At 45.9% G+C, this 60948-nt stretch overlaps 1 protein-coding gene across 1 annotated transcript; it reads right to left on the bottom strand.

Moving 5' to 3' along the window:
* Nucleotides 1–2517: 2517 nt before the first annotated feature.
* rchy1 (ring finger and CHY zinc finger domain containing 1) lies at nucleotides 2518–38218 on the bottom strand. The gene is made up of 9 exons (XM_067994537.1): nucleotides 38107–38218; nucleotides 25787–25906; nucleotides 23988–24103; nucleotides 21155–21233; nucleotides 15882–15926; nucleotides 13512–13570; nucleotides 7749–7778; nucleotides 7385–7505; nucleotides 2518–5404 (listed from the first exon to the last, which is right to left on the bottom strand). Exons 1-9 carry the CDS (start codon nucleotides 38185–38187, stop codon nucleotides 5285–5287), a joined length of 771 nt encoding a protein of 256 aa, XP_067850638.1. The 5' UTR covers nucleotides 38188–38218; the 3' UTR covers nucleotides 2518–5284.
* Between the last annotated feature and the right edge of the window lie 22730 nt (nucleotides 38219–60948).

Below are 60948 nucleotides of genomic sequence, written 5' to 3' on the forward strand. Positions count from 1 at the left end.
TTATTTCCTAACTTCCTATATTCTGCTTGCAGGACCTCATCCCTTTTATTTTTAACTGATGTCATTGGTACCGATATGGACCATGACCTCTGGCTGTTCACCCTCCCACTTCAGAATGTCCTGCAGCCGCTCCGTGACATCCTTGACCCTAGCATCAGGGAGGCAACATACCATCCTGGAGTCACGTATACAGCCGCAGAAACACCTATCTGTTCCCCTTACGATGGAATCCCCTATCACTGTTGCTCTCCCATTCTTTTTCCTCCCCTCCTGTGCAGCTGTGTCACTCGTGGTGCCACGGTTTTGGCTCATGCTGCATTCCCCTGATAAGCCATCTCCCCCAACAATATCCAAAGTGGAATAACTGTGAGAGGGAGATGGCCCCAGGGGACTCCTGCTCTACCTGCTTAGTCCTTTTACTCTGCCTGGCAGTCACCCATTTCCTTTCTGCCTGCGTAATCTTTACCTGCAGTGTGACCACCTCACTGAACGTGCTATCCACGATAATCTCAGCATCACGGATGCTCCAGAGTGAATCTATCCGCAGCTCCAGCTCCGAAATGCAGTTAGCCAGTAGCTGCAGCTGGACACACCTCCTGCACATATGGTTGCCAGGGACACCGGTAATGTCCATGACTTCCCACATAGTGCAGGAGCAGATGATCACGGGTGCGAGCTCTGCTGCCATGACTTGCCTTAGATTAAGCTCATTAGTTACTCCCTTTAAGGAGTTTACTCCTTTAAATTACTCTTAATTTAGAGACCTTGATTCACTAAAAAAACTCTTTGCTAGACCTAAATTAAGCTTAGTTTTTTAAAAAAAAATTTAGTTTTGCGCTATAAGTTACTTAGCCCACCGTCCTAAGAAGAAAATGTTCCAACGAAGCTCAAGGAACAGCACCTCATCTTTCAATCAGGCACTTTACAGCCTTCTGGCCTCAATATGATCGGAGGTTGTTGAACTCAATCACCACTCATTTTCTCTCAGACAGCGGGTGCTGGCGATGGTTCTGCTGCTGCCATTTGCACCTCCTCTGGACCCATCTTTTGTTTCTTTACCTGTCCCATTACCTCCTTGCCTTGCACCATCATCCCTTTTGTCATTTAATCACTCCTGCCCTCCACCCTATCACAGACCTTCCCTTTTGTTCTTTCCTACCCGGCTCTGTACTTGCTTATAAACTATTAAATCTCTAACTTCTTCCAGTTCTGAAGCAAGCTCATCGACCTGAAACATTAACTCTGTTTCTCTCTCTCTCCACAGTTGCTGCCTCACCTGCTGAGTGTTTCCAGCAATTTCTGTGTTTATTTCACTCTTTTCCCTCTACTTCAGGCCCACTCTCCAGCTCAAGTTTCACTCCTGCTCTAAAGTCCCTGCTCCTGCTTTTACTCCTGTGACAGTACATTGCCACTTAAATGCAATCCCTCCCTCCCCCTGACCAGTGCCAGCTCCTGGTAATTCTGGGCTTAAGGCAGTTCTTAGAATGCGTCAGAACCAAATCCTGATTATTATAGAGAAAATACAATCCAAAATAAACCCCCAAGTAACAAAACAAAATACTGAAAAACTCAATAAAACAAAATGGTATAATAGAACATAGGAACAGGATTAGGCCATTCAGCCCCTCGTGCCTGCTCCGCCATTTGATAAGATCATGGCTGATCTGTGATCTAACTCCATAAACCTGCCTTTGGCCCATATCCCTCAATACCTTTGGTTGCCAAAAAGCTATCTATCTCAGATTTAAATTTAGCAATTGAGCTAGTATCAATTGCCGTTTGCGGAAGAGAGTTCCAAACTTCTACCACCCTTTGTGTGTAGAGATGTTTTCTAATCTCACTCCTGAAAGATCTGGCTCTAATTTTTAGACTGTGCCCCCTACTCCTAGAATCCCCAACCAGCAGAAATAGTTTCTCTCTATCCACCTTATCTGTTCCCCTTAATATCTTATAAACTTCGATCAGATCACCCCTTAACCTTCGAAACTCCAGAGAATACAACCCCAATTTGTGTAATCTCTCCTCGTAACTTAACCCTTGAAGTCCGGGTATCATTCTAGTAAACCTACGCTGCACTCCCTCCAAGGCCAATATGTCCTTCCGAAGGTGCAGTGCCCAGAACTGCTCACAGTACTCCAGGTGCGGTCTAACCAGGGTTTTGTACAGCTGCAGCATAACTTCTGCCCCCTTGTACTCTAGTACTCTAGATATAAAGGCCAGCATTCCATTTGCCTTCTTGATTATTTTCTGCACCTGTTCATGACACTTCAATGATCTATGTACCTGTACCCCTAAGTCCCTTTGGATATCCACTGTTTTTAACTTTTTACCATTTAGAAAGTACCCTGGTCTATCCTTTTTTGATCCAAAGTGAATGACCTCACATTTGTCTACATTGAATTCCATTTGCCAGAGTTTTGCCCATTCAAATAATGTTCAACAGAGTAGAGGAACAAAGCTATAAGGAATCCCTACAAGCACAATTACAGGTGGGAAAAAAAAAAATCAGAAAAGGGCCAAATGGTACTTTGGGTTTTATATAGTTGCATTAAATACAATCCAAAGAAATTATGTTCAATCTATGCCAAGAATTGGTTAAGCCACAGTTGGAGCATCTTGTACATTTTGGACGCCCCATGATAGAACGGATACTGGAGCCAAAGAAAAGTGCAACACAGATTTATTAGGACAATATCTGGGACGAAAGACATGAAAAACTAGGGCTGTATCCACTGGAGTGGAGAAGGTTCAAGAGGAAATCTAATGGAAGCGCTCAAACTTAAAAATTAACAAAAGGGGGCATAAACTAATGTCCTTTAGGGAAGGGAGCCTGCCATTACTTACCTGTTCTGGCCTATATGTGACTCCAGTCCCACTCCAACATGGTCGATTCTTAACTGCCCTCTGAAGTGGCTTATAGCAAGGCCCTCCGTTATATCCAGGGTAACTAGGGATGGGCAATAAATGCCGGCCTTGCCTGCGACACCCACAACCCGAGAATTAATTTTAAAAAACTTAACGTTAGTAGAAGCATAAAAGGATAAGTTAGAAGAAACCTTTTTTTCCCCACACAAAGGGTTATTAGGATTACCAGAAACGGCGATTTGCCATTCGGTGTCTTGGGATGTTTTGCTGTGTTACAGGTGCTTTATAAACACAAGAAGTTGGTGTATTGATGCTAATTCACTCCCAGCATTTAAGGAATAAACACTTGAAGGAAAAATTAAAAGGCAGGGTAACAGAGCCAGAATAGACACCTACAATGTGGAGCATGCAGTGGCTCGGGCATTATGGGCTGAGATAGCCTCACTCTATGTTTAAATTTCAAGCATGCTGTGCAATAAGATAGCGAACAAAACGGATCAACAATCTCCATGGAGGGAAAAAGATCACACGCCAGAAGCAGGATATAAGAACCAAGATATGAAGAAAACAAAACCCTGACATTTTTACAACAAATTCAATTTTCATGGAGTGCCAAGTTTTTCCCTCACATTTTCACCAGGTTGAAGTTATTCAATTTTTGAACAGCCTGGACCAATGGTTCCTGTATTAATATCAAATTATACTGTTACCATGAATGAATGAATAGCATCCAGTGAATGGAGCATCAAACCATTACACACATTCTTCGACCCAAATTGACCGTGTGCATGCCCATTGTGTTTCTAGGGTTATAAACATTTGCCATGTGTGGTAACTCAGTATCCACAGACATATTAAAGAAAGAACTTGTATTTATACAGCGCCTTTTTTTCACAACCTCAGGATGTCAGCCAATGAAGTACTTTTGAAGTGTAGTCACTGTTGTAATGTAGGGAAACGCGGCAGCCAATTTGCGCACAGCAAAATCCCACAAACTGCAATGAGATAAATGACCACTTAATCTGTTTTCGTGATGTTGGTTGAGGGATAAATGTTGGCCTGGACACTGGAAGAACTCCCCTGCTCTTCTTCGAAATAGTGCCATAGAATCTTTTACGTCCACCTGAGGGGGGCAGACGGAGCCTTAGTTTAACATCTCACCTGAAAGATGGCACCTCCAACAGTGCAGCACTCCCTCAGTACTGCAATGGGATTGTCAGCCTGGATTTTTGAGCTCAAGTCTCTGGAGTGGGGCTTGAACCCATGACCTTCTGACTCAGAGGCGAGAGAGCTGCCCGCTGAGCTGACACATATTAAGCAGGAAGCACATCGCGGGCGGGCAAGCTGTGATTTTCCTGGGTTGCGCTCACTGCAAGCGACATTCCCCACTTGGGAGAGCCAGATTACAGAATGACCTTTTTAGAATTAAAGGATGAAAAAGACACTGAAAAATAAGGGACTACAAAATGAAATACCAAAAGTCACAAAAATGCTCCTGGGAAAATGATATAGAAGATTCTAGACACCAATCATAGTAGTTAAAATAATGTTACAGAATGTAGACATGGAAATATCAGTATAAACTAAATCCAATTTCCAAAACCTAGCATAATTTTTTTTTTAACGCTTTCATGGTGCTTGAATGATATTTAAAGAATGAATGTTGTGCTGCTGAGCATTTTGGGCAGGAGCGTTATATAATCGCACAAACATACAATCCTCGCACTGCCTTTTTTTTTTAAGCAACCCAGTGTCTGAGGAGTGAATGACCTATAGGATCAATTAAAACCTGAAGACAGTTTTAGACACACTGAACTCACTCATAACTTGGACATAAAGAATGCGAGTATTTTTACGCTGGCTCTTCACAAGTCTTATTGCTGCAGCCATTGATGGGAGAAGCCAGGGTTTAAGCACAGAATGTTTCCAACCTCTGTGTGCTCTTGAAAAGAATATTGTGGCTAAGAGGAATTCCATTTGAGATTTTGAGTTACAAGATAGCACACAAAATTTCCTATAATCATGATTACAGGAGATGGGCCCCAATGTGCTCCCATTTCCAAAGGTGACCTAACATCTCAGTGCACTAACTGAAAGATCAGTTATTCTAGATAGAAGACAATGGCTAGTTTGCCAAGCTCAACACAAACTGGAAAATTGTTTCAAGTTTACCAGGCATGCACACGGCAAATGGGGAAAAAATACAAAAAACATACATCTAAGAGTTTCTGGATCACTGGCCCCCGAAACTTTTGAGTTACATTACATGAACGGCAATTATAAATGACAATGACATGGATGTTTTCAGCTGGTTAATTGGAAAAATGTCAAAGCAAGTTAGTCAACCAGATATTTGAAGTCCACTTTCAGGAGGTTTAATTGAGATTTCTACAGGATGGCATGCTGTGCATCATTGCTGTTACTGTGGTGCGATCAGTCCTCCATCTTGGGCCGTGTTGTAAGATCCACATCCGCTGCACTTCAAACCCAACACGTGGAATGGCGCAGTGCTGTGAAGCTGGCAGTCATTACACATGATCTGTAAAAGTAATCACACAATCATGTAGCATTCATTCGAGGCGGATGACAGAATGTGCCATGCACACTAAAAAGAAAACAAAGACAGACTTACATTTCTATAGCGCCTTTCATGACCTCAGGACGTCCCAAAGCGCTTTACAGCCAACCAAGAATTTTTGAAGCGTCGTCACTGTTGTAATGTAGGAAACGCGGCAGCCAATTTGCGCACAGCAAGATCCCACAAACAGCAATGTGATAATGACCAGATAATCCATTTCCAGTGATGTTGGTTGAGGGATAAATATTGGCCCAGGACACCAGGGAACTCCCCTGCTCTTCTTCGAAATAGTGCTGTGGGATCTTTTACGTCCACCTGACATGACCTCAGTTTAACATGTCATCCGAAAGGCAGCACCTCCCTCAGTACTGCACTGGGAGTGTCAGCCTGGATTTTGTGCTCAAGTCTCTGGCGGGGGACCTGAACCAACAACCTTCTGACTGAGAGGCGAGACCGACTGACACTACTTTCAGAACTGGAATTCTATCACACAATGACAACCCAAAAAACCCAGCAGTATTTAACCTTTTAATTTGTTCCCAGGATTGTGGGTGACAATGGCAAGGCTGCATTTATTCCCCAACCATAATAATTGAATGACTTGTTAGGCCACTTCAACATAGTCTAGGACTAGAGTCACATGTAGACCAGATCAGGTACGGGTAGCAGGTTCACCTTTCTGAAGGATATTAATTAACAATCCAGCAGCTTTCATGGTGATTTTCCTTGGTGCTAGCCCACAAATTACCAGATTTATTGAATTCAATTATAGGACATGGCATGTGGGATTTGAACTCCTGACCTCTGGGTTGCTAGTGCATTACTATAATTACTATATGCTCAACAGCTCTAAGTAACAGCGCTAGTAAACAAATACGATTCCTCTCCACGAGTAAATAAGCTAAAACAACCTTTTTTATTTCAGCCATTACTGTGCTTTGTTTATACAGTGTATTTTTTTATACAGAATCATACAGCACAAAAGACAGACATTCAGCCCATCGTGCCTGTGCCAGCTCCTTGAAAGAGCTATCCAATTAGTCCCATTCCTCTGCTCTTTCCCAATACCCTGCTATTTTTACATTAATTTGTTTTCATACACCCATTCATTCATTCCCATTCTTGAGGTTTGATTTACTCACTAAACGTGATTTGCTCTACTAGTGAATTGACTATGATTCTATGTTGGCACGTCCATTGGTGAATTCACAAGGTGTCTTACAAATCTGATAGTGATAATTCAGGAAAGACTGTACCGGCTGGGACTCTTTTCTCCAGAAAAGAGAAGGCTGAAAGGTGACCTGACAGAGGTCTTTAAAATGATGAAGCGGTTCGATAGGGTAGACATAGAGAAGATGTTTCTACTTGTGGGGGAATCCAAAACTATGGGCCCTAAATATAAGATAGTCACTAATAAATCCAATAAGAAATTCAGGAGAAACTTATTTACCCAGAGAGTGGTGAGAATGTGGAACTTGCTACCACAAGGAGTAGTTGAGGCGAATAGCATAGATGCATTTAAGGGGAAGCTAGATAAACACGAGGGAGAAGGTTAGACGAAGTAGGATGGGAGGATGCTCGTGTGGAGCATAAACACCGGCATAGACCAGTGGGCCGAATGGCCTGTTTCTGTGCTGTAAAACTCTATACAATTCAACTTTTTTGTCCCCTTTCAGGTTGCTTGCCACTGGAAGGATGAGATGCTTTGGGCTGAAGCGGCACTGAAATATTGTGAACAGCTCCTTGCAGTTGTGTAGGTTTCAGAGTGGCTTTAGTAAATTAGGTCAAGTTTACATAAGGGCAAGGCCTCGATAGTACTCTCACTGCAGTATTTTCTGCTGAACCCCAGACATTAAGTTTACACTTGTAAACATCTCTTGGGATTATTGCAAGTGCTGGTAAGCTGGCTGTTAAATATGGGAAGTAAAATTCAGCTCTTACCTTAACAATCATATTCAGATAGTCTGAGGGCATAGGGGTCTGGGCTATTTCTGTGTCTAGTTCCTCCCAGTATTTAGACATGTCAACAGCAGACTGCATACATAAAGGACACCGATAGGCTCTGAAAGAACAGGGTTACAGACAGGAGAGTCAAAACGCAATGTAAAAAAGTGAAAGACTGAATTTTCAATTTTGTATCAATAAAAAAATGATTCCAAGATTTTGCTATAAACAGTGCATTAACAATTGTACCCTAGATACCCTTGATTTACCACTCAGCTGGGCAACACAAGATATTTTGTTAATCATATTACTTATACTCCTTCCACGACCATACACAATACTCACACTTCAAAACACTTACCCTTTATTAAACAGCATTTCATAGCAGGTCCTGGGGGGAGAAAAGAGAGCAAATTATTTTTTGGTTAACATTCAGGCCTTCTGATTTTCATTTCTTTCTCCTTGCATTCAGTTCGAAAGATTGGGTGACGTTATCTGCGAATGAATACATGCTTTTTCAGAACAAAACAGACGGTTTCAAAATCAGAAAACCACAGGTTTAATCAGCAAAACAATTTTGGAACAGGTAAAATACTTCAAATTAATAAAATGTTTACAAATATCTCAGCAAAGTATGACGCTAAAAGGAGCTGAGTGCATCTTCAAAGCTTTCTCTCCTCCTTCCCTCCCCCTCCGTAAAACTTCATTCAACCACCTGTACATAACACAGGCAGCAGAAAGTGCGCTCCTCTTTGATGCTGCTCAGCATTATAGAGAGGCAGTGAGAAAATCTCTGCGCTAAACACAGTGACTGTGAGAGACACAAGAGGACAGCAGTAAAAGCCAACGCTGATGTTGTCGGGTTTTAATCGGGCTCACTCCTAATTTTGGAATTCCTTTTCCAGTGACGTTATCGGGGCCAAGTCTAACATCAGAACACTCATTAACATAAACATACTTGTCATTAAAAAGGATGTGGAGATGCCGGTGATGGACTGGGGTTGACAATTGTAAACAATTTTACAACACCAAGTTATAGTCCAGCAATTTTATTTTAAATTCACAAGCTTTCGGAGGCTTCCTCCTTCGTCAGGTGAACGATGTAAAAAGGAGAAGGTCTGTGCAGTTTATTTGTCTTAACCATCGTCCAATTTTAAGTAATTATCTGGTGAACATCTTAGGTCGGGTCTGTTGCACTTAATTATATGAAAACTGAATTATACCATAAATGAGACATTATAGTCATGAAGAAAGATACAAAAAAATGGCACTTTTATCCCCCATGGGAAAGGTGGTTAAGGGAGGGGGATCTAATAAAGGTTTCAAAATTACAAAAGGTTTTTAGGAGAGTAAACAGTGAAAGATTGGTTCCACTGGTTAGCAAATTGTTAACAAGGAGGCATAGGAGACTCAGGATTATCACTAGAAAAAAAAAGGGTGAAGTTAGAAGAATTTTATCTCACAGAGCGCCATTAAAACATCGAATGTTTCAGCATAAGTGGCTATAGGTGTCAGCTGGGGCTCAGTGGGCAGCACCGTCACCTCTGAGCCAGATGGCTGTGGGTTCAAGTCCCATTCCAGAGACTTGAGCACAAAATCTAGGCTGGCACTCCCAGTACCGGTACTGAGGGAGTGCTGCACTGTTGGAGGTGCCGTTTTTCTGATGAGGTGTTAAACCGAAGCCCCGTCTGCCCTCTCAGGCGGAGGTAAAAGATCCCTATTTCGAAGAAGAGCAGGGGAGTTCGCCCCAATGTCCTGGCCACTATTTATCCCTCAACCAACATCACTGAAAAAACAGATTATCTGATTATCATCACATTGCTGCTTGTGGGACCTTGCTGTGTGCAAATTGGCTGCCGCGTTTCCTACATTACAGTGACTACACTTCAAAAGTACTTCATTGGCTGTAAAGTGCTTTGGAACATCCTGAGGTTGTGAAAGACGCTATATAAATGCAAGTCTTTCTTTTATTGAAGCTGTGACTATCTCATCTAAAATGGAATGGGATGAGTATTTGAAAGGATATAGGGAACGGGCCGGGAAATGGGATTAGAGTAGATAGGTCGAATAAGCAGAAGAGATTAAATGGCTATATTTTCTTTAAATGCTGACATGGAAAGATGAGACTATAGAATACGTAGTTTGAAGCTATCAGGCTGTTACTGAGCTGCAAAGTTAATTTGAAGGGACACAACAGGCCACCATTAGTAGAATACCATTAGGCAGAAAGAAACAAAATTTACAGCACAGAAACAGGCCATTCGGCCCAACAGGTCTATGCTGGTGTTTATGCTCCACTCGAGCCTCCTTCCACCCTACATCATCTCACCCTATCAGCATATCCTTCTATTCCTTTCTCCCTCATGTGTTTATCCAGCTGCCCCTTAAATGTATCTATTCTATTCGCCTCAACTACTCCTTGTGGTAGCAAGTTCCACATTCTCACCACTCTCTGGGTAAAGAAGTTTCTCCTGAATTCCCTATTGGATTTATTAGTGACTATCTTATATTTATGGCCTCTAGTTCTGGTCTCCCCCACAAGTGGAAACATCTTCTCTACGTCTACCCTATCAAACCCTTTCACAATTTTAAAGACCTCTATCAGGTCACCCCTCAGTCTTCTCTTTTCTAGAGAAAAGAGCCCCAGTCTGTTCAATCATTCCTGATAGTTATGACCTCAGTGAGTTACAATGGTCTTCCTCTCAAGTGAGATGAACATGGTATTTTATAGAAACAACTGAGTAGTCTATATACCTGGGCGTTTTTTAAAATGCTACCATGTCTTTTTCTATTTTCTCATACAATTCCTCAACCAAGACACTGACAGGCAACCTGCTCCTAGACTTCTGTAACTGGCTGCTCAGAACACCTTGGTGAATTGGACCAGTGTTTTAACTCCCAGACTGTCCAAGAGCCAATGTTCAGTGTCATATAGGAAACACCTGTATTCCATTGAGCATTGCCTTTGACAGTCTGGAAGCATTCAAGGACTCACCAGGTGAGGCTGTCTAGAACTCTGCACTAACATGCTACATCGTTGGACTGCTGAAATTGTTCAACTAATTTTAGTAGGAACGATTATGGAAGTGGATTGTGATTTATTATTCCAAATGCCCCATGGATTGGCTTCAGTTATCTTCAGAGGTACCCACCTGCCACACGGCAACAATGTTGGTCAGATCCCCCAATACTGGACAGTGTGAGGGTGAATCAAACGGCCAGTTAAAATTTTAGCTGCGTGATTGTACAGTTGTTCAAAGATTTATATATTGATTTAAAGCGAGTTTCATATTTCTCTCCAACTGTCAGTCTTTGAAAGGCACTGCTGGCATTTACAGCATCTGTAAGAAAGCCATCACCATGCATCCTTCTCCCCTTTGGACAGACAAGCCCTTGGATGCCCAGAGTATTGTAATCGTTTCTCAGTGACTGGCCACTAAAAATCTCTCTCTCAATCAAGTCTTTCTTTCCCTCTCTATTTCTCTTCTGTACCTGAATTGACTCTAATTCGCCCTATTTCCTTTTCCGTCGTTCCTCTGGGCAGGTCTTTAAAGGGCCCTATTGATGAAGGAATTGAGAGACACAATTGAAAGACTTGCATTTATATATAGTGCCTTAACATTGGGCTCAGAAATTCCCTAAAACACCTCATATACTATGATTGCTTTGAAGTGCAGTCACTGTTGTAATGTAGGTGAATGCAGCATCCATTCTACACATAGCAAGATCCCACAAAGAACAATGCAATTAATACCAGTTAATTTAGGATGGGACGCAGCTGGGAGGGTCCCTCTGTGGTTGTGCCCACATTCACTACCAAAGCTCACACAAAGAACGAACTTGCATTTATATAGCAACTTTCACAACCTCAGGACATCCCAAAGTGCTTTACAGCCAATGAAGCGCTTTCAAAATGTAGTCATTTCATCTATTTTTAGTGGAGGACAGAATTTTGGCCCAGACACCGGGAGCATTTCCTGCTCGCTTCAAATAGTGCCGTGAGATCTTTAATGTCCACCTGAAGCATCTGGAAGAGGCAGACGGGGTCTCGGTTTAACATCTCTAGTGATAGACTTCAAGAGGATAGAGACACTCTGGTGGCATGGGCGGACACGTGGCAGATGAAGTTTAACGCGGAAAAATGCAAGGTGATGCATTTCGGTAGGAAAAATTAGGAGAGGCAACATAAACTAGAAAGCACAATTCTAAAAGGGATGGAGGAACAGAGGGATCCGGGGGTGTATGTGCATAAATCGTTGAAGGTGGCAGGGCAGATTGAGAAAGCGGTTAAAAAAGTATACAGGGTCCTGGGCTTTATAAATAGAGCCATAGAGTACAAAAGCAAGGAAGTCATGATGAACCTTTATAAATCACTGGTTCGGCCACAACTGGAGTATTGTGTCCAATTCTGGGCTCCGCACTTTAGGAAGGATTTGAAGGCCTTAGAGAGGGTGCAGAGGAGATTTACTAGAATGATTCCAGGGATGAGGGACTTAAATTACGTGGATAGACTGGAGAAGCTGGGGTTGTTCTCCTTGGAACAGAGAGAGAAGGTTGAGAGGAGATTTGATAGAGGTATTCAAAATCATGAAGGGTCTAGACAGAGTAGACAGAGAGAAACTGTTCCCATTGGTGGAGGGGTCAAGAACCGGAGGGCATAGATTTAAGGTGATTGGCAAAAAAACTAAAGGTGACATGAGGAAAAATTTTTTTTACACAGCGAGTGGTTAGGATCTGGAACGCACTGCCCGAGGGAGTGGTGGAGGCAGATTCAATCATGGCCTTCAAAAGGGAACTAGATAAGTACTTGAAACTAAAAAATGTGCGGGGCTACGGGGTAGGACGGGGCAGTGGGACTAGCTGGATTGCTCGTGCATAGAGCCGGCGCGGACTCGATGGGCCGAATGGCCTCCTTCCGTGCTGTAACCTATGATTCTATGATTTCTCAATCCTTAAATCTCACTGGTTAAGGAGATAGACTGTTGGTCCCGTCGTTCACCAGGGTCCCAGATGCCCCGTTGCCCGTTATCAGCTCGCACTTCCAGCAACATGCAGGGCAGAGAATTTTCGAGCTGCACGGCGCACAGTGTGAAATGCCCCACACCAGCAAAGTGTCTGGGCCATTATTTCGCTCCAGTCTATTTCTCTCCCTCCTTTCACCACCCCCCCAACATAGATCATTAACTTTCATATGATCCACTAACTGGTAGTCTGGCCTAACTTCACTCAGCTGAGCTCAAATGTATGTCATGAGCAGCCCTGTGACTCCAACTCATGATCCTCAGTTGGCTGAGCACCAATGCTCTTAGAAATTCAATAAAAACTCCTCCTTCCCAACATAGTGCTAGCCCAATTTATTTCAGCGAGAAATAGCGAGGAATTTCAGTTTTTAAACACGCCAAAACATACATTTAAAGCAACATATACTAAACTGAGTTGACTCTATATACATGTGGGAATTTTTTTTTTGGGGGGGGGGGGGGGGGGAGGGGGGAGAATATCAGGTGGAGCGTCAATTTGCTATTGCATGTTTTGCACTACTGCCCACGATGAATTTCACCTCGAAGTGCTGACATGTTCACTGATCAAGGATCAGACTGTGATCTCTTCCCTTCCACCCCACTTCTTCATTTCAAACTCGCCGGTCCAGATACTGAATTAGCTCATAAGTGCTCAGATTACCGTCCCTCGCTCAAATACACACTCTGGCGCAAAAACTGAAGTTCCAGCTGGCAGTGTAAATGGAGTACTGCCTAGCTGGAACCAATATTGTAGCTACAAGTCTGAGAATGGCGGCTGCAGTATGAATGCAGCATAAGGAAGAGGAATACAAATAGCAAAACTGAATCCAAGTTTCAAACCCTTAATCTGTGCCATGCTTTTCATTTCATTATTCACTTTACTTTGGGCAGCTCCCAAGTGTTGACAAATAACCCAGATTGTTCCTGAAGAAATGTATTTTTGAAATCGCTGGATCAAGCACTGTATTTTAATAAACTGGTTTAATGAACGTCTGCAGGTCTCAGACCCTCATCAATTCCTCTTAGCTTTGTGGGCCTCACCAAGATGCACCTTTGCTCTAGAAGTCACGTGTTGCGGTAAAGTTAGAATTTAGTACACTCACTTGTGAAGAAGATGACCACAGGAAAGGACATGTGCCCCAATGCGGGAAGTGTGAATGTCCTATTACAATAAAATGAAACAGTTAAAAGAAAAACACAGTAAAACTAAAGGTAAAGAGAAAAGCAGGGAATCTTGGACTATAGGGTGAATTCACCGACCCCATGCTCCCAGCAGAGAACCACATTCTAAGGGAGCATGGGTCAGAGAATCTGCACAGCACTATTGTAGCCCCATCGCCACCCTGCACTCCATTTGAGTGTGGTACTCCACTGGGAGCTTGGGATCACTGAATTTGCCTGTATATTTAGACTCTAATTGCTTAACCAAAGCCTGGTATTTAATACTACATAGAATGTACAGCACAGAAACAAGCCACGCGGCCCAACTGGTCCCTCCCACCCCTCTTCATCTCACCCTATCAGCATATCCTTCTATTCCTTTCTCCTCATGTGTTTATCTAGCTTCCCCTTAAATGCATCTACACTATTCGCCTCAACTACTCCTTGTGGTAGCGAGTTCCACATTCTCACCACTCTCTGGGTAAAGAAATTTCTCCTGAATTCCCTATTGGATTTATTAGTCATAGAGTCATAGAGTTATACAGCACGGATAGAGGCCCTTCGGCCCATCGTGTCCGCGCCGGCCATCAGCCCTGTCTACTCTAATCCCATATTCCAGCATTTGGTCCGTAGCCTTGTATGCTATGGCATTTCAAGTGCTCATCCAAATGCTTCTTGAATGTTGTGAGGGTTCCTGCCTCCACAACCCTTTCAGGCAGTGAGTTCCAGACTCCAACCACCCTCTGGGTGAAAAAGTTCTCTCTCAAATCCCCTCTAAACCTCCCGCCTTTTACCTTGAATCTATGTCCCCTTGTTATAGAACCCTCAACGAAGGGAAAAAGCTCCTTAGTATCCATCCTATCTGTGCCCCTCATAATTTTGTACACCTCAATCATGTCCCCCCTCAGCCTCCTCTGCTCCAAGGAAAACAAACCCAATCTTCCCAGTCTCTCTTCATAGCTGAAGCGCTCCAGCCCTGGTAACATCCTGGTGAATCTCCTCTGCACCCTCTCCAAAGCGATCACATCCTTCCTGTAGTGTGGCGACCAGAACTGCACACAGTACTCCAGCTGTGGCCTAACCAGTGTTTTATACAGCTCCATCATAACCTCCTTGCTCTTATATTCTATGCCTCGGCTAATAAAGGCAAGTATCCCATATGCCTTCTTTACCACCTTATCTACCTGTTCCGCCGCCTTCAGGGATCTGTGAACTTGCACACCAAGATCCCTCTGACCCTCTGTCTTGCCTAGGGTCCTCCCATTCATTGTGTATTCCCTTGCCTTGTTAGTCCCTCCAAAGTGCATCACCTCGCACTTTTCCGGGTTAAATTCCATTTGCCACTGTTCCGTCCATCTGACCAACCCATCTATATCGTCCTGCAGACTGAGGCTATCCTCCTCACTATTTACCACCCTACCAATCTTTGTATCATCAGCGAACTTACTGATCATACCTTTTACATTCATATCCAAGTCATTAATGTGACTATCTTATATTTATGGCCCCTAGTTCTGGTCTCTCCCACAGTTGGAAGCATCTTCTCTACGTCTACCCTATCAAACTCTTTCATAATCTTAAAGACCTCTATCAGGTCACCCTTCAGCCTTCTCTTTTCTAGAGACAAGAGCCCCAGCCTGTTCAATCTTTCCTGATAGTTAAAACCTCTCAGTTCTGGTATCAACCTTGTAAATCTTTTTTGCACCTTCTTCAATGCCTCTATATCCATTTTATAATATGGAGACCAGAACTGTGCCCCATACTCCAAGTGTGGTCTAACCAAGGTTCTATACAAGTTTAACATAACCTCTCTGCTTTTCAATTCTATCCCTCAAGAAGTGAACTCCAGTGCTCTGTTTGCTTTTTTATGGCATTATTTGCTTTTTGCTGGCATTATTGATACTAGCATAATTTGGTTCCTCTATCATGCAATTATCAAAGTAAAGACTGAGGGTACTACATTACCCAAGAATCTATTATAGTTACTAGTATATGTGCTATTCATGTCTCAGGTTAGCTGCTTCGTAATTATTGCAACTCGTGTATTTAGGCTATGAAGTAAAATGGTTCCCACAGAAGTTAGAGAAGAATTACTAACACTTTATCTGTTATGGCATCAAAAGTTTACAAATTGCCCAATCCAGCCAATGTAAAATGGATAATTTGAACTCATATCTACGTGTTAGTTAGTTTGGTCTCACTGTTTAGCAGTACGGTTCTAGAACAAGGTTAATAGGCAAACGCATGTTCCCAGAAACAAACTTAACACCGATTCTATATTCAACACACAGTCTTGGTGGTTTTGGTCTTACCTCCATGCACACTGGACAGTTTTGCCGTGAAACGTTTTCAACACACTGCAGAAGGAATGAACAGTGTCAGTAACTCACACGCCATTACCCATATTTTAAAAAGAAAATCACAAGCTGTAGCAATGAAACCGATATCTAACAGATTAACGTAAGTTTGACAAAAACTTCAAACTAGGAGTAACATACAAATTATATTTCTCTGGCATTGAGTAACTTCTTAGAACATTTTACAGGGCAGCGGACGAGCAAACATTGAATAGGAGGGAGAAAGATAAGAGAACGATGTGAACAGTGTGAAATCACAAATAGATGGTTCATTAGAAGGCTTTTGAAGGCAGGAAAGGAGGTGACAAAGGGGAGATGCCTTGAGATGGAATTCCAGGGGAGATAAATGGCTGAAACAGCAACTGCCAATCCAGTGGAGGAAGCAGGGAACAAGTAATAGACTGATGTCAGAAGAGTGGAGGGTATATGCAGGGGATGTACACCTGAGGAATATCCCAAAAGGTGGGGGGGGAAGCAGTGAGATCATGGAGGGATTCGAAGGTGAAGACAAGAATCTTAAAGTCAGAGGCGTAGAGAGCAGGCAACGAGAGCTTGGAGAACTCCCGCTTGATGTTGCTAGAAGCATGGATTAGGGTTTCGGTGGCAGAGGGAGAAAGGAAGGGGCACTGGCAGTCCATGCTTCAGAATTGACAGAAAGCATTCTTGGTGATGGCTGAGATGTTGGATCCGAGATTGAGCTCAGGGTGAAGCAGAGTGCCAGAGTTCCACACCTCTGTCCTTAGCCTGAGGTGGCTGCGAGAGAGAATCAAGGTCGGAGACATGGAGGCGCTTCAGAGCGCCGAAAATAAAGCTTCTGAATTTGCCAATAGTTAGCTGGAGAAAGTTTTGGCTCATCCAGGTCTGAAAGTTGGCAAGTACCCCAGTCAATGGAGGTGGAGGGGTAGAACTCAGTATTACCAGTGTACAAGTTAAAGCTGACTCCATGCTTCCAAATGATGCCATTGAGGGATAGCAGCAAATGAGGATGTAGGTGGGGGGGGGGGGGGGGGGGGAGGGTGGAAGGAGAAGCCATTATAGCATCAATGATGCAACATGTAAAAGTAGCGTATGCATAAGTAGAACCTAATTATCACCTTTCCAGAGTCCCCCCAGGATCCATTGCTTGGCCTCACCACTTTCTCATCTACACGTTGTCTCTTGGCCACATCATCCGCAGGCACGGGATCAGCTTCCACATGTACCCCAATGACACCCCAGCACTGCCTCTTCAATGTCAGAATACTTGTCCAATGCCCACTCTTGAAAGAGTTGTGACTTTCTCCAGTTAACATTGGGAAGACTGAAGGCAACTTCTTCAGCTCCCACTTCACAATCCATATCTATCCACACGATCCCCTCCCGGCCATTGTCTTAGACCGTATCAAGACTGTTCACAATCTCAACATCCCATTCAATCCCAAACTGAGCTTCCAGTCGCATACTCTCCTCATCATAAAGACTGCTTATTTCCACCTCCATAACATTGCCTCCACCCCTCCCTGAGTCTATCTGCCACTTATATCCTCATACATGCCTTTGTCTCCTCCAGATTCAATGGCCCCAATTTTAAACGGAGGGCGGGTACAATCCTGCGACCTACTGCAGCTGGAAATTCAGCTGCAGTAGGTCGCAGCCGTGGTCTCTGAACACGACTGAGGGGCGAGCCCGAGACAAGGGAGGCCAAAGGCTCCTTGTGAAGCCAAAGGCTCCTGCTCCTCCTGGCCTACAAGGAAACTTAAAATTAAATTTAATGACAGACTTCCCTGGGCCTCTTCTGGCCCACGATCCACCTCCCGGCAGGTCTGGCTTGACAGGGAAGCCATCGCTGCTCCCCCGCTCAGGCCTCTGACTTAAACTGTAGATCAGGTCCCGATTACATACTTAAAGGCGGCTCCCGTAGCCTTCCTGTGGGTGTCCCGCAAGCCCGCTCAAAACAGCAGGATGACACTGGGACATGGCGGGAGGGCAGTGGGATGAGAGGGGTAAGTGACTGCTCTCATTTTAACTGCCCACCCCGCCCAGTTTGCGCCAGGCGGGGGAGTTAAAATTAAGCCCAATTACTCCAATGCTCTCCCAGCCAGCCTCCCGTCCTTTATAAACTTCAGCTCATCCAAAACTCTGCTGCCCATCTCCTATTCCATACCAGGTCTCGTTCGCACATCACCTCTGTCCTTACTGATCTACACTGGCTCCTAGCCTTCCAATGCCTCATATTTAAAATTGTCATTTTTTTTTTTATTCGTTCATGGGATGTGGGCGTAACTGGCGAGGCCGGCATTTATTGCCCATCCCTAATTTCCCTCGAGAAGGTGGTGGTGAGCCGCCTTCTTGAACCGCTGCAGTCCGTGTGGGGAAGGTTCTCCCACAGTGCTGTTACGTAGGGAGTTCCAGGATTTTGACCCAGCGATGAAGGAACGGCGATATATTTTTTGTTTAACTCCCTCCATGGCCATGCCCCCTCCCCCCGCATCTCAGTAATTTCTCCAGCCCTACTACAAACCCCACCCCATGAACTCTCTTGAACCTCTTACTCTGGCCTCTTGTGCATTTCTCCCTGCCTTCAACCAACCATTGACAGCCATGCCTTCAGCCACACAGAATCCCACTCGAGTGAAATTCCCTCCCTAAGCCCTTCTGCCTTTCCACCTCCCGCTCCTCCTTTCTGATCGTCCCGAAAACCCACATTTTTGACCCAGCTTTTAGTCACACCCGCCAATCCTTCCTCCTTTAGCTCGGAATCCTTTTATCCTCAAGTGTTTCGGGACACTATTGTACTTTAACGTCACTAGTTATATAAATGCGAATAGTTGTCGTTTTCAAGTTCTCAGATTGCCAATCTCAATTGGCCTCCCCTTGCACTCTTGTGCTATTTATAGCTCCTCTTGCTGTCATCTAGATTTTCAATAAACAAAAGCACAGCACCAGAACTGAGATATTAAAGTTGCTTATGCGACTACTTCAGCTGGCTTTTGTCTTCAGTTGCAGTTTGATTAAAAAACAACTGGAGTATTTTTGATGAAATTTCTTATTCTAGCTTTAGTTTCTGAAAACTGACACCAGGGCTTCAACTTTTCCTCGTTCTGGGCTTGACGCCCATTTCCTGACGCCAGTTTCTAGAGGCTGAGGAGGCTACAAATATCACTAACAAAATGGTTTTGCTTTTTATAATATTTATAGGGAGAAACTGTTTCCACTGGTACCGATTTAAGGTGATTGGCAAAAGAACCAGAGGGGGAGATGGGGAGAATTTTTTTTACGCAGCGAGTTGTGATGATCTGGAATGCGCTGCCTGAAAGGGCGGTGGAAGCAGATTCAATAATAACTTTCAAAAGGGAATTGGATAAATACTTAAAAAGGAAAAAAAACTGCAGGGCTATGGGGAAAGAGCAGGGAGAGTGGGACTAATTGGATAGCTCTTCCAAAGAGCCAGGACAGGCACAATGGGCCGAATGGCCTCCTTCTGTGCTGTGCAATTCTATGATAGAAAATAGGAACAAGAGTAGGCCATGATAATGGCCAAGTTTAAAGTAATTATTTTTTGCGGCTTTAATTGTGGTGGCAGCTCTTTCTTCTGGGGGCATCATTAAATAAGCCCATTTCTGTCAGATAGTCAAGTTACTTAATGATGTTGTTACATGTACTAGTTTTGTTGCAAGCTCTGGTCTCATAGCCTGGGAAGGGGTCAGGAGTGTGGGGGGGGGGGGGTGGCGAGAGAGAGAGACAATAGCAGGAGAAGCCTGTAAATGCTGGTAGCAAAGCTCCTGGACTTCATTTCTGTTATGTGTGGAGTGTTATATTGGAGCTGGTCACATCAAAGCACATTTAATGCTCCTTTTTGATGGAGAGTCTGAAAGGGAGCGAAAAGGGGTGAAGGGTAAAGATTCCAAAGGATGCGATGATCACACCACCAATTCAATACTGCATTCATGCTGAAACCATCTCATCCTATCTGCTAGCGTAATGGCTGCAAGAACAATTAATTTCCTTCCCTAAGGGGCATTAGTTAATCAGTTGGGTTTTTACGACAATCTGACAGACTCAGTCATTTTCACTGATACCAGCCTTTTATTTCCAGAATCTTTTTCTTTAAACTGAATTGAAATTCTCAAACTGCCATGGTGCGATTTGAACTCACGTTCTCTGGATTACTAGTCCAGGCCTCTGGATTACTAGCTCAGTAAATAGGATAATATGCCACATTACAAAATGGAGAACTGTTCGAATGGAACTATTATAATTGTGTGCTATATCTGTCAATTGGCAAAAGGAGAATGTAGGTGGTGGCTGCCACAGCTTGAATGATACTGATGGCAGAAAAACAAATGTTTAAATTCTGATTATGTAGAGAGCAAAACATTTGCCCTCATACAGAGTTTAATTGACTCTTCAAAGTAATGAACTGTTGGAAGATAATAAGCAAAAAGGACCTAGAGGATGGTCTAATTGGGCCCCATGTAGAGTTTCAAAACAGCGTCACACCCAGGGCCAATCGAGTGTGCACATTATTCAATCAGTATGTCATTTTAGTTTTTTTTTTGGTTCAGCATTTAAATAAGAATTAAGGAGATGGAAGCCTCAGCTGCTGATCCACATCATGGATACGGTTAGAGCAATTATGAGATTAAAAAGATTTGTAGTGAGTTTTAGTGCAGATGAGGTGGCCAGTTTGTTTTTAGTGTAAACGGGTGCTGCCCCAAAAATCCACATCCAGAAAATCTGCTGCCAGGATCCGTCCAGTGTTTTACATAGAAATTACATAGAAATTACAGCACAGAAACAGGCCATTCGGCCCAACTGGTCCGAGCTGGTGTTTATGCTCCACACGAGCCTTCTCCCACCTTACTTCATCTCACCCTATCAGCATATCCTTCTATCCTTTACTCCCTTGTGTACTTATCTAGCTTCCCCTTAAGTGTGACTGTCGGCTATTACAGCAATTTGAGATTTGATTTCAACCAAATTATATCTATCTGATCTAAGACTTGATTTTTCTTCCAACTTTCAGCTTTTGATGCTCGAGCCTATGCTGCTTCCTTTGGGCAGGAGTGCGTGGGGTCTGTGTCGCAGGCTTCTGCTCAGCCATCAAAGTTGCTAATGCGAGTGGCCAAGATTCCAGCAGAATGACGTGGATTCGGTCTTTTTCTCTCCACCCACCTCCAAAAGATAAAGATAGGTAAGCTACTCATTACTATGCCCTGATGCACCAGTAAACAGCATGTCTAACTTACCTTATGGTTTCCACGGAGATGAGTAGCTAGACACAGGTTACATTTCACACAGTGGAAAAATTTATCTTCTGGTCCAATCCTGTTAGGAAGATTACAAAAGTACATAATCAAACAGAATTAATTTAATATAACAAAGTCCTGATTAGCTTACCACCACTGGTAAGCCACCCCTCCTTCCAAAATAATGTTTGTCCCATTGCAATGGCCCCTTTATAGCACCAAAATGTGATGGAACTGTACTTGTCAGTCTCATGACAGATTAGCATATCTGCATCTTCACTACTGCAAACAGGACCAAACAACCTTAGTGAAAAATCAAGTTGACATTATTTTCTCCAGGCTTCGAAGAATTGAAGACATAGAAAATCCAGTCTAGCTTAAAATGTCCTGGGGATCCTTCAAAGGCTTTTATAGCCCATTTAAACTGCCATGTGTTGCACTCTATAACATGTTTGAAACATATCAAGTATACTTGATTTGGATAAATACTTGAAGGGAAAACATTTTTACAAGGCTATGGGGAAAGAGCAAGGGAACAGGACTAATTGGATAGCTCTTTCAAACAGCCGGCATAGGCACGATGGGCCGAATGGCCTCCTCCTGTGCTGTACCTACAATGATACTGTATATCTTTTCATAATCTTAAAGACCTCTATCAGGTCGCCCCTCAGCCTTTCTTTCTCTAGAGAAAATTTCTACGTAATTCTATATTCCAGCAAAATAGCTGTCCCCTTCAGCAGCTGATCTGTGTTATTTTCTAGGTTTACTGGCTCACATTGCTATTAACACGTTAGACTCGAATTTCTGGAGCAAAACCAGACGGAGACGGAACTGCTGACCAAGTTAAAGTTTATTAGAAAGCTTTGTGCACAAAGGGAGAGTGGTAAGCTTCCTCAAGCTCGCACCTAACTCTCAAAGGAACATCAGCACTACAAGCATGTTTATACCTTTCAATAAGCAACACCCACCTGCTGTGAAAGGTGGGGGTACATGTTTACATGGTATAGTCTACCACTCACTTGTCAGGGGCTACCTTGGGTCGTCCCATGACATTAAACATCTCACATTCCTGAGGAGGACCCTTATCAGTAAACACATAAGTCCCAGACATTAAGACTGCACGGAGGGTCTTCATAAAGTCCTGATCAACTCATCCCTCACTCCCTTTTGTGCTGGGGTGACCTTGGAGATATCCACCGCTCCTCCCTTAATCATCCGAAATAAGCTGGTTCGGATAAACAATGTCAGCCTCGGCCTATGGTAAACATTCCTTAATGTGTTCTGGAGATAAGCGAGGTGGCGGCCATAAATCCAACAAACCTGCCTTTGGTCAGCTTTTACACACATCTGCTCTCATGCTGTACTGCTGCAATACTTGATCGTTCCACCACATGCTGATATCAACAGCAGTCAAACACAGTAGCACTACACAGATCCTGAACCCAAAGATGGAGGTTTCTGATCTCAACCCAGTGCTATTCTCAACACCTCCATTTGAACTTGTCCAGTACTAACATCCAGGTAACAAATATATTTTAAACACTGCTGCCCATCTATCACAGGCATCAGCCAATACAACATTTACAAACTAACATAACATGAGAAATAGGAGCAGGGTTAGGCCATATGGCCCCTCGAGCCTGCTCTGCTGGCTAATGGCTGATCTTCTACCTCAACTCCACTTTCCTGCCCTATCCCCATAGCCCTTAATTCCCTTAGTGTCCAAAGCTAATTCATAAGAAACTGGAAAGCATAGATTGAGGAAAGGCTAGTTCCCTCCCACCACAGACTAAATACAATTTACTCCATTATGGACTCTATCTAACATACATAATGTAAGCTCTGGAATTCCCTGCGTAAACCTCTCTGCCTTTTTCCTTCCTTAAGAAGCTCCTTAAAACCTAGCTCTTTGACCAAACTTTTCGTCACCTGTCCTAATATCTCATGTGGCTCAGTGTCAAATTTTGTTTGATAATCGCTCCTGTGAAGCGCCTTGGGACATTTTACTACGTTAAAGGTGCTGTATAAATGCAAGTTGTTGTTATTGAGCAAAGTGGTACATAAATACTCCCTGATCCCCACAGTTAAACTCCAGATTATTTATCCAACCTCACACCTCCACTCTTACCCCAGCCCATTGCCTTGCACAGGTTGCACACCCCCTGGTCACAACACCACAGGGACCAATGTGTCCCAGATAGTATTTCGCCATCTCAGTATACATTACCTCCTGTAACCTCCAAACACATCCCCAAGGAGATGCTTACCACTTCTTCGTGAAGAGGTTAATCAGCTAACATTCCCTCAACTATAATCATAGAATCATACAGCACAGAAGGTGGCTATTCGGCCCATTGTGCCTGCGTCAGCTCTTTGAAAGAGCTACCCAATTAGTCCCACTCTCCTGCTCTTTTCCCCATAGCCCTGCAATTTTTTCCCCCTTCAAATATTTATCCAAATCCCTTTCGAAAGTTATTATTGAATCTGCTTCCACCACCCTTTCAGGCAGTGCATTACAGATCATCATAACACGCTGCGTAAAATAAAATTCTCCTCATCTCCCCTCTGATTGTTTTGATAATCTCCATCAATTTTCCCTGTTGAAATAACTGAGCAAAAATACAATATGTGATCTGTTCTCAAACAGATTGCGTTGCTGATTAGTTTCGGCAGCAGGATAGTTCAAGAGCTCAAAAGGATTATCAACACATTTGCTACTCTTAACTCTCGCTGGGATAGTATTAAATCAAGACAACTTCAATGAGTATTCAAGTTAGTTAAAATGCAAAACGTACTAAAACTAAATACTACAGAGGGCTCTTTTAACGCTCACCTACAAATTCCACACGGCGAGCAGTGGTACTGTTTCTTGTCTACGTCAAATAGATGACATGTGTCACAGTAATATTCTCCAAACACAGTTTCACAGCTTTCACAGGTCCTTTGCACCTGCAGAGAAAAGCGTCAAAATATTGAAGACAGTTTTTGATTTTTATACTGCACGTACAAGACAACAATGCAGTGTGGCATAATTAGCATAAAATAGAAGTGTCAAATTATGAAAAAAATAAGTTATTGCACAAATAGATGAAAATGTTGCTGATGGAAAAAGAAATCTCCAGTCTCATTTTTACTGTGCTATTCGGTAACAATGTGAAAACAACGAATTCATGTGACACGCATGCACTTACGCACGCATACGAATGTATGCACACAGATGCATGCATGCACACACATACGTACATACACGCACAGACGCATTTTTAAAAATCTGAATGTTAAGTAACCTAGTGTGGTTGCTAAGCTATATTGGCAGTTGTGATATGGATGGTTTCTTTTGTGTGATGAGCTAAAACGCAAATCCAAAGTTTGGACTAATCATAAAATTATATTTTTAACGTGTGTTATATGTTGAAATGATGAAAATGTCTATTTTGAGCATTCTAATATTCATCCTTCTAATAAATTCCTTCGATAAATCAAGAGGAAATGCCAATGCAATGAAGATTTAAAAAACAATTGTTTTTTTCCATCTGTATATAGTATTGCTAGTTTTTGCAGGACACTTAAAAGGACAAAACCAAACTGAAAATAACAGATTAAATTAATCTCATGGTAGTGTTCACTAACAGATCTAAACCTAATATCCCCGCTCATTAGAGTTTATCCCATTGATTTGTGCTAAAAGAACAGGAACTATTTTTAGTAAGCTGCACCCACTTCAAATGATGTATGCTTTCTACCAAACCGGAAGCTAAGAAAACTATTCAAAAGCAATTACAGAAGAAAATGTTCTTTATTCAACATTATAGCCACGAACATCACTAAGTCATTCATTCATATTTAAATTAAAGATAGAAATTTTGCAGGACACGATGAACATGTGGTGCAGGACCTAAGCACTTACATCCTCAGGCACTTCACAGAATTCCTGCTGCCAGAATAGAATTATTCCAATGCTCTTCTTGCTTGCCTCCACGCTCTATAAACTCTTAACTTGTCCAAAATGCAGCTGTCCATATCCTGTCCCATACTAAGCCCAATCTGCCCATCACTCTCATCCTCACCGGCCTACACTGACCCCCAACATTCTAGTCCTCAATCCCTCCAATTGCCTCGTTCTACTCTGCCACTGCAACCTCCTACCGACTTACTTTCCCTCCTGCGGGCTTCATTCAGTCTTTCAACTAACCTCCTGTGCAATCTCCCTCCCTTTGCCCCACCGTTGACAGCCCTGCTTTCTGGCGCTCCCTCCTTAAAACCATTCTGCCTCACTTTTTTCTCATCTTTCAAAATCATATTTAAAATCCATTTTTTTTTTCACCCAAGCCTTCAACCATCCCTCCTAAAACACTCCCTTTCTCGGCATTTCCAAGGCTCTTATTGCTACTCTGTAAAATGCTTTGGGGATGTTTGTGTACATTATTAATGGTGCTTCATAAAATGCAAATGTTTGTAGAATGGCTAATAGCAGCACACTCTCTAATTACACAAAAGTGATATTAAAGCACTACAGTTCACTCCACTGGAGAGATGATCATTACCCCACACACACGCTGGGCACCCGTTACGTACATGTTTAGGTGTGTAAATTGTATGTGTTCTGGAACAGATGGCTTAGTATTTCCCTACCTGCTGGACTGTCTCACATTTTGCACACTGAACTTGTGTGACCTTGAAGCGATCCAGCTGATGATTTTCTTTGTCATCATGGCACAGTCGACAGATGTAAAATTTCCCACAGCATGGTGCCTGAAAAGTCAAAAACTACTTTCAAAAAATGCCCTTCTCACTCCCCATGCAAGATTTTCTCTATTTGACACATATACTGGTGGATTGTCCACAGCACAACCCATGGAAAGTTAGAAAGTGCGTTGTTTTAGAAGGACAGGAACATCATACTGTAAAATAGAATGTGTGTCCCTTTAAGGCTAGAATATGTAATTGCCTCACACTACTGAAGTGAATGGTGGGTTCAGTTAGAGGCCAAGTTGCAGATCAGAACCCTGGCTTTGTTTGATTGGAAAAAAAAAGAACTTACATTTATATAACAGCTTTCATGACCTCATGATGTCCCAAAGCGCTTTACAGCCAATGAAGTACTTTTTGAAGTGTAGTCACTGTTGTAATGTAGGAAACGCGGCAGCCAATTTGTGCACAGCAAGATCCCATAATCAGCAATGAGATAATGATCAGATCGTCTGTTTTAGTGATGTTGGTTGAGGGATAAATATTCGCCCAGATCACCAGGGAGAACTCCCCAGGTCCTCATCGAAAAGTGCCGTGGGATCTTTTACGTTCACCTGAGGGCAGATTGATGAGGCCAATAAGAATTTGTAGATATGGTAGAACTGGTATGTTCTTGGAGATGAGCGCTGATATACACAACATTTTAAGATTTTTTTTAATCTTTAAGAAAGAGCTAAGTGCAGGAGGTGGGAAAGAGGGGAGGGAGGGGACCAGAGGAAGGGGAAAGGGCTAACAAATTTGTCTTGAAATGAATTAGATGGGAGATCTTCATAGGTGATGTATAGCTGGTGAGAAACAAGCAGGCAATCAATATGTATGCGCATGAACAACCAAAGGTGACATGAGGAAAACCTTTTTTACACAGCGAGTGGTTCACAGCGAGTGGTTAGGATCTGGAATGCACTGCCTGAGGGGTTGGTGGAGGCAGATTCGATCATGGCTTTCAAAAGGGAATTGGATAAGCACTTGAAAGGAAAAAATTTGCAGGGCTATGGGGATAGGGTGGGGGAGTGGGTCTAGCTGGATTGTTCTTGCATAGAGCCGGCACAGGCTCGATGGGCCGAATGGCCTCCTTCCGTTCTGTAATTTTCTATGATTACACAATAGATTCTGGTGGTTAACATTTAAGTATTCCTAATACAGGCATATAGTGTTGTCAATTTGAGAGACAGATTAAAAATTCATGAGATGTCCATGCATACTGTTCAACTCATTAGCCTTTGATGTGCTTGCATAATTTGTTGGATTTGGAAAAGCAAATTTTTTTTGTGATGAAACCATTAAACTTGTGCCTCTATTAAAACATTAGAGCTAGGCAGTGGGCTGTCTCTAAATTGTAATTAAATCATGCCTGGTGAAAGGCATTTTAAGGCCAAACAGATTAAATAAAACAACAAATAAAATCCAAAATAAAAAAAATTTGAAAGTTTAAAATAAACCTGAACAATGACGTGCAGGGAAACCAAGATGGCAGAAATGAGAACGTTCGCAGATTTGTTCCACAACACACCCAGTGGCCAAATTGTTCAAAAGCTGTGGCAAGTTCACATTGGCAAAACCTATCATAAATGTGGAAATAGGAATTTAGAATCTCAGAATCATACAGCGCAGGAGGCGGCCATTCGGCCCATCGTGCCTGTGCCGGCTCTTTGAAAGAGCTATCCAATTAGTCCCACTCCCCTGCTCTTTTCCCATAGCCCTGCAAATTTTTCCTTTTCAAATATATATCCAATTCCCTTTGGAAAGTTACGAATGAATCCACTTCCACCACCCTTTCAGGCAGTGCGTTACAGATCATAACAACTCGCCACGTTAAAGGAAAATTCTCATCTCTCCCCTGGTTCTTTTGCCAATTGTCTTAAATCTGTGTCTTCTGGTTACCGACCCTCCTGCCACTGGAAACAGTTTCTCCCCATCCACCCTATCAAAACCCCACACGATTTTGAATGCCTCTACTAAATCTCCCCTTAGCTTTCTCCAGTCTAAGGAGAACTATCCCAGCTTCACCATTCTCTTCAGGTAAGTGAAGTCCCTCATCCCTGGTACCATTCTAGTAAACCGCTTCAGCACCCTCTCCAAGGCCTCGACATCCTTCCTATAATGTGGTGCCCTGAATTGAACACAAATACTCCAGCTGAGGCCTGACCAGTGATTTATTAAGGTTTGGCATAACTTCCTTGCTTTTTTGTACTCTGTGCCTCTATTTATAAGTCCAGGATCCCGCAAGTTTTTTTTTTAAAAACAGCCTTATCGACGCCCTGCCACCTTCAAAGATTTGTGTCCATACACCCCCAGATCTCTCTGTTCCTGCACCCCCTTTAAATTTATAATGGAAAAGGGTGAGACGCAATGTGTGAAAAAAGTGTGACACAGAAATTCAAGTTGTGCAGACAGGAAGCGTGCACAGGTGTATCATATATTGAGATATATATAGATATATAACAAACTAATCAAGGCACAATACGAGCACAACCAGAAGCAATTGTAACAAGGACAGATATCTCATTTGATCACAATGATCACTGAGAGCACAAAAAGACTTCGAGAAATTGTACTTAAGTACCATAAATCTCATTCAGGAAACAACCATTAAAAGAGCCAGACTGGGTCTAAGTCCCACAGACCTTTTATAGTGTTAGTAACGTCTTGCTAACGTGACAACATGTCAACATGTTCTAGTTATCTTTAATTTATACGCAGCACGTAGCCCATTAACTCACCTTGCAAATTATGTAATTCTCTTTAATGTGCCTGCGCGACATTATCTATTCATTGTCCTTTTCCCAGTTTGTACCTCACTATCTTTTCTTTTTCCTGATACCCTCTCTATTAGCCTTTGTATTCAGTTCGTCTCCCGATCATCTCCTGACAGTCTGGCTCTTTGCCTCGAACATACCATGTCGATTCTCAAAGATTGCTCGTGAAAGTAGCGTCTGTTCATTAGGCACTAATGCTGTCCTGGATGTTACCTCCTAGAGCCAACAACAACTTGCATTTATATAGCGTCTTTAACGTAGTAAAACGTCCCAAGGCGCTTCACAGGAGCGATTATCAAACAAAATTTGATACCAAGCTACATAAGAAGATATTAGGACAGGTGACAAAAAGCTTGGTCAAAGAGATAGGTTTTAAGGAGCATCTTAAAGGAGGAGAGAAAGGCGGAGAGGTTTAGGGAGAGAATTCCAGAGCTTAGGGCCTAGGCAGCTGAAGGCACAGCCGCCAATGGTGGAGCGATGAAAATCGGGGATGCTCAAGAGGCCAGAATTGGAGAAGCGCAGAGATCTCGGAAGGTTGCAGGGCTGGAGGAGGAAACAGAGATAGGGTGGGGCGAGACCATGGGGGGATTTAAAAACAAGGGTGAGAATTTTAAAATCGAGGTATTCCTGGACTGGGAGCCACTGTAGGTCAGCGAGCACAGGGGTGATGGGTGAACAGGACTTGGTGCGAGTTAGGATACAGGCAGCAGAGTTTTACATGAGTTCAAGTTTATGGAGGGTAGAAGATGGGAGGCCAGCCGGGAGAGCATTGGAATAGTCGAGTCTTCGAACCTGCTTATATTGCAGATTCTTAGTTTTAATGTATTAGTATTAGAAATGCTTACTAGTTATTAGAATTATTAGGGTCTTCTCCACCTGACCTACCTCTGTCTACAAGAAACAGAATGGGGCATTTTTTTAAAAATTGGTCTACCCATGTACAATCACATAAGCACGAAATGGTTCAGATCGCACATGCGTGAAAATGACCCTCTAGCTCCGTTAGAAATGCATGAACTAGTACACTCGAGCATGCAGTCTGTTTTAATGCATCCGGTTTTTGGTGACAGATATTACTGGCTAGCTGCCACTGAAGTCAGTGATTCAGGTGGGTGATCGCCCTGCATTCATTTAGTGTACCACAGTAAAGGAGGGGAGGGACATGGAGAGAAACAAACATTACTTAGCAATCCACACCTGCAGAGTTTTAAATCTCCACTTCATTGGATAGCTTCTAACAGTTTAAAAAAACACAAATGTAAGGGAAACCATTTGGAGTAAACTACCCAAAGGTTAATGTTTATTGAGGATGTAACTAGAGGGGTAGATAAAGGGGAACCAGTGGTTGTAGTATATTTGGATTTCCAAAAGGCATTTGATAAAGTGCCACACAAAAGGTTGTTATGCAAAATAAGGGCTCATGGGGTTGGGGGTAATATATTAGCATGGATAGAGGATTGGTTAACAGAAAACAGAGAGTAGGGTTATTCTCAGGTTGGCAGGCTGTAACTAGTGGGGTACCACAAGGATCAGTGCTTGGGCCTCAGCTATTTACAATCTATATTAATGACTTAGATGAAGGGACCGAGTGTAATGTATCCAAGTTTGCTGACGATACAAAGCTAGGTGGGAAAGTAAGCTCTGAGGACGACACAAAGTCTACAAAGGGATATAGACAGGTTAAGTGCATGGACAAGAAGGTGGCAGACAGAGTATAATGAGGAGAAATGTGAGGTTATTCACTTTGGTAGGAAGAATAAAAAAAAGACTTTTTTAAAATGGTAAGAAACTATTAAATGTTGGTGTTGAGAGAGATTTGGGTATCCTCGTACAAGAAACACAAAGTTAACATGCAGGTTCATCAAGCAATTATGAAGGTAAATGGCATGTTGGCCTTTACTGCAAGGGGGTTGGAGTACAAGAGCAAGGAAGTCTTGCTGCAACTGTACAGGGCTTTGGTGAAACCACACCTGGAGTACTGGGTACAGTTTTGGTCTCGTTATCTAACGAAAGATATACTTGCCTTGGAGGCACTGCAATGAAGGTTCACTAGATTGATTCCTGGGATGAGAGGGTTATCCTATGAGGAGAGATAATGTAGAATAGACCTATACTCTCTGGAGTTTAGAAGAATGAGAGGTGATCTTATTGAAACATACAAGATTCTGAGGAGGCTTGACAGGGTAGATACTGAGAGGCCGTTTCCCCTGGCTGGAGAGTCTAGAACTAGGGGTCGTAGTCTCAGGATAAGGGGTCAGCCATTCAGGACTGAGATGAAGAGAAATTTCTTCATTCAGAGGGTTGTGAATCTTTGGAATTCTCTACCCAAAGGGCCGTGGATGCTGAGTCATTGAGTATATTCATGGCTGAGATCGATAGATTTTTGGACTCTGGGGGAATGAAGGGATATGGGGATCGGGCGGGAAAGTGGATTTGAGGTCGAACATCAGTCATGATCTTATTGAATGACGAAGCAGGCTCGAGGGGCCGTATGGCCAACTCCTGCTCCTATTTCTTATGTTCTTAAAAGTACATTGATGCCTATTCCAATGGTTTCTCAGCAAGAGAGCTTCAATTTGAAACCTAGAGCTTGCAAGAAAAGTTATTAGCTACGCAGCGACTTTCACATACAGTGAAGAACCTGGTTTAAGGTAACCAAGGAAGAAAAAGCATACTGGAGTTACTCACAGGAGACAAATCATTTTACTTTTCAACACACTAAAGCTAGGAAATAGCTTGTCCCACAGTCAGTTGGCAATTCTCCATCTAGCACCCAGCTGTGGCATAATTTTGGTGTGCTGGTGTGCTAGTAGATGAATATCAATTGTAGGATATAGGGCAATTTACTCCTTTCTGGTTTTACTCAGTGAGAGCATAATGATTTTTCTCTTGACCTCACTTGATGGGATGTTTGCAACTTTACTCAAAGTTGCTGAGAAAGTCTCTCACCACCTCTCGCTTTTTCAGGATTTCCCAAATTTTGTGGGACTGTTCCCTTCTGTAGACACTTCAGTTTAGTACATTGCGAGGGAGAGGGAGCCTTAACATTTCCAATAAAGCCATTTCATCTGCTGCTTGGTTGCTCAATGCCTGTCTATTTCTCACTTAAGGGATAGAGCAGAATTTCCCATTACTTTTGACATATTACAATACAGAGCTGAATAACTGAAGGATTGAGGGCTTTTTTATATGGTCTCGGAGTTAGCTAAAAATTGCCCAATTGGGATTTGGGGCAGGTGACATTGCTAGCCAGAATTAGCTACGAGAATTTAACAGACGTGTAATAATTTTTGAGACTGTTGAAGGGGTTGCATGTATTAATAGTTCAATTCACAATCTTGCGATAAGATAAACCACATTCTATTCCATTACGTGGTTTAATCTATAATTCACGTCACTAAACTCAGTAGGCAACAGTTGCCAACGCGACTTTAATCTTATATGTGAACATGTGATGAGGTGAATTTAAAAGCCCTCCTGGCCAAAGTATTCCTCTAAACAAAGCACGAGTTCTTCACCATATACTAACCATGTAGGTTTAGCACCGCACACCAAGGGAGCGTCAGAAGGCTCAAGAATGGGGAGATGTGAGGCAAAGGGGTAAGGCACTAAGAGCTAACAAACTGAAGGGTAAGTACCCTTTACGGCCTCCGGCACCGAGACAAAGGGAAGAGGTGGTAAACACATACTAGGCTGCACGTTACAGGGGACACTTTTTCCCAATGTCATGTCATGAAGCTCTAGCAGCTCTGATCTTCCCCAAAGTACTCATGTGTGCAGTGAGTGGACGTTTGTGCCCAGACTAGTGACAACTCCTGCTGGTGGGACACGCTGCTTCTGAAACACAAACTCCACCCCACGCCCCCTTCACACACCCACCCAAGGTGGTCACTCATTCTGTGGTACAATCCCACAGATTCTCACACCTAACCCATTTGTGTGAGCAGACCATGGGAGGGAAGAGCCCAATCCTGTTCTCATCTGTAGTCAATACACAAGCATTTTCCAGTCAGACTCACTGAAGTGTCTGCAATTCTTTTGCAATTTGGCAGTCTACAAAGGGCACCCAATATTGTGACATGACCCTTTTTATTCCTTAGCTTAATCGACAGAGACCCTGGGCAGAACTTTCAGAGGACACACACCAGCAACAGCAGAATATCATGAGTGTTTCTGGGGACAGGAGAAGGGGGAAGGGGTTGGGAGAAGGGGGAAGGGAGAAGGGAGAAGGGGGAAGGGGGAAGGGGGAAGGGGGAAGGGGAGTCTCCTGACCTTTTTGCTGAGGCGTCCACAAACATTTAGCGCGAATGCTGAGGAGGATATGTGACTTTCCCGATGACTGGGGGGGGGTGGGGGGGTGAGGGGGTGAGGGGGGGGGGTGAGGTGAGTGGGGGTGGTGGGGGTGAGTGGGGGTGGTGGGGGGGGGGGGGTGAGTGGGGGTGAGGGGGGGGGGTGAGGGAGTGAAGGGGGAAACGGGGGGGGGGGGGGGGGGAGTGAAGGGGGAAACGGGGGGGGGGGGGGGGGGGGGGGGAGTCTCCTGACCTTTTTGCTGAGGCGTCCACAAACATTTAGCGCGAATGCTGAGGAGGATATGTGACTTTCCCGATGACTGGGGGGGGGGGGGTGAGGGGGTGAGGGGGGTGTGGTGGGGGGGGGGGGGGTGAGGGGGGGGGGGTGAGGGGGGGGGGGGGGAGTGAAGGGGGGAGTGAAGGGGGAAACGGGGGGGGGGGGGGGGGGGGGAGAGTGAAGGGGGAAACGGGGGAGGGAGTGAAGGGGGAAACGGGGGGGGGAGTGAAGGGGGAAACGGGGGGGGGAGTGAAGGGGGAAACGGGGGGGGGGAGTGAAGGGGGAAACGGGGGGGGGAGTGAAGGGGGAAACGGGGGGGGGAGTGAAGGGGGAAACGGGGGGGGGAGTGAAGGGGGAAACGGGGGGGGGAGTGAAGGGGGAAACGGGGGGGGGAGTGAAGGGGGAAACGGGGGGGGGAGTGAAGGGGGAAACGGGGGGGGGAGTGAAGGGGGAAACGGGGGGGGGGAGTGAAGGGGGAAACGGGGGGGGGGGGAGTGAAGGGGGAAACGGGGGGGGGGGGGAGTGAAGGGGGAAACGGGGGGGGGGGGGGGAGTGAAGGGGGAAACGGGGGGGGGGGGGGGAGTGAAGGGGGAAACGGGGGGGGGGGGGGAGTGAAGGGGGAAACGGGGGGGGGGAGTGAAGGGGGAAACGGGGGGGGGAGTGAAGGGGGAAACGGGGGGGGGAGTGAAGGGGGAAACGGGGGGGGGGAGTGAAGGGGGAAACGGGGGGGGGAGTGAAGGGGGAAACGGGGGGGGGAGTGAAGGGGAAACGGGGGGGGAGTGAAGGGGGAAACGGGGGGGGGGGGGAGTGAAGGGGGAACGGGGGGGGGGGAGTGAAGGGGGAAACGGGGGGGGGGGAGTGAAGGGGGAAACGGGGGGGGGAGTGAAGGGGGAAACGGGGGGGGAGTGAAGGGGGAAACGGGGGGGGAGTGAAGGGGGAAACGGGGGGGGAGTGAAGGGGGAAACGGGGGGGGGGAGTGAAGGGGGAAACGGGGGGGGGGAGTGAAGGGGGAAACGGGGGGGGGGGGAGTGAAGGGGGAAACGGGGGGGGGAGTGAAGGGGGAAACGGGGGGGGGGGAGTGAAGGGGGAAACGGGGGGGGGGGGAGTGAAGGGGGAAACGGGGGGGGGGGGAGTGAAGGGGGAAACGGGGGGGGGAGTGAAGGGGGAAACGGGGGGGGGAGTGAAGGGGGAAACGGGGGGGGGAGTGAAGGGGGAAACGGGGGGGGGAGTGAAGGGGGAAACGGGGGGGGGGAGTGAAGGGGGAAACGGGGGGGGGAGTGAAGGGGGAAACGGGGGGGGGAGTGAAGGGGGAAACGGGGGGGGGAGTGAAGGGGGAAACGGGGGGGGGAGTGAAGGGGGAAACGGGGGGGGGAGTGAAGGGGGAAACGGGGGGGGGAGTGAAGGGGGAAACGGGGGGGGGAGTGAAGGGGGAAACGGGGGGGGGGAGTGAAGGGGGAAACGGGGGGGGGAGTGAAGGGGGAAACGGGGGGGGGAGTGAAGGGGGAAACGGGGGGGGGGGAGTGAAGGGGGAAACGGGGGGGGGGGGAGTGAAGGGGGAAACGGGGGGGGGGGAGTGAAGGGGGAAACGGGGGGGGGAGTGAAGGGGGAAACGGGGGGGGGAGTGAAGGGGGAAACGGGGGGGGGAGTGAAGGGGGAAACGGGGGGGGGGGAGTGAAGGGGGAAACGGGGGGGGGGGGGGAGTGAAGGGGGAAACGGGGGGGGGAGTGAAGGGGGAAATGGGGGGGGGGGGGGGGGAGTGAAGGGGGAAACGGGGGGGGGGAGTGAAGGGGGAAACGGGGGGGGGGGGGAGTGAAGGGGGAAATGGGGGGGGGGGGGAGTGAAGGGGGAAATGGGGGGGGGGGGGAGTGAAGGGGGAAACGGGGGGGGGGGGAGTGAAGGGGGAAACGGGGGGGGGGGGGGGAGTGAAGGGGGAAACGGGGGGGGGGGGGGGGGAGTGAAGGGGGAGACGGGGGGGGTGAAACGGGGGGGGGGGTGAAACGGGGGGGGGGGTGAAACGGGGGGGGGGGTGAAACGGGGGGGGGGGGTGGAGTGAAGGGGGAGACGGGGGGGGAGTGAAGGGGGAAACGGGGGGGGGGAGTGAAGGGGGAAACGGGGGGGGAGTGAAGGGGGAAACGGGGGGGGAGTGAAGGGGGAAACGGGGGGGGAGTGAAGGGGGAAACGGGGGGGGAGTGAAGGGGGAAACGGGGGGGGAGTGAAGGGGGAAACGGGGGGGGAGTGAAGGGGGAAACGGGGGGGGAGTGAAGGGGGAAACGGGGGGGGAGTGAAGGGGGAAACGGGGGGGGAGTGAAGGGGGAAACGGGGGGGGAGTGAAGGGGGAAACGGGGGGGGGGAGTGAAGGGGGAAACGGGGGGGGGGAGTGAAGGGGGAAACGGGGGGGGGAGTGAAGGGGGAAACGGGGGGGGGAGTGAAGGGGGAAACGGGGGGGGGAGTGAAGGGGGAAACGGGGGGGGGAGTGAAGGGGGAAACGGGGGGGGGAGTGAAGGGGGAAACGGGGGGGGGAGTGAAGGGGGAAACGGGGGGGGGGGGGGGGGGGAGTGAAGGGGGAAACGGGGGGGGGGGGGGAGTGAAGGGGGAAACGGGGGGGGGGGGGAGTGAAGGGGGAAACGGGGGGGGGGGGGGGAGTGAAGGGGGAAACGGGGGGGAGTGAAGGGGGAAACGGGGGGGAGTGAAGGGGGAAACGGGGGGGGGGGGAGTGAAGGGGGAAACGGGGGGGGGGGGGGGGAGTGAAGGGGGAAACGGGGGGGGGGGGAGTGAAGGGGGAAACGGGGGGGGGGGAGTGAAGGGGGAAACGGGGGGGGGGGGGAGTGAAGGGGGAAACGGGGGGGGGGGGAGTGAAGGGGGAAACGGGGGGGGGGGGGAGTGAAGGGGGAAACGGGGGGGGGGGGGAGTGAAGGGGGAAACGGGGGGGGGGGGGGGGGAGTGAAGGGGGAAACGGGGGGGGGGGGGAGTGAAGGGGGAAACGGGGGGGGGGGGGGAGTGAAGGGGGAAACGGGGGGAGGGGGGAGTGAAGGGGGAAACGGGGGGGGGGAGTGAAGGGGGAAACGGGGGGGGGGGAGTGAAGGGGGAAACGGGGGGGGGGGGGAAGTGAAGGGGGAAACGGGGGGGGGGGGGGGGAGTGAAGGGGGAAACGGGGGGGGGGGGGGAGTGAAGGGGGAAACGGGGGGGGGGGGGAGTGAAGGGGGAAACGGGGGGGGGGGGGGAGTGAAGGGGGAAACGGGGGGGGGGGGGGAGTGAAGGGGGAAACGGGGGGGGGGGAGTGAAGGGGGAAACGGGGGGGGGGGGAGTGAAGGGGGAAACGGGGGGGGGGGGGGGGGGAGTGAAGGGGGAAACGGGGGGGAGTGAAGGGGGAAACGGGGGGGAGTGAAGGGGGAAACGGGGGGGAGTGAAGGGGGAAACGGGGGGGAGTGAAGGGGGAAACGGGGGGGAGTGAAGGGGGAAACGGGGGGGGGGGGGGGGGGAGTGAAGGGGGGGGGGGAGTGAAGGGGGAGACGGGGGGGAGTGAAGGGGGAGACGGGGGGGAGTGAAGGGGGAGACGGGGGGGAGTGAAGGGGGAGACGGGGGGGAGTGAAGGGGGAGACGGGGGGGAGTGAAGGGGGAGACGGGGGGGAGTGAAGGGGGAGACGGGGGGGAGTGAAGGGGGAGACGGGGGGGAGTGAAGGGGGAGACGGGGGGGAGTGAAGGGGGAAACGGGGGGGGGGGGAGTGAAGGGGGAAACGGGGGGGGGGGGAGTGAAGGGGGAAACGGGGGGGGGGGGGAGTGAAGGGGGAAACGGGGGGGGGGGGGGGAGTGAAGGGGGAAACGGGGGGGGGAGTGAAGGGGGAAACGGGGGGGGGGAGTGAAGGGGGAAACGGGGGGGGGAGTGAAGGGGGAAACGGGGGGGGGGAGTGAAGGGGGAAACGGGGGGGGGGAGTGAAGGGGGAAACGGGGGGGGGGAGTGAAGGGGGAAACGGGGGGGGGGGGGAGTGAAGGGGGAAACGGGGGGGGGGGGGAGTGAAGGGGGAAACGGGGGGGGGGGGAGTGAAGGGGGAAACGGGGGGGGGGGAGTGAAGGGGGAAACGGGGGGGGGGGAGTGAAGGGGGAAACGGGGGGGGGGAGTGAAGGGGGAAACGGGGGGGGGAGTGAAGGGGGAAACGGGGGGGGGAGTGAAGGGGGAAACGGGGGGGGGAGTGAAGGGGGAAACGGGGGGGGGAGTGAAGGGGGAAACGGGGGGGGGGGGAGTGAAGGGGGAAACGGGGGGGGGAGTGAAGGGGGAAACGGGGGGGGGGAGTGAAGGGGGAAACGGGGGGGGGAGTGAAGGGGGAAACGGGGGGGGGGGGGAGTGAAGGGGGAAACGGGGGGGGGGGGAGTGAAGGGGGAAACGGGGGGGGGAGTGAAGGGGGAAACGGGGGGGGGAGTGAAGGGGGAAACGGGGGGGGGGGGAGTGAAGGGGGAAACGGGGGGGGGGGGAGTGAAGGGGGAAACGGGGGGGAGTGAAGGGGAAACGGGGGGGGAGTGAAGGGGGAAACGGGGGGGGGAGTGAAGGGGGAAACGGGGGGGGGAGTGAAGGGGGAAACGGGGGGGGGAGTGAAGGGGGAAACGGGGGGGGGGGGGAGTGAAGGGGGAAACGGGGGGGGGGGGGGAGTGAAGGGGGAAACGGGGGGGGGGGGGAGTGAAGGGGGAAACGGGGGGGGGGGGGGGAGTGAAGGGGGAAACGGGGGGGAAGCTGCCGAGTTCCGATCCGGGCCGATTGCTGCCAGTGAGGCCGAGAGGCCCACAGCCCCGGCCGCGCGTTCTCACTCTCCGGACACTGGGCGGGGGACCCAATGCCCGGGGTTTGGGGGTGGGGGGTGGGACACCGATCTCTCTCGCCCCCTTTCTCACCTTGAGCCGACAGGAGCGGGTGTAGTGCGCGCAACCCCAGAGCGCGGGCTCCGGCCCAGCCGCCGCCATCATCATCATCATCTTCCCGTAACCTGGAAACCGGCCGCGCAGACGCAATCCGACCCCCGAGCCGGTATCCCGGGAGAGGACGCACGCGCAGCTCGAACCGACCCGGACCCGGCACCGTGGGGGGGGTGGGGGGGGAAACTGCGCGTGCGCGACCTGTTTTACCGGCCGGTCGCCGGAGCCGCCCTGTGCGCAGGCGCAATGCGACCTTCAAGCGGCGGCCTGGGGATCGCGCAGGCGCAGCGCGGGAGACATGGAACTGGAGGGAGGGAGGGAGAAGATGGTGAATTAAAAGCAACAAATGGTGGAAACACTCAGCGGGTTAGGGGAGCATCTGTGGAGAGAGGGAGGTTGGGTTGACTTTTTCTGGCCACTTTGCAGGAACCTATTTCCCTGAACCCTTTTAGCAGGTGTTGGGGGGCGGTGGATGGATGGGTGGACCAGGGTGTCACGGAGGGAACGGTCCCTTCGGACAGCTCCGGGGGGGGGCGGGGGGGGAATGTGTTTTGGTGGAGGCGTCGCCCCGGGGGGATGACGGAAATGGCGGCGGGCGACTCGCCGAACGCGGAGGCTGGTGGGGCGGAAGGTGACGGGGCGGCGGGGCCCTGTCGTGGCTCTGGGGGAGAGGGGTAAGCCATGAGGGGCAGAAGTGTGGGAAATTGGACAGCACGAGTTGAGGGGCCCGGAGGGGAATCCTCAGCTGAGGAAAAAGGAGGACCTTTTGGAAGCCCTGGTGCGAATGGTGGCATCGTAAGAACAGATCACATGGAATTTACAACACAGATACAGGCCATTCGGCCCAACTGGCCTATGCCGGCGTTTATGCTCCACACGAGCCTCCTCCAAACCTACTTCATCTCATCCTGTCGGCATATCCTCTGCAACAGAGCCAGAGAAGCTGGGAGAAGGGAATGGAGTCCTTACAGGAGGCGGGGTGGAAAGAAGTATAATAAAGGTAGCTGTCGATGGGCTTGTAGTAGATAGATATAGTGCGGACCCAGAATTTGTAACACATTCGTTAACAGATTCTACAATAACAAATTCTTAAAAGGGGGAGAAGGGTGGAAACACTATTTTACAACTCTTAAGTGTCAGAATGCTAATCAAGGAATCATAGAATTTTGCAACACAGAAGACGGCCATTGGTAATCAGAAATAAATGGATACCAAGCTATGGGAGATTTTAGGTGGGGGGGGTGGGGATGACCAAACTCTTGATCAAAGAGGTGGGTTGCACTCATATTTATAAAACTGAGGGTCCCACATGGCTCTTCTACCACTTTATCAAATTGTCTTCCCACTTTCAAAGATTTGTGTATCGAAACCTCTAAGTCTCTCTGCTCCCCTTCTCATTGTAAAATGTTATCATTTGGTGTATATATCGCTTCTCCTTGTGGGATCTTGCTGTGCCATTGTGTTTCCCTGTGTTACAACAGTGACAACACTCCAAAAGTAATTTATTGGCTGTTAATGCACTTTGGGACATCCTGAGATCACAAAATGCACTATTTAAATGCAAGTTCTTCCTTTATTAAAATGCTATTAAGAAACTTGTATCAAAACATTTTACACAAGCATATACTTAGCAAGGTGGAATCAAAAGATTTGTGATCTGTAATTATTAGTTTTGAAAATTATGAGAAATTGTAATGTTATTAATATAAAACACAAAATACAGTACAAGGATGACTGCATTGAGAGTTCTGACTTTTTACCCCTAGAGGGTGCCGGCAGATCATGTAACGGAGGAGCTGTGGATGCTCAGTCGTTGAGTATATTCAAGACTGAGATCGATAGATTTTTGGACTCTGGGGGAATCGAGGGATACGGGGATCGGGTGGGAAAGTGGAGTTGAGGTCGAAGATCAACCATGATCTGATTGAATGGCGGAGCAGGCTCGAGGGGCCGAATGGCCTACTCCTGCTCCTGTTTCTTATGTTCTTAGAAGAAACCACAGATTATTGTAACATGGAGTCTTGTATGGTACGATTACATTATATCATTTTCTTTTAAGATCACAATATAAATACAGATGAGGGACAAAATTCAGTCCATCTCAGTTCATCCATGCGGAAAAAGACTGCAGTTCCCCCTTCACGTTATCTAACTGCGTCTTGAACGAATCTAATTTTCACCTTTACTGGCCTTCCCAATTTGCTCACAATTTGCTTGAAGTAGTTCTTCCTGACAGTTGGATAGCTCTTTCAAAGAGCGGGCAGGGGCACAATGGGCTGAATGGCCTTCTTCCGTGCCGTATGATTCTGTGAGTTTTAAATTGATCTTTCATCACTTTTCACCTAAAGCCCGTCAGTGGCAGAAACTGAGCAGAGGAACATTTAACAAAGTAGAGTCCACTTAAAGCTGTAGTTATACTGCAGAGGGCTATCCACGGAGTGCAATGCACACTCGGCAGATTGTAGTTATACTGCTGTCTGCGCCCTTGCTGCGGTAGCTCTGAGCTCTCTACATGCGTGCGTGGACATATGCCGAGCTCTGTTTATGGGCAACCAAACTTTTAGCATTGGGGGGAGAATCATAGAATCATAGAAAGGTTACAGTACGGAAGGAGGCCATTCGGCCCATCGAGTCCGTGCCGGCTCTATGCAAGAGCAATCCAGCTAGTCCCACTCCCCCGCCCTATCCCTGTAGGCCTGCAAATTTTTTCCTTTCAAACATTTATCCAGTTCCCCTTTTGAAGGCCATGATTGAATCTGCCTGCTACGCCCCCTCGGGTAGTGCATTCCAGATCCTAACCGCTCGCTGTGTAAAAAAGTTTTTCCTCATGTCGTCTTTGGTTCTTTTGTCAATCACCTTAAAATGCCTACATTCCCATCATATTAAAAAGATTCTGTACAAAGTTTTAAAAGAAAGGAACAACTTGCCAACCTGAAAATGACCCCTTTATGCCTACTCTCTGTTTCCTGTTAGCTAACCAATCCTTTATCCATGCTAATATGTTACCCCCTACACCATGAGCTCTTATTTTGTGAAGTAGGCTTTGATGTGGCACCTTGTCAAAAGCCTTCTGGAAATCCAAGTACACCACATCCACAGGATCCCCTTTATCCACTTTGCTTTTATCCATGTTCCTCAAAGAACTCTAATAAATTAGTCAAACACGATTTCCCTTTCACAAAGCCGTGTTGACTCTGCCTGATTGCATTGAGATTTTCTAAGTGCCCTGCTATAACTTCCTTAATAATAGATTCTAGCATTTTCCCTATGACAGATGTTAAGCTAACTGGCCTGTAGTTTCCTGCTTTCTGTCTCCCTCCTTCTGATGGAACACTTGAAGTCACTTGTTTTGCAGGCAAACGCAGCAGCTAATTTGTAAACCATAAGGTCCCACAGGAAGCAATGAGATAAGTGAACAGTTAATCTCTTTTAGTGATGTTAGTTGAGGGAAGAATATTGACCCAGGACACCAGGGAGAACTCTACTCTTCTTTAAAAAGATGGAATGGGATCTTTTACGTCCACCTGGATAGGCAGACTTGGTTTAATGCCTTGTCCAAGAGATGACACTTTTGACGATGCAGCACTCCCATCAGTACTACCCTGAAGCATCAGCCTAGATTCTTGGAGTAGGCCTTGAACATAGGAACAGGAGGAGGCCATTCAGCCCCTCGAGCCTGTTGCGCCATTCAATTAGATCATGGCTGATCTGTATCTTAACTGCATTTCAGTTCCATATCCCTTAATACCCTTGCCGAGCAAAAATCTACCAATCTCAGTTTCGAAATTTTCAATTGACCCCCAGCCTCCACCTTGAACTCACAACCTTCTTACTCAGAGGTATATGTACTGCCACTGAGCCAAGCTGACAGTTTCCAGCAGACTATCTGCACCCAGTCCAGACAGGTGTGAGGCAGCCTCCTGGATATCGTGGACTTGAGAATCAGATCTTTCACACCGATGCACACCTGAAACTGTCGGGTATCAATACAAAAGCGACAGTACAAGTGCAGCCAAACTTTCACACTGAAAATGATTGTTTTTCACCTGCAAGCTGGCAGAAAAGAATTGAAAAATAAAAGATAGAGAAATCAGAGGTCATTTGCAATTTTATCCAGACTGCATATTAAAACTTTTGAATCTAACTTAAATTTTCAGAACTGAGCAAACATGATCATTTTAGCACCTTACTGAATACTTTTTTCAAATTCTGCTTATTTTCTCCTTTCTATCAATGTTGCTTGCCGAACTTTGGGAATTCCACCCAGTATGCCTTTGGCAACAACAACAACTTGCATTTATATAGCGCCTTTAACATAGTATAAGTCTCAAGGCACTTCACAGGAGTGATTATCAAACAAAATTTGACACCAAGCCACATAAGGAGATATTAGGACGGGTGACCAAAAGTTTGGTCAAAGAGGTAGGTTTTAAAGGAGCATCTTAAAGGAGGGGAGAGAGGCGGAGAGGTTTAGGGAGGGAATTCCAGGTTTAGGGAGGGAATTCCAGAGCTTAGGCCCTAGGCAGCTGAAGGCACGGCCGCCAATGGTGGAATGATGAAAATCGGGGATGCGCAAGAGGCCAGAATTGGAGGAGCTCAGAGATCACGGAGGGTTGTAGGGCTGGAGGAGGAAACAGAGATAGGGAGGGGGGCGAGACCATGGAGGGATTTAAAAACAAGAATGAGAATCTTAAAATCGAGGTGTTGCCAGAACAGGAGCCAATGTAGGTCAGTGAGCACAGGAGGTGATGGGTGAACGGGACTTGGTGCGAGTTAGGATACGGGCAGCAGAGATTTGGATGAGCTCAAGTTTACGGAGGGTGGAAGATGGCAAATTAAATTATACTGCTATATTTAAGTCCCGGTATAGTAACCTGGGACTACCCTGGCCATGTTATACCGGCTATTGCATATAGTGGGCAAATCACTGCTCTATGCGGTGGGGACTGTAATTGTAACGGGGAGAACTAGGGAGGGTGAATAAGGTAAAAAAAAAACATGGCAGGTGTGAAATTCCAATTTCTGCAGCCGTGGAATCACGAGCACTGGGGATCCTGGGTTTCGAACTCCTTCCCTTTTCCATAATTTCCTCAACATATTTAAAATCAGATCCAACACATTTAGTAATTAGGTATTATTGCAAATATTTGTTGCATAAGCCTTTTTGGAGCTGCATTTCCATTCATGAGCAATAGCTCATGTGCACAGCAATAACTAACACAGCCCTAAGTGATTACTAATGTAGTAACTGCAAGGTAGCAATTTGACAACAGTCTAACCAAAATGCTGCACGTTGTTAAAACCATCCCATTTGGAGACATGCCTGAGTTCCTAAAATACTTTTCAGTCAGCAGGACTACCCAATCTAATTAGAGGGAGAGTGTTTGTCTTGGAACATATCTCATGAGCGGGTTGAAAGATAGATTTGCATGAAGACTTTTCACTAAACCCACATTAATAGGTTATTTATCAGCAAAATTGTTCTGAAGTAACAAGGGTATGGTCCCCCTACCTGTTTTAGCTTGATTTTAACATTCTCATCCTTGCGTTCAAATCCCTCCATGGCCTCGCCCCCTCCCTATCTCTGTAACCCCCTCCAGCCCTACAACCCTCCGAGATCTCTGCGCCCCTCCAATTCTGGCCTCTTGTGCATCCCCGATTTTAATCGCTCCACCATTGGTGGCCGTGCTTTCCACTGCCTAGGCCCTAAGCTCTGGAATTCTCTCCCTAAACCTCTCCGTCTCTCTACCTCTCTTTCGTCCTTTAAGATGCTCCTTAAGACCTACCTCTTTGACCAAGCTTTTGGTCACCTGTCCTAATATCTCCTTATGTGGCTCGGTGTCAAATTTTGTCTGATAATCGCTCCTGTGAAGCTCCTTAGGATATTTTACTATGTTAAAGGCGCTGTATAAATGCAAGTTGTTGTTGTTTTGTGTGCACATGTAATAGCCGATGTTTTTAAAAATTATTATTCATTCTCGTGATGTGGAAGTTGCTGGCAAGGCCGGCATTTATCGCCCATTCCTAGCTGTCCTGGGAAGATGGTGGTGGGCGCCTTCTTCTTGAACTGCTGGTAGATAAATGGCATGCTTGACTTCTTCAGAGGGATGTTGAGAGACGACCACATTTATGTATTGAAATATTTGCATGCATTTCATTTTTGATATTCTGTTGGTATGGACGCAAGCATCATACGGGGGTTTGCATGAGAGATATACCTTGAGCGGGAATGGGATCAGAATGTGTCCTAATAACATAGATGGTACGATAGGGGATGGAGTTAGCACTGGGGGATTCAGAATATTATGCAAGTGGAAATGAAAATTGCTGAAGTATGTTGACCCATACGCTGACCCATACGCAGAACCATACGCTGAACCACACATTGAGTCATATGCTGACCCATACGCAGAACCATACGCTGAACCACACATTGAGGCATATGCTGACCCATACGCTGAACCACACATTGAGTCATATGCTGACCCATACGCAGAACCATGCGCTGAACCACACATTGAGGCATATGCTGACCCATACGCAGAACCATACGCTGAACCACACATTGAGGCATATGCTGACCCATACGCAGAACCATGCGCTGAACCACACATTGAGGCATATGCTGACCCATACGCAGAACCATGCGCTGAACCACACATTGAGGCATATGCTGACCCATACGCAGAACCATACGCTGAACCACACATTGAGGCATATGCTGACCCATACGCAGAACCATACGCTGAACCACACATTGAGTCATATGCTGACCCATACGCAGAACCATACGCTGAACCACACATTGAGGCATATGCTGACCCATACGCAGAACCATACGCTGAACCACACATTGAGGCATATGCTGACCCATACGCAGAACCATACGCTGAACCACACATTGAGGCATATGCTGACCCATACGCTGAACCACACATTGAGGCATATGCTGACCCATACGCAGAACCATACGCTGAACCACACATTGAGGCATATGCTGACCCATACGCAGAACCATACGCTGAACCACACATTGAGGCATATGCTGACCCATACGCTGAACCACACATTGAGGCATATGCTGACCCATACGTAGAACCATTCACTGAAACATACGCTGAACCACACCATAAAAGGAAAACACATTCCAGTGATAACAATTTGGAGTTATTAACATCTGAAGTACCCAGAAATAATCATAGAAACAGGAGGAGGCCATTTAGCTTCTCAAACCTGTTCTGCCATTCATTCAGACCATGGCTGACCTGCACCTCAACTCCATTTACCGCCTTTGCTCCGATACCCTGATCTAAGAAAAATCCATCGGTCTCAGTCTTGAAAATTTAATCTGTCTCCCAACATCCGCAGCCTATGGGAGAGAAAGTTCCAGATTTTCACTCCCCTTTGTGTGGAAAAAATGCTTCCTGATTTCACTGCTAAATGGCCTAGTTCTGATTTTAATGTTATGACCCTTGTTCTGGATTTCCCCATCGGATGAAATAGTTTCTCTCTATCTACCCTATCGAATCCCTTTATCATTTTAAACACCTCAACCTAAACTCGAGGGAATACAAGCCCAGTCTGTGCAACCTGTCCTCAGAATTTAACCCTTTAAGGCCCAGTATCATTCTGGTGAATCTGCGCTGCACCCCCTCCAAGGCCAATATGTCCTTCCTGAGGTGCGGTGCCCAGAACTGAACGCAGTGTCTCCAGGTGGGGTCTGAGCAGAGCTCTGTACAACTGAAACATCACTTCCTCCCCCTTTCTATTCCAATAACAAGAAGTTTAACGCCCAGTGTATTTCCAAATCTTTGGTTGAGAATCTCTGAAATTCCTGGGCTTCGGAGGATGCTTCTCTGCTGTAATCAGGCGGGGGGGTGGGGGGTGGGGGGCGGGTGGGAAGGGAGGGAGGAGGTGCAGAATTTGGGGTTCCGTCAGGTCTCCGCCCCTTTTTTCTCCCCCCAGTAAAATCCCGAGGGGAGCGGGGAATGTGTGCACCTCTTGTTCCCACCCCTCGGGGTGATGTCACCTGCCTGGACACCTACCAGTTCCGCCTCCTTTACCCTTGATGCAAATAATTCCTGCATGATGCAGACACATTTTGCTTGCCAGCCTGGTGGAAGCATCACTTTCCTAACAGCTGTCGATTGTAGCACAACTATGGGAAGGATCATGCTATTAACAGCTGCCATAGAATCAGACAGCACAGAAAGAGGCCATTCAGCCCATCGTGCCTGTGCCGGCCCTTTGAAAGAGCTATCCAATTAGTCCCACTCTGCCCTTTCCCCATAGCCCTGCAAAATTTTCCCCCTTCAAGTATTTATCCAACTCACTTTTGAAAGTTATTATTGAATCTGCTTCCACCGCCCTTTCAGGCAGCGCATTCCAGATCATCACAACTCGCTGAGTAAAAAAATTTCTCCTCATCTCCCCTCTGGTTCTTTTGCCAATTATCTTAAATCTGCATCTTCTGGTTACCAACCCTCCTGCCAGTAGAAATAGTTTCTCTTTATTTACTCTATCGAAACCCCTCATAATCTTGAACACCTCTATTAAATCTCCCCTTAACCTCCTCTGCTCTAAGGAGAACAATCCCAGCTTCTCCAGTCTCTCCACATAACTGAAGTCCCTCATCCCTGGTAACATTTTAGTAAATCTCCTCTGCATCCTCTCCGAGGCTTTGACATCCTTCCTAAAGTGTGGGGCCCAGAACTGAACAATACTCCAGCTGAGCCCAACCAGGGATTTATAAAAGTTCAGCATAACTTCCTTGCTTTTGTACTCTGTGCCTCTATTTATAAAGTGCAAGGATCCCATACGCTTTTTTTTAAAAACACCCTTCTCAACTTGTACTGCCACCTTCAAAGATTTATGTACATACACCCCCAGGTCTCTCTGTTCTTGCACCCCCTTTAAAATTGTACCATTTAGCTCCCTTTCCAGTGCTGCTCTGAAATTCTGGTCCCCCTGCAGAGCATCATAAATAACAAAGTTGTTTGTGCCCCTAGAGCCAATGACCATGTCCCCAGTGTCCTGCCCATAATGTGACTGTAGCCCCCTGAGCAGTGCCTCAGCATCACAGTGCCTGCTTGGAACAGCTACTGAAGGGGAGGCCTTTACATTTTTAAATAAATACCAGCCATCTCTGCCCTTGGCCTCCCTAGCCGTGCTGCCTCTCGTGGCCAGTAGCCCCCACCTCCTCCTGCCCTGGCATCTCCCCCACCCTGAGCCCAGTGACCCATTGCCAGGATAGTGCCCACTGCACGGTGGGAAGCCGGCGGCCCTTTACAGACTGCTGGTGCACAATAATGCTCCTCTGGTACTCCTGACGTACCATGAGAGATGCACCAATAAATTAAGTAATTATTGCACAAGGTCATCTCTGTGCAGACACAGAGGAGTACCTGAGCAGCGCAGACACTCGTAGTACTGCTCTGGGTCTGCATTGACCCAAAGGCTCAATTCATGAGTTTGCATTCCCAGTGCAAAGCCTCACCTATTGGGAGCATGTATCAGAAATTCAGTTGTATATTCTGCCATACTTTTCTGTCCATTAAAATTGAAAAAGAAAGACATGCATTTATATAATGCCCTTCGTGACCTCGGGAATTCCTGAAGAGCTTTACAGCCAACCAAGTACTTTTGAAGTGTAGTCACTGTTGTAATGTAGGAAACACGGCAGCCGATTTGCGCACAGCAAGATCCCACAAACAGCGATGTGATAATGAGCAGATAATCTGTTTTTAGCGATGTTGGTTGAGGGATAAATATTGGCCCAGGACACTAGGGAGAACTCCCCCTGCTCTTCTTCAAAATAATGCCGTGGGATCTTTTACGTCCACCAGTTTAACGTCTCATCCGAAAGACGGCATGTCCGACAGTACAGCATTCTCTCAGTACAGCACCGGGAGTGTTAGCCTGGATTTTGTGCGGTGGAAAATCGTGGGAAGTGTGCACCTGAATTTCCAATATTTTCCCCAGTATACATTACATTACCAGGGTGTTAGTAGGGTCTTAGAACACACAAGTGGGGTAAATTCAGCACTCCCAGAGGGGAGAATACAGTGGCTGCCCGATCTCCAACCCATGCCTTCTCGTAGGGCAGCACTCAAATCACCCGATAATTTCTCAACACTGGACCACAAATCTTATAAGCCATAAACATGTGTAAAACACTTTCCATTTCCAGAACTGAAAACCTTTACATTTCCTCACGATGTGACAAATGGAATGAGTAATCTTGCAATGGCCTTGTTCCATATGATTAACTTCGAGGTGTCATTTCAACCTAACCTCCCTGGCAGGTACCTGATAGGATCAGATCGACTGCCTGTTTTACACCCAGCCTGATTTTACTTTGCGTCGATCTTGACTTTGTGCGACAATGGGTAACGGGTGATAGCGTGTCGGCAGCTCATTTTTACATCTCTTTTTATTCCCGCTGAAGTCAATGCAAATTACAGCAATTTGTGAAATTAAGAAAATACTGTGCAAACCTTAAACTCCTCTGCTTTTTATGCCATGAGATTTGGCAAGATTTATAATCACGATACCAAAGACCTAACACTGACATCAAGGCTTCTCTTTGGCGGATGGTAACATGATTACATTTGCAAATGCCTAAGCTTCCATCAAACTGCTCACGCAGCAAGTAACTCGACTCAACAAGATTTGTGGATCCAAGCAAGAGGCTCTCAAAATGGATAGTCAAATTCCAATCTCTTCTGCAACAAGATAATTATGGTGTAGAAAACATAAGTTAATGTGGCCTTTAATTAAACCACCTAAGCACTTCCAGGTCATATGATCTGATACAGTCAACCTATAATTGGCTTCACCTCATCTCCATTTAAAAAAATAGTAAGCCATTAATTCCATAGAGTCATTCTCAATGATCTTATTCTGCATCTCCCCAACAACAACCCATTGCAGGCACCTTCAATAGTAACTTTCAAAAAGGAATTCGACAGAAACTTAAAAAGGAAAAAAGTTGAAGGGCTATGGGGGAAAGAGCAGCGGGGAGGGAGTGGGGCTAATTGGATAGCTCTTTCAAAGAGCCGGCACAGGCACGATGGGACAAATGGCCTCTTTCTGTGCTGTATGATTCCATGAAATAAAGGCTACCTGGGAAGCGGGTATTAAGTGTTATAAACTGGAAAGCCAGGTGGTGAAAGATAGAATACTAGAGCCTGGTCTTCAGTTGCTTCCAAGCCTTTATTCACAGAGATCAATATTACCCACTCCACACCCTAGATCAGCTCTCTTATAAATGGATACAAGAGAGTTCCCAATTGATACAAACCACCTGAATCCAATTAACACTAATTGATATAAATCACATGGATGCACTTAATATTGAGCTCCATGGACCTGTGCAGATGATCACATGGCCAGCTGCATTTTGATGGAATATTAACCCATTGCAATTGATGAATGTGCAGTTATTTAACGTGAGAACATGTAGGACTGCACAGGTATGACTGGACTCGCAGGAATCCTGAAAATGGAAATAATGCAGCGACCTCTTGTGCTGTTTCCAGTCATCCATGGAGAAGGACACGGTGGCTAACTCTGGCAAATAATGCATTACTTTTTAGTGCATTTGTGCTTGGCGTATTGACTGATGTTACTGATTTCCTCTGGGGCAGCCTAGAATGAGTCTGAGACCTAAAATACTATCGCTCAAATGATCTTGACAGCTATTGGTAGTGCTGATCCTGTCATGGAGTTTGGCTGGAGGTTATTACATAGAAATTACAGCACAGAAACAGGCCATTCGGCCCAACTGGTCTATGCTGGTGTTTGTGCTCCACATGAGCCTCCTCCCTCCCTACTTCATCTAACCCTATCAGCATATCCTTCTATTCCTTTCTCCCTCATGTGTTTATCTAGCTTTCCCTTAAATGTATCTATACTATTCGCCTCAACTACGCCATGTGGTAGTGAGTTCCACATTCTCACCACTCTCTGGGTAAAAAAATTTCTCCTGAATTCCTTATTAGATTTATTAGTGGCTATCTTATATTTAGGGCCCCTAGTTTTGAACTCCCCCAGTTATCTTGCAACAACTGCAACAATTGGCATTTATAAAGCTTCTTTAACCTAGTAAAAAATTACCAAATCGCTTCACAGGAGCGTTATCAGACAAAATTGAGACCGCATAAGAAGGTATTGGGACAGGAAGAGGTGGGTTTTAAGTCGTGCCTTAAAGGAGAGAGAGGTGGAGAGGTTTAGGGAGGGAATTTCTGATCTTAGGGCCTAGGCAGCTGAAGGCATGGCCGCCGATGGTGGGGCGATGGAAATCGGGGATGTGCAAGAGGCCAGAATTGGAGGAACGCAAAGCAGATTAATTGGTCAATCTTCTCATTGCTGTTTGTGGGACCTCGCTGTGTGCCAACAAAAACAACAGTGACTACACTTCAAAAAGTAATTCATTGGCTGTGAAGCAGTTTGGGACGTCCTGAGAACGTGAAAGGTGCCATAGAAATTCTAGTCTTTTTTCTCCTTTAGTAACATTTGGTTACTACAGGGAAAAAAAAGATATGTTTCACTCTCAGTTTCAGCAAAAAGAATAGTGAAGACCCCACAAAATCTATATTATTTGTAAATAGGAGGGTATTTTGTGTTGAGGATTGCTAACATCGTCACAGTGTAGAGAGTAAAAGGGAATTCAAAGCAGCTTTCTAAAATATCAAACCTACAAAGCAATAGGTCACTGAGTTGCTGAAGATTATATGGAAAACAGTAATAAAAATCAAGCCACATTTCTGTTACGTGTACCATATTGCACCATAAATAAAGATTTCCCTGCGTTGCGAAGATATATAGAGAGCTCCCTCATTGTATATGTATATAAAATGTAGCTCCCTCCGTGTAAATGTGTACAGGATGTACCTCTCTCCACGTATATGTGTTGTCAGACTATTTGTCAGATGATCCAATCTTGGATGAGCTGAAAGTTCCCAAATGATAAACAATGGGAAGATTGTGTCTTTAACATCAATTCCATCTCCCTCCCCGACCACAGTCTCAGGCTGAACCAGACTGTTTGCAGCTCTGGCATCCTATTTGACCTCAAGCTGAGTTTCTGACCCCATATCCTCTCCTTTGCGATGGGCCGCCTACTTCCACCCCCATAATATGGCCCGGCTTCGCATCTACAACAGCACATCTGCCGCTGAAACCCTCATCCATGCCATTGCTACCATTCTCAACAGACTCGACTATTCCAATGATGTCCTGGCCGGCCTCCCTTCCTCCACCCTCTGTATACTTCAGCTCATCCAAAACTCTGCTGCCCGTATCCTATCCTGTACCAAATCCCACTCACCCATAACCCCTGTCCTTGCTGACCTGCATTGGCTCCTGCATCTTCTCCTCATGTTTAAATCTCTTCATGGCCTCGCCCCCTCCCTATCTCTGTAGCCTCCTTCAGCCCCGCATCCCAGACTCTCTGTTCAATCTGACTCTGACCTCTTGTGCATCCCCCCTCTCCCTGCCCCACCAATGGCAGCCATGCCTTCAGCCGCCTAAGCCCCACACTCTCCAATTCCCTCCCTCAACCCCTCCATCTCTCACCTCCTTAAAACCCAGCTCTTTGATCACAATTTTGGTCACCCCTCCTAATGCCTCCTTTTCTTTTGCTCACCCTTTTGAAAAGTGCATTGGGACCTTGGGACATTTGGGACATTATAGAAATGCAACTTGTTGGTGGGTATAGAATCTGCCAAAGTGTAAATCCATATGGAATAAACCTCACTCAGTGTAACGGCCTGAGATAGTTTCTAGTTCATTAAAGACAGAAATGAATACTGATTTAACGGCTCAATCAAGAATTATTCATCACTGAAAATTGTGAAGATTTGACATTTTGAGAGAAAGTACAACCCTCTAGACTAAATTGCAGTGTCTGCGTTGGTGTGGTGGGTGACTTTATGCCATAATTATAGGCTTACTATCACTTTGGGAGGATAATATAAGTCGTACTGTGCAGCACTACAACACCATCTCCTCACTGTTCTGACAGCTTTTGCAGCCATGAGCAGGAAAGCATTTGCACTAGCAGTCTGTGCCTTTGTTGCTTTACAAACGATTTCAACTAAGGGTGAGTTTCTTGTTTTACAATGTATGGCAGTCAGTGGGCAATCCTTATAATGTTACTTTGAGTCTATGAAGTTTGTTCAGAAATTATTTTAAAAATATATTTTAAGAGAGTTTTAGGGAGGGAATTCCAGAGCTTAGGTCCTAAACATCTGAAGTCACGGCCGCCAATGGTGAAGTGAAGGAAGTGGGGGATGATCAAGGGGCCAGAATTGGAGGAGCGCAAAGATCTCGGAGGGTTGTAGGGCTGGAGGAGGTTACAGAGATGGAAAGGGGCAAGGCCATGGAGGGATTTGAACACGAGAATGAAAATTTTAAAATCAAGGCATTCCCGGAATGGGAGCCAATGTAGGTCATTGAGCACAAGGGGTGATGGGTGAACGAGACTTGGTGTGAATCAGGATACGGGCAGCAGAGTTTTGGATGAACTGAAGTTTATGGAGGGTGGAAGATGAGACGCCGGCCACCCTTATATCTTAAACCGGATAACACCCAGGTGAAAGTTGTGGACGTAGGATGGGTACGTTAAATGCTTGTTTGCTAATATTGCCAACAATAGTTTCTACAGTCTATTCTGGTTTTATGAATGTTGCAGGAAAGATGTTCTACATTTCAGAAACCTCTGTAAATCCCTCATTGGAGGGCCTTAATCTCCTTATATACTGCAGTTTCTCTACTCTGTCATATAACACCTTTCATCCCTGGTATCATCTTAGTGAACCTCTACTGCGCTGTCTCCATGGTCTTGCTATCCTGTCCAAAGTAGGGCAACTAAAACTGGACACAATATTCTAACTGCAACCTAATCAATGATTTGTACAGGCTCAGCATTACCTCTTTGGTTTGCTACTTTATGTCCCTATTTATAAAACCAAGGATCCCATATGTTTTTTAGTAGGTCTAGGTGGGATATTCAAAGCTTCTAGACCCTGATGCTGAGATGTAGTCTTCCCCTGATAGCCCTTTACTTATGCTCTGGCCTCCTGTGCATCCTCTCCATTCACCCACCATTGGCGGCCCTGCCTCCAGCTGCCTAGGCCCCATGCTCTTTACCTCCCCCTCCTCCTTTAAGTCCCTTCTTAAAACAGCAGCTCTTTGAACAAGGTTTTGGTCAGCCCTCCTAATGTCTCTTTCTTTGGCTTTGAGTCCTGCATTTTTTTATTTTTATGATTATGTCTCTGTGAATCATATCCAGGGGCTTGCAGGATTGGAATGGGAATTGCTCTCACTAAATAAAAATGTTTCTCTTTTTTCTTAGCTGTCAATCATGAAATCGTAATCAATATTGAAGATAAAAACTGTACAACCAACCCTGAGCATCCAAACTGCCAGCAGGCACGAATCAATGTACCAATGGACCAAAGTACGTAAATCTTAACAAAAATTTTGCCTGTATCTCTCTGCCAGCCAATGACAATGTCTCAGACATTCTTCCAATTCAGTTTCTCCCTCATCTGAGACCAGCAATTCCCAATCTTTGAAACCTTTTAGGTTCTGTAATGGGATGTGGAGTGGTGCCGACACAAACCAGGGGTTACCTTGTCATTTAAAGAAAATTAGTCCAAATTTGGTGTTGTCACCAATATCTGACCTGTATTGTTAGTACCATTGTATGTTACGGCACAGAAGGTGGCCATTCGGCCCATCGTGCCTGTGCCGGCTTTTTGAAAGAGCTGTCCAATAGTCCCATTCCCCTGCCCTCTCCCCATAGCCCTGTAACTTTTTTTCCTTCAAGTATTTGATGAGATTTTTTTTTAAACTTAAAGTATTTGACAACATCTAATCTCTTCTTAGCTCACTTGGGGTAAACGTTCTCTTTTTTGCACGTCTGGCACAGAGCACAGTGCCCCCGGAGCACATATCAGGAATTCGAGCACCCCCAAAGAGTCCAGTTGGTAAAGACATAACGTAACATCATTAATGAGTGGCAATTTGAGGGCATCAAACTCTACATCCATATTTTACTAATAAGCTATTTTAAATAGAATATACTGCACAGACACAGGCCATTCGGCCCAACTGGTCTATGCTGGTGTTTATGCTCCACACAGGCCTCCTCCCACCCCTGTTCATCTCACCCTATCAGCATATCTTTCTATTCCTTTCTCCCTCATGTGTTTATCTAACTTCCTCTTAAATGCATCGATACTATTCACCTCAACTACTCCTTGTGGTGGTGAGTTCCACATTCTCACCACTCTCTGGGTGAAGAAGTTTCTCCTGAATTCCCTATTGGATTTATTAGTGACTATTTTATATTTATGGTCCCTAGTTTTGGTCTCACCCATAAGTGGAAACATCATCTCCACATCGACCCTATCAAACCCTTTCAACCTCTCAACCTTTTGTTCTTTTCTAGAGAACACAGCCCCAGGCTTTTCAATCTTTCCTGATAGGCATGACCTCTCAGTTCTGGTATCACCATTGTAAATCTGTTTTGCACCTTCTCCAGTGCCTCTCTATCCTTTTTATAATATGGAGACCAGAACTGTGCACAGTACTCCAAGTATGGTCTAATCAAATTAAACATAACTTCTTTGCTTTTCAATTCTATCCCTTTAGAAATGAACCCCAGTGTTTTGTTTGCTTTTTTTTATGGCCTAAATAACCTGTATCGCTACTTTTAGTGATTTGTGTATCTGTACCCCCAGATCCCTCTGCTCCTCTACCCCATTTAGACTCTTATTATCCAAGCAGTATGTGGCCCCCTTATACTTCCTACTAAAATGCACCACCTCACACTTATCTATATTGAAATTCATTTGCCAATTACATGCCCATTCTGCAAGTTTATTAATATCTTCCTGTATTTTGTCGCAGTCTTTCTCAGTATTAACTATACCCCCCAATTTGCTGTCGTCCACAAATTTTGAAATTGTATTTCCGATTCCCGAGTCCAAATTGTATATGTAAATGGTGAACAACAGTGGTCCCAGCACCAATCCTTGTGGAGCACCACTTCCCACATTTTGCCAATTGTAAACAATTTTACAACACCAAGTTATAGTCCAGCAATTTTATTTTAAATTCACAAGCTTTCGGAGGCTTCCTCCTTCCTCAGGTGAACGAAATGAAATCCTCGAAATGAAATCGCATTTATAATTCACATGTGATTTCATTTCGAGGATTTCATTTCGTTCACCTGAGGAAGGAGGAAGCCTCCGAAAGCTTGCGAATTTAAAATAAAATTGCTGGACTATAACTTGGTGTTGTAAAATTGTTTACAATTGTCAACCCCAGTCCATCACCGGCATCTCCACATCATGGCCACCTTTTGCCAGTCTGAGGAGCTACCCCTACCCACTGCTCTCTGTTTTCTGTTTTGTAGCCAGCTTGCTATCCACTGAAAGATTAATTTGTATCACAGTTTTAGAAAAGTTTGTTCCTTCTTGCACAGTAGATGTAACCCACTGACAACAAGTAGGTTAAAAACTGAAACTGTGCGTAATTTATTACGTGCGTTGGGCTCACATATTCTGCATTTCAACTGTTTTATTCTGCAGGGCTACAAAAAGGAACAGGTTTTTACAATTCACTCCGATCACGGTCTCGTCGCTGTCCGAATGGAAGGTCATTTTACTCAAGCCTAAAACGTGGAATGTACCAAGGATCTGGTAACAGCAAAGGAACATCAAGTACCTACAGTTCGACGAACCCAGGGTACCCAGATTGGCAATGGGTATATGGCTATGGGTACAACGCTAATAACAATGGCCAAGGAGCAAATGGCAATGGGTATGGCCAAAATGGGAATAGTCAGGGGGAAAAAAGCAGTGGGTATGGCCAAAATGGAAATGGTCAAGGAACAAATAGCAACGGGTATAGCCAAAATGGAAATGGTCAAGGAACAAATAGCAACGGGTATAGCCAAAATGGAAATGGTCAAGGAACAAACAGCAATGGGTATGACCAAAATGGAAATGGTCAAGGAACAAATAGCAACGGGTATAGCCAAAATGGAAATGGTCAAGGAACAAACAGCAATGGGTATGGTGAAGATGAGACTAATCAGGGGACAAACAGCAATGGGTATAGTCAAAATGGAAATGGTCAAGGAACAAACAGCAATGGGTATGACCAAAATGGAAATGGTCAAGGAACAAACAGCAATGGGTATGACCAAAATGGAAATGGTCAAGGCACAAACAGCAATGGGTATGGCCAAAATGGAAATGGTCAAGGAACAAACAGCAATGGGTATGACCAAAATGGAAATGGTCAAGGGACAAACAGCAATGGGTATGACCAAAATGGAAATGGTCAAGGGACAAACAGCAATGGGTATAGCCAAAATGGAAATGGTCAAGGAACAAACAGCAATGGGTATGACCAAAATGGAAATGGTCAAGGGACAAACAGCAATGGATATGACCAAAATGGAAATGGTCAAGGCACAAACAGCAATGGGTATGGCCAAAATGGAAATGGTCAAGGAACAAACAGCAATGGGTATGACCAAAATGGAAATGGTCAAGGGACAAACAGCAATGGGTATGACCAAAATGGAAATGGTCAAGGGACAAACAGCAATGGGTATAGCCAAAATGGAAATGGTCAAGGAACAAACAGCAATGGGTATGACCAAAATGGAAATGGTCAAGGGACAAACAGCAATGGGTATGGCCAAAATGGAAATGGTCAAGGCACAAACAGCAATGGGTATGACCAAAATGGAAATGGTCAAGGAGCAAATAGCAATGGGTATGGCCAAAATGGGAATGGTCAGGGAGAACAAAACGGTGGATATGACCAATATGGGAATAATCAAGGAATAAACAGCAATGGGTATGGTCAATATGGAAATGGTCAAGGCACAAACAGTAATGGCTATGGCCAAAAAGGAAATGGTCAAGGGTCAAACAGCAATGGGTATGGTCAAAATATAAATGGTCAAGGAACAAACAGCAATGGGTATGGTCAAAATGGAAGTGGTCAAGGAACAAACAGCAATGGGTATGGCCAATATGAAAATGGTCAAGGAACAAACAGCAATGGGTATGGCCAAAATGGAAATGGTCAAGGGACAAACAACAATGGGTATGGCCAAAATGGAAATGGTCAAGGGACAAACAGCAATGGGTATGGTCAAAATGGAAATGGTCAAGGGTCAAACAGCAATGGGTATGGTCAAAATGGAAATGGTCAAGGGACAAACAGCAATGGGTATGGCCAAAATGGAAATGGTCAAGGGACAAACAACAATGGGTATGGTCAAAATGGAAATGGTCAAGGGACAAACAGCAATGGGTATGGTCAAAATGGAAATGGTCAAGGGACAAACAGCAATGGGTATGGTCAAAATGGAAATGGTCAAGGGACAAACAGCAATGGGTATGGTCAAAATGGAAATGGTCAAGGGACAAACAGCAATGGGTATGGTCAAAATGGAAATGGTCAAGGGACAAACAGCAATGGATATGACCAAAATGGAAATGGTCAAGGGACAAACAACAATGGGTATGGTCAAAATGATAATAGCCAGGGAACAAACAACAATGTGATGGATCCATATGGTAATGAACAGACAGGACAAAGCAATCCATATGGTATTAGATCACCAAGTCTAGATCAGAGTACACAGAATAATGAGCAGAGTGGATATAGTGGGCCTGATAATTCCATTCCTGCTACAGAATCGCAGGGGAAGCAGTATAGGAAAAGGGAAATCACTTCTGGTAAGGACTATCCCTCTGCCATTAAAAAGCTGTATTATTACAGACTCCACCCGCGATACAGATACAGCCTTACGCACCAAAAAACTAGAAAACCATAAAAAAATCTCATTCGCCAGTTCAGCCATCCCCTTTTACTTAGGCTCCGAAGTTCTATCTGATTTACGATTATCCTTTCTGTAAATGCACGTTCTTTCTTTCTTATTTTACTGCCTTCACTGGTAGTTTGTTTAAAAAAGAAAAAATCAAAGCTGGAAGACTTCTTAAGAGGATTAAAAAGTACAGACATGTCAAAGTAAAAACAATACTTTGGGTGAAAGCAAAATGCTGTGTCATTGCCTTATATTATTATTATGTAACTTTGTTTGTAAATGTTCTCCTACCTCTAGGAATTTCCTCTTTGCTGGTACCTGAACTGTTCGCATTTGGAATTGTTCTTACCGCTGTTGATGCAAACTTCAGTATTTCTATATTTAAGTACACTACCAAATTTTTACCAGGATCAATCAGGAGGTTAACGGTATCAGTTTTAGGTTTGCAGTGCATTGTCCATACCTGGATCAATTTTACACCGTGTTGGTTCATTTTCACAACCTAGGGGGCAGCTGATTAGGTTACTAGCGCTAAACTAAATAGGTCTCATTTAATCCCAGGCAGCAGTGGAAGTTACCCTGTTAACAATTGGCTTGTTTCATACTTTGCTTAGTTGAGATATCGTTTAACCAAATGAGTTTGCCCTACCTGAATGTGATTTGTTTCTACCAGGTTGCCGTTAGTTCAGTTCAGAGTGTGGGCACATTGTTTATCTTCTGATATCTGGCAGAGTCCTTGGGCACATCTGCAAATATTATAAAATCTGGTATATTGGTATTACCAAGTTTAAAAGTTGGGCTCAAGGCAGTTACATCATTCAGCTGGCAAAAGTTTGTTCATAAAAAGCAATAGTTTGCAAGTTATAAAATCTGCATGAATGTGTGACCTCTACACTAGATTTCAGGGTAATGGTATCTTAGGTTTTCAAGGGTGGAGTGACCAATTTTTTCTGTGGTACAACTTCAATGTAAAAATGTTTAATTAGCAAAGTCACATCGCAAATTACAGTTTGCGACGTAGATGTCTCAAAAATGACCAGCAGCTGCTATGGAAATCCCATTTGTTTTTGAGACCCCTTGTTATCTGTTGTCCTTATGTGGAGTCAATGGTCATTTCTGAATTTAGCTCCAAATGTCATTGTGGAGTGGAGGTTAGAACCCACTGCCAGGGCACACGAGTTAAAGGATTTTACTTTCTGTTTGAGCTGGGCTCAACGGATCTGTTTTGGTTGGGGGAGGCTGATGGACCATCTGATAGACATGGCGTTGATTGGGCTGATGGTCTTTTCTGACCTTACTTTTCATATGTTAATGTACAATTGTCATTTATAATGTAAAGGGAGAACGAGCGGAAAGTGACTATTGGTTTTTGTGCATATTGCTCCCAGCGACCATTCTGGATACTTTCACTGTTTCTTTCAATGTAATGCTAATAAAGCTTTTTGGAATTATACTTTTTGGTTTTTTTCCTCCCAGTTTTCTGTTATGTGACTAATCATTTTGAAGAACTTACATAGAATTACATAGAATTTACAGCACAGAAACAGGCCATTCGGCCCCCTATGCCAGTGTTTATGCTCCACACGAGCCTCCTCCCTCCCTACTTCATCTCACCCTATCAGCATATCCTTCTATTCCTTTCTCCCTCATGTGTTTATCCAGCTTCCCCTTAAATGCATCTACACTATTCACCTCAACTACTCCTTGTGGTAGTGAGTTCCACATTCTCACCACTCTCTGGGCAAAGAAGTTTCTCCTGAATTTATTGGATTTCTTAGTGACTATCTTATATTTATGACCTCTAGTTTTGGACTCCCCCACAAGTGGAAACATCTTCTCTACGTCTACCCTATCGAACCCCCTCATAATTTTAAAGACCGCTATAATTTATACATGCTTAAAAAATAGACAAAATAATTTTCTTCCTATCAGAAGACATAGAAGTCATGAGAGCATTGACCATTCTACTGTACTGTAGGGGTGAGTTTCCAAGGGGCGTTCTCCAGGTCGTCCACTGTAACATCGGCAGAGGAGCTGGAGAAATGGCATCAGTGGCCTTTCATGCCATTAACCTGGGGTTTCTTCAGCTCTTCTGCCGAAGTTTACGGCAAACGATCGAGAGAGCCCCCTTGGAAATTCACCCCCAAGTGGCCACTGCTCATGTTTGAGCTTTTTGAAAGTTGGCAGTCAATTGAACCGCAGGGGGGGCATCAGAGCCGAGCTCACACCTGGTTTCACCTGGCGCCCATGCACACCCGCACACTTAAAGCAGGGGCCACTAGATCGGGGGTAGGAAATCTGACCAATTTTCCCTCTCTAAACCAGGGGACGCTGAGGGCAATTGTAACAACCCTGCTGCAATCATGACTGGGATCAACTGACTGACTGAGACTTTCTCTGTCTCAGATACTAAATGAATAAACTCACAGAGTTATCAGAAGAACCATTAAAATCATCTTGAGCTGTTTTCCTGCAGTCTAAATAATTAATAGATGATTTGTGATATTCTGATCACAGAAGCTTTCTCGTGGGCCTTTCACAGAACTATCCTATCCTCTGCCCATGGCCATCATCTGTAGCAAACCCAGCAATAAATCAAGGAAAACATACATCAATTACAAACCCCTATTTCCCTCCCGGTGTCAACTGTGGCTCAGGGGATATCACTATTGCCTCTGAGTTAGAAAGTCATGGTTAGAAGCCCCACACCAGAGACTCCAGGCTGACACTCCCAGAGCAGCACCGAGGAAGTGCTGCACTTTCGGAAGTGCCGTCATTCGGATGAGACATTAAACTGAGGTCCCGTCTGCTCTTTATGACAGATTGTATAGACTAGACTTGTATTTCCTCGCGTATAGAAGGTTAAAGGTGATCTAATTGAGGTGTTTAAGATGATTAAAGGATTTGATAGGGTTGATAGAGATTGGAGGGAGTCCAGAACAAGGGGGCATAACCTT

Source organism: Heptranchias perlo, chromosome 1 (genome assembly GCF_035084215.1).
Source record: "Heptranchias perlo isolate sHepPer1 chromosome 1, sHepPer1.hap1, whole genome shotgun sequence".
Lineage (NCBI taxonomy): Eukaryota > Metazoa > Chordata > Chondrichthyes > Hexanchiformes > Hexanchidae > Heptranchias > Heptranchias perlo.

What these genes read in the sequence shown, in the direction of transcription:
- rchy1 (XM_067994537.1), bottom strand. Translation starts at nt 38,187, where the DNA reads ATGATGATGATGATGGCGGCGGCTGGGCCGGAGCCCGCGCTCTGGGGT. An exon ending in GAAATGCTGTTTAATAAAGG is followed by an intron (nt 7,506 to 7,748) that starts GTAAGTGTTTTG and finishes CTGTTCTTTCAG; the next exon opens with AGCCTATCGGTGTCCTTTAT. An exon ending in ATCTGAATATGATTGTTAAG is followed by an intron (nt 5,405 to 7,384) that starts GTAAGAGCTGAA and finishes TTACTTTTACAG; the next exon opens with ATCATGTGTAATGACTGCCA.